The sequence below is a fragment of the Onthophagus taurus genome, chromosome 7 (assembly GCF_036711975.1).
Source record: "Onthophagus taurus isolate NC chromosome 7, IU_Otau_3.0, whole genome shotgun sequence".
Classification (NCBI taxonomy): domain Eukaryota; kingdom Metazoa; phylum Arthropoda; class Insecta; order Coleoptera; family Scarabaeidae; genus Onthophagus; species Onthophagus taurus.
The window spans coordinates 37,186,145-37,258,233 of record NC_091972.1 but is presented as its reverse complement, the minus strand read 5'-3'; the positions used below and the strand labels follow the sequence as shown (position 1 = coordinate 37,258,233).

The following is a 72,089-nucleotide window of genomic DNA, read 5'->3' as shown; positions in this document are numbered from 1 at the left end:
ACGGTAACAGTTACTTCGGATCTCGCGGAGTAACGAGTACTCGTATAACGAATTGTTACTTTTTTTACATCACTACTAACGAATATCAGATGTTAGACATGAACAAACTGTACTTTCATAAATAGGTATTTAAAATCTATTTTTCTATTGATGCAGTATTCCATCAACCAACTGCTTTCCGTATTTCGTCCTCATGCTTAACTTATTCTTTTCCTTATACTGTATACCTTGAAACATCTTACTTCTCCTCTGATTGTCCAACAACTCAGGTACTGCAACTTCACCACAAAGTATCCCAACCTTGCTTCTCAGGAAGTCTAACTGTAGCATAAACGATATTTTGACTTTCATTCATAAAGCCCAGTTACTTCAGCTTTGGAACGAATTGTATAGAATAAGAGAAGATGGCGAGTCTTTCCCGTGCCACCAGCTTTAATCAGCAGACTGTGTTATTAATTAACATTACTATGATTGTTGCGATTAATGCCATTGGTAATAATGTGACACCTATGTTGATATTTCCCAGAGTACATTTTAAGTCCCACATGGTTGTTGGTGCTCCAAAAGAATCTATTGGCGGCGTTAATCCATCTGTATGGTCTAAAGAAAGGCTTTTTACTATTAAGCCTTGATAATCACGAATCGCACATTTTGTTTCCAGCGATTAGCTTAGCAAAGAAAAATGGTGTTGTAATGCTAACTCTTCCGCCTCATACATCACACAAGCTTCCATCGTGCAGTGTTTGGCCCTTACAAATCCTCTTCTAACGCTGCCTTAAACAGCCGGCTTTCAAAACATGCCGGAAAACCAATTAGCATAGCGTTAAACAGCTGGCTATTAGAACATGCTGGAAAACCAAATAACATATATGATTTTTCTGGAGTAAAGGAAAAGCATTTAGTAAATCTTTTACTAAGGAGAATATTGAAAAAGTATTTCAGGTGACGAGCATTCATCCCTTCAATATCCAAGTTTGTCGAGACGATGAATTTCTATCCTCATTTGTCACTGATCGAGAGATTAGAGATAACACTTCAGGAGGTGATATCAAAGTTTGACAAACCAAAAAATATCAAGCAGTCAAGATAAAAAAGAGTTAAGCGTGCAGTCTAACAGTAACTTTTTTGCAATTTATGTTGGAACGAGATGAAGAGTTTGATGTCGTCATGAAATGTTGTACCGTGCTTCATACGTCTTCATGAAGTTCTTAAACTTCGGATAATTTGTCCATAAATAATCATTAATGTTGATAAGCTGTAATTTAGAATAAACAGAATTTTGTTAAAGTTATTTTCTTTAGCTTTAATGTTCTTTTTTAACATTTTTTCATTATCATATCTTCATGAAAAACACATTTGGCAACATAGTAGAACAACATTTTAACATTAAGATTTTCGATTTAGAGTCGAAGAGATGTCACTACGTGTACATTATCCGCCAATTTTTAAACACCCTGTATATACAGATGGAGGAAATTTTTTTAATAAAGTTGATAATAATTTGGATAACATGTTGATGTAGTAAACTAGTTTATTGTGAGGGTTTTTGCACAAATGGTACATGGTTTGACGATTCCATGATAAAATGTTGGCACACTAGGTTAATATCCATATGATATGTGTGCATTTTTCAAAAAACCCTAATTATCTCCCAAACTATTAATGTTAGGTATGGGACATATGGGATATAAAAGATGTAGAATGAGGCACCGAAGACGACTAAGAAATAAAATATGGGGGATGCCATTTAAAAAAATGAAGTTATGGTACTTCCAAATTTTGAAAAGTTAACGTGCCATAGTAAAGTGACCAAACGTTCTACACAGTCGTTCTCGGCACCAAAACATACTCCATCATGTTGCTTAAGCATGTTCTCAATCCTAAATTGATATCCTAAAAATTGAGTGTTTTCTGATTTTTTGAACAAATGTCTGCTGGAGCAGATTTTTCTAGAAAAATTCGAATAACTCGAGAATTGCTGGTTCAAATTGCAAAAAGCAAAGTTATTTATAAACCTTGAAAACAGACAAATCCAAATATGTAAAAATATACAGGTGTTCCATTTAAAAAAATAAAGTTGGTGGCGACTTCCGATATAACCGGAAGTGCAAGAAATCTGAAAATATTTTAGACGAAGAGATCGTAATTGATAATACTTAAGTCTGAATTCTTAAATTTTTATTTTCGCCAGAACCCCAGAAACGTCTAATGACCGGTCTCGCTGAGACACCTGTATATAGGGTGATTCATAAGTAATGGGCCAAATTGTAAATGTACGTTCAGGAGGCCAAAATAATAATATTTTCATTAACAATAATGGGTCTTAGTCTGCTCCTTACTGAGATACAGGATGTTAAAGCGAAAAAAATAAAATAGATTTTTGTTAATAGATCAGCTACTTTTCTACATAATGACTCATAGTTGACTTATAGTTTTTGTAAGGGTAAACAATAATGTGTGAGAGGATTTGAGTTAACTCGTAGATGTCGCCACATGCGCCATATGAATTATGAAACGTCAATGAGCTTTTACGTTTAATGAATAGTTTAAAACATTTTATTGTTAAGTAAACTGATTCATTCTTGTCCTAACATAAATTAAAATGCCGAGACATAATCACTTTTCAAACGAAGAAATGAGAGACATGTTATGCGTTTACGCACAAGAACGTTTTTCTGGGCAAGCAGCATCCAGAAAATATCGTGAAATGTACCCTTACAGAAGGCAGCCAAACCGGAAGATATTTCAAAATATTTATAATCGATTGGGTGAAACAGGTTCATTTCGTCCAAAATATCATACAGGACGTCCTAAGATTATCACTCCGCAGCAAGAAGATGAAATTTTGGTAAGAATTGCGCAAAATTCTGAAATAAGCACTCGTCGATTGTCTGCAGCAACTGGAATAAGCCAACCATCCGTGACTAGAATTTTACACAAGGAAAATTTATATCCCTATCATTTTATACCTGTGCAAAATTTACTTCCAACAGATTATCGAATCAGAGTTCAATTTTGTCAGTGGCTAAAAGGAAAATTGAATAATAATCCAACATTCCTAAATAACATTCTTTTCACGGATGAAGCAACCTTTACCAGACGCGGAGTTTTTAATTGGCGAAATAGTCATGCCTGGGAAACCGAAAACCCTCGTTTAAAAAAAGATAGACATTTCCAGCACGAGTTTAAAATAAATGTGTGGTGCGGTGTAATAGGCAATACATTACTGGGCCCAGTTGAATTACCTCCTAATTTAAATGGAGAGTCATATTTAATTTTTTTAAATAATGACTTAGTCGACCTCTTGGGAGATCTTCCATTACAACTAAGAAGAAATATGTGGTTCATGCAAGACGGTGCTCCTCCACATTTTTCACGTGCTGTGCGCGAACATCTGAATGAAACATTCCCTCACCGTTGGATTGGACGTGGTAGTGAATTTCAGTGGCCACCATGTGTGGGGTTACATGAAATCAATGGTCTATGCTGAACCTACTATAAATACACGAGACGAGTTATGGAATAGAATTCAAGATGCAGCCAATTCAATACGAAATAATCCTGCTACATTTTTTAAAGTCAGACAATCCTTAACCAAACGGTTAAATGCGTGTATAAATGCTGGTGGTGGTCATGTTGAAAACCTTTTGCAGTAGCTCATAATTAAGCTTAAATTTAATTTAACTTCGCACAACATTAACATGTAGGTTTTGATAACAGTTGTCGTAAGTGGTCTTAGTTCAAGTCTGTTCTAATGTTGTATTTCGTTTTATTAACTGGCGTACAATAAATTGTTTTATTACGTAATTTTTTTATGGTTTCAGTTTAATATTGTTATCAATTATCAATTACGGTTAGGTAAATGTCAACATTCCATGCCATGCTTGTGTCTTAACAGATTAATGCTACGTCGACCACCGTGAAATGTAGTGTAGTGAATTAGTAAAATTCAAATATCTCGAAAATCGTTAATATTTTCAAGGTCAAAGAAGTATAGCTTTTTTCTACAGAAATGATGGGGCTATCCAAATTAAACAAGTATGTTGTAAAATAATGAGCGATAAAAAATTTGTAGCTGATTTCATCTAATTCATATGGCGCATGTGGCGACATCTACGAGTTAACTCAAATCCTCTCACACATTATTGTTTACCCTTACAAAAACTATAAGTCAACTATGAGTCATTATGTAGAAAAGTAGCTGATCTATTACCAAAATCTATTTTATTTTTTTCGCTTTAACATCCTGTATCTCAGTAAGGAGCAGACTAAGACCCATTATTGTTAATGAAAATATTATTATTTTGGCCTCCTGAACGTACATTTACAATTTGGCCCATTACTTATGAATCACCCTGTATATAATATAATAATATATATCTTAATAATTCTTATATTAAACAAAGTTAATATTAATTAAAACAAATTCATCATCTAATTGTTTTATCATTTCAACGTGTAAAAAAAATAGAAAATAAATGTCTATCGTCCTAACCAGACAATTATTTATAATTGTAATTGCAACATAATTTACACACTTACATTCAATTAACCACACAAAAATAGAAATAATTCACCTTACAAAATAGTTTTGACTTAGTTGTTTCACAACCAAATCAAAAACCTGTTGAAAGTCTTCAAAAAAAGTTGTAACAAAATAATAAAAAATCTTTTCGTATTAAAAACATGTTTCTTTTTATAAAATTATCAATATATACGATTATTTTTGTGAGTCACGCGGCTCAATTGGCAGCCGCTGGTTATTTGATAAATAAAGCTGCGGATGTAGCAAAAGAATTATTCGAAGAAAATCGTAACAATAGTCTTAAATATTTAACAATTTGGAATGTGGTAAGAACTTTTAATAAGTAAAAATGTAATTTGTTTTAATTGTTGTTTTAATTTAGATTCTTCAATGCATTTATTGTTTCGCTTCCATAGTAAATTGCATCCTTTCTTTAAACCATCAAGATAAATTTTATAAAAAGTTATCACAGCGTTTATCGAAAATGTTAAAATTAGTTAACATCTCATTGATTTCACCAATTGGTTTGTTGGTGGTTTCAATATTTTGGATGGTTTATACAATAGATAGAGAATTAGTTTATCCAAAAAAAATCGACCAAGTCTTTCCAACGATTATGAACCACGCTGCACACAGTTTTGTGATCTTTTTACCGATATTCGAAATTTTTGCACAAAGAAATGTTTCTATGCCCAGCTTTAAGTTGACTGTTTGGGGGTTAAGCGGATTTTTATTTATGTTTGTGTGCACGTAAGTATTTCAATTAATTTACAGAAAACTACATCCTTTGAGATTTATATTTGATTTTCTTTTAGATTATTTGGTACCTATTACTTCAGCTCGGTGTGGTTGTATGGTTTTGTGAATGTTATACCTTGGCCAGCAAAAATATGGTTTATTGTTATTTCTTATGTCGGTTCTCTTTCAGCTTTAGGCTTAGCAACGGTAATACATTCTAAATTGCTATTAACAGACATCAAAATTAAAAAGAATTGAATAATTTTTGTTAAGATATTTACGAAATAAATTATTTTGTAATTTCATTGTGTTTTTTTAAATTTCAAGTTAAACTCAACTCACAATCTTTACTTTTTTCTTACAGAACTTATCCTCTAATATAGTTTTCTATAGAGTCTGCATTTATTTAAGACATAACAAAAGGTTCGCGAAACGTAGAACATTAACCTTAGTCCTATGGTGAAGACACAAGGATCTGAATAATAAATGAAGTAGAAAAGCTAGACAAAGATCTGGTAATAAAGAAACAACTAAAAATGGTAACAGGGAATCTCCAGGAGGTATAAAAGATGCAACATCAAGCTGTACAAAGGGACGGGAATTTGACCAGGAAGTCAAAAACAAAGAAATTTTTAACAAAAAGTAAGCAAAGATCTTGAATAAGTGCTGGAACCGAGAACATCATTGTAGGTTCTTGTTTTGACATCTGCATCACTAGATGTGATGTCTTGAGCTGGATCATCGACATCTATAATATGTCAACATCATTCGATATGATTCATCCGCCTCGAAAAACATGGCACGCTACAGGAGTACTGTACAATGTTGAAATACACCGGCCACGATCAGAGATGCAGGGCAATGCTGGAAAGCAACTTTGGATATATATAACTTAACTTATATCGACTTATGGTTTACTTAGGTAATGATATTCCTCGGGGAGTTCCGCAGACATTAACTTTTATGGACTTCAGGCATTTTAACCACCAATGCTTATTGGATGACCTAAACTATCTAAACTGGCACAACTTTCTTATTTCTGATTCCATTGATGATAAGGTAGAGTTTTTTAATAATTCCTTATTATCTTTATTTAGAGCTCATGCACCACTCCGAACAGTTACACTGCGAAAGAATTATCGCCCGTGGATAACTGATACTATTAAAATTCTCATTAATTTACGAAATAATGCCTATTCGAGATACAGGTCTACCAGGGATCCCTCTCATTTTAAGTCGTACAAAGACTTGAGAAACTATACTAACGCAGCAATCCGTCGGGAAAAAAAGGCTTATCTTTCTTTAATATTTCATAACAATAATTCTCGTAAACTCTGGAACAATCTCAAGTCGTTTGGAGTATGTGGTGCTAAAACGAAGTCAATTCCGTCTACTGTGGGAAAAGCTGATGATATTAATAATTTTTTTCTTTGCTCTCAAAATCAACATGATTGTGATCCCAACTTATTGCACTTCTACAATACTAATAGATTATCTTCTGTTTCTACAGAATTTTCCTTTTCTTTAGTTTCTGAGGAAGAGGTTTTGGAAGCGCTTAATCGAATTAAAACAAATGCTGTTGGTAGTGATGGAGTTACGAAGCAGATGCTTTTATTAAGTTCTCCGGTGACACTACCGTACATGTGCCACATTATCAACTTTTGCATCGAGGGGTCGGTCTATCCGAGGCAGTGGAGGGGTGCTCTTGTTAAACCTGTACCTAAAACTGGAACGGTTGCTTGTTTGCAGGATCTTAGGTCTATAAGTATTTTGCCGGTCTTTTCTAAAGTATTTGAAAGATTATTGTCCACTAGGTTGTGGTCACATTTAAATGCGCATTGTATACTACCTAGCTTGCAGTCGGGTTTCCGTTCTGGGTATAGCTGCACTACGACTCTTTTGGATATCACGGATGATGTTCTACGTGGTATCGATGACGGGTTGGCCACGGCTCTGGTCTTGCTTGACTTTTCCAAAGCTTTTGATACTTTGCATCATTCGCTGCTGGTTGGAGTGCTTGGGTATATTGGACTGTCGGGGTCTGCTCTCAATCTTATTCAGAATTATCTTTGTTACCGTTCACAGCGAGTAGCTTGTAATGGTGAGTTATCTGCACAAGTTGAGGTCGTGTCGGGTGTGCCGCAGGGTTCTATTCTTGGCCCAATTCTGTTCACAATTTATACTTCCCAACTGTGTTTGGCTGTAAAGCACTGTACTGCGCACATGTATGCTGATGATATTCAATTATACTACACTTTTCCAACATCAAATCTAGCTGTGGCTGAAAGTAATATTAATGCTGACTTGAAGGCCTTGGTCAATACTGCTAATGAGCACAGCTTAAGGATAAATCCATCTAAGTCATCGGTGATGGTCTTTAGGAGCCGGGGTGTTTTGGACGAAGTCAGGGATGGGTTGAGCTTGAAGATTGACTCTGATGTTTTGCAGGTTGCTGAAAGTGCAAGGAATTTGGGTATCATTATTGACAGTAAACTTAGATTTGACTCGTACATTGGTAGTCTATTGCGTCGTGCATATGCAGCGTTAAAATTGCTCTATAATAGTAGGCATTTATTGGAACAGCAACTGCGGATACGCTTGTGTGACGCCCTGGTTCTCTCGATCTTTAATTACGGTGATGTATTATATGGCCCTTGTATTGATAATATTCACAAGGTAAGAATTCAAAGAGTTCAGAATGCGTGCTTATGTTTTATTTATGGCATTAGGAAATATGCGAGTATCTCATACACCTTAAAATGGGTGGGCTGGTTGAATATGTCACGTCGTAGGGCCCTTCACTCTGCTTGCCTCTACCATAAGGTTCTGACTACCAAATGTCCACCATATTTATACAACAAAATTCAATTTCGAACAGACGTTCATAATATTAATATTAGGCACAGACATACGTTAACAATACCCCAGCATCGACTGGAAATTTTTAAAAGATCTTTCACGTATTGTGTGCCTAATTTGTTGAATAACTGTCCACTTTCGGTCTTGCAGGAATCTGAGCGGGTTTTCAGGGTGATATATAGGTCTGAGTTATTGAATGAGCAGAATTGTGATGACATATGAATCAATTTTTTTTTTTTTTGTTTTTTCTCTTTTTTCTTTCTTTTATTGTTTTTTCGTGTTTCTTCTCCTTTCCTTGTCTTAGCTCTTCTTATTTACTAGAAAGCTAGTCTTACTATTATGTATAATTGGTATTAATTTTAAGTTTTTGGTAACAACTAGTCTTTCTATTTCCGTTTGCCGTCATGAAGTTTAAGTTTATTTATACAAAATGTAGAAAAAGGACCAATGAAAAACAGCTGAGCCACTGGGAATGCTGACGTGGTCCTTTTTAACTCATGGCATTTCATTTTGGTTTTATTTTAGTTTTTAAGTATTTTGTTATTGGGGTTTATAATGGTGCTATGGGTTAATAAACATTATTATTATTATTATTATTATTATTATTTTGAGCCAAGGAATATGTGGTCTTCCCTTGTACATGCATTTCGGAGAAAACCTTTATATAATATCGTTTATTGTTACTTTCGTATACAATTTACAAACCAAACAATACAATTTGGGTACAATAACTGAAACAAAACATAAAATACAACTTAACACTAATACCCCCTCCTTCTCCTCTCATTCAGCACCTTCATCATCCACTCTCTCCCCTCTCCCGCTCCACCCAGCACGCGTTCCCACTCCATACCTCCCTCCCTTAAGTCGGTATATCTCAGCATATTCTCAATTGTCTTCCAATCATCCCCATACAATCTACACATCCTCATTATTATTATTATTATTATTATTCCCGCACCTAAATCGCACAATCATACTTTTCTCCTTCCCTTTATCCTCCTCCATCAAATACCCCGGAATTTCTTCCGTTATTATGACCTTGTACCTCCACCTATTTAGTATTGTATCTCCCCTTTTCCATTTGAGCACGCCGTTCCAGCTTTTTCATATCTTTATTTCTACTCTCCATCTCCTACCACAGTATTGACCCTTTCTCCTACATCTTTGTAATTCCTCTGTTAAGTACCCTACTCTGGTATAGTATTCCCTTCTTTCTTGTTGTCCACACTCCCCCACCCCAGTCGTAACCTCCTTCAAATACTCTCCCAAAATCTTAAATTCTCTCCTCTGGTCCAGCCCATTCTCGTACTTTATCTTCTCCAGCTCAACTCTCCTCTCACTATATATCGCAGAGTCTCCCTGTTCAGCCCCAGGACCCACTTCCAATGTCTTTCCTGGATTTCCTCCACCATTTTGTATTCCTTCCACCTCGATATTTCAGCTCCATACATTATCACTCCTCACCTGTCTAACAATAATTATTTGCTGTCTGCACAAATCTTTCTCAAATATTCGTTCACCCCGACTCCATATCTGTCCCAATAAGCTGCATGCCTGTCTAACTCTCTGCTTAATATGATCCTCCACTTTACTATCCGCTCGAAAAGTAAAACCCAGATACGTAAATTCTCTTACATCTCCCCCCTTTCATTCCCACTTCTCCCTTTTCCGTCTGCCGCCCTTGGAGAATTTTCTAATCTTCGTCTTTTCAACATTCACCTCCAAACTCTTTTCTATCACCTCTGTTAGATATTCACTAGTTCCCTTTTTTAGCTCCTTCCACAATTTCCCTCTATTCAGCGTAACAAAAGATGCTCTTAAATCTAGGAATACTGCATACAACATTCCCCCTTTTTATTTAGATCTCTTTTCACCAGTAGTCTCAAAATGAATATGTTGTCGATAGAAAAGGTGTGTTTGATATTCTTTAGTATGTCAATCATGAGACTGATAGTTTTGTAGTTTTTGGCAGCAGGATGAACTCAGAGATGATCCATTTATTTGGAATGTTTAAAGTATTGTAGATGTTATTAAATATGTCACTCAAGAACTTCAATGAAAACCACTCTACGATAGACCAGATACACAGGATTACAAATATTATTGAAAAGTCTTTAGAGGGAAAGAAAGTCTGCTCTGTAATATTCCTAGATGTAGCTCAGGCTTTTGATAAAGTCTGGCACGAAGGCTTTGTTACTTAATTTTGCTGGATTGCGCTGATTTCAAAAACACTTCTTTTTTGTATATTAAATTATTCTTTATTTTATTTGTTTTACACTTTTTGTTTGTACTTATAAGGAATTTGATTAAAAGATTTAACGAAGTTTATAAAATTGCGAAAGTATGAGATCTTTTTACTGATATAACAGTACGACATGAAAAATATCAAAAGACGGGCGATATTTGGAGCCCTGTGTGCTCTTTTATATCCTTTTGGATCACAAAAAGTGGTTCTCGATTTATCCGAAATTGGAAACAAAATTGAATATCTTATACAATCCAAACTACCTTAATTTAAAACCTCAAAATTGTTAATTTAATAATAATAAATTGAAATAAATCTAAACAGGCTTACTTAATAAATTGAATAAAATCTTACTACAACAACACTCCCAATTGATAAAATCATATCTTACAGGTAGGTATTTTAGAACAAAGCAGGAGGAGGCCTATTCTAACTTAAGAAAGATCCAAGCTGGAGTGCCACAAGGTAGTGTGCTCGGCTCAATACTCTACTTGTTATGCACTAGTGGTATTCCTGATTTTGCACAGAACACCATTGAACGTTTGCAGATGACCAGCTATCATGGAAATAGGAAAAAATCATGAAGAGGCTTCTGAAAAATTACATTCCTCTATGGACAAAATAAATACTTGGACCAAATCTTGGCGTATCAAGTTGAATGAAAGCGAAAGTCTGAAAGCCATCAATTATTGGATGCCTAGATACCACATGCTAACTCGGCGAAATACCTGGGCATGACCATAGAGGCTTTAATAGTTGCTTCTTTATAAGCAACTATTAAAGCCGGTATGGTTATACAGGGTGTCAGATAAAAAACGCCCGAAGCTGTAACTCTGTCATTTACATTCCGTTTTTCATGAGCGAGGTATCAAATGAAATGGTTTGATGAATACTATGAATACTATGATTGGGCTCAGAAAAAAAATCTCTATCCAATATCATGTAGAAAAATATGAAGTAGGGAGCATATGTTTAATTCTGGATACTATCACTTATAGCGTTGCTTTCGATTACAGAACCCATTTAGGCCATTTTTTGAGTTGTCGGTTTGACTGGTTTCACCAGGTTTGACTGGTTTCACCAGGTTTGACATAGGTAGTAATATTTTTGATTGCGTTGTATTGTGTACAGAGGAAGAGTTGCTAGCGATTTGAAGAATGAGCGATTTGTGGTTGTTGCTTTATAATAAGTACTTCGATTGATGTTATAATCAATCATGCGGAAGCAGCATTAGATAAATGCAATAAAATTAAAAGGAAACGATGTGATATAAATAATATTAAAAAAATTAAAGAATAAAGTCTTTGTTATTCATTTAAAGACTTTTTAATAAACCCTGTACCAAATAATAATTTAATACCTACTAGTCATGCTTTTTTGATTTTTTTTTTTGTAAAACATTGTAAACGACAAAATTTAATGGGCTGAAATTTTGTACAATTTGTGAAGTTTTGTCGACAAGCAATGTTTTCGTAAAAAAACATCAATAAAACTTTCAAATAACAAATTTAATTTATATTTCTCGTCTGCCAATGATTTCAGCGCTGTAGACGACAGTATCCAAAACTAATTGTCGCGGTCCCTGTACCTAGTTTTCATTCGAATGCCGAGGACCTTTGGTTGAGTGTATGCTTTTGTGGCTCGCGAGTGTTGTTATGCTGCGTATATTTACCTCCAAGTGATTCTGTGTCATTTAACCTTTTCCTCCGTCAACTTCAGTACGTGCGCGACCGGTCTCCAGACACACCTATACTATTGGTGGGTGATTTCAACGTTCCCAACATTTCTTGGGCCGCATCAGTCGCGGGGAACCTTGTGCCTGTTGTCGTCGCTAACCCTCGTGCGACTGAGTTACTTCTTACTATTTCTTATTGTAATTTGTCTCAATTTAGTAATATTGCTAACAATAATTCCAGATACCTAGATTTAATTTTGTGCAATTCGGGAGGAGTCGATTTGGTGCGCTCCTGTAACGATCCGCTAGTTGACTTGGATGGGCATCACCCTGCTTTAGAATTTTTGTTTAAGTTTGATAAACGTCATGTCTTGCGTGAGAGCCCATCGGTCACCTGGAGGTTTGATCGTGCGGATTTTGACGGTCTCAGGGGTGGGCTGGCAAGTGTTGATTGGCGCAGTTTATTTGGTGGGTTTGATGTAGATCTCTGTGTTGATACTTTTTATTCTGTCTTGTATGGGTATATGAATGAATTCGTTCCCCAAAGCTTCTCCCGTAATAATCGTTTTCCTCACTGGTATACGCCTTCTACTATTAAATCTGTTAAAGAAAAATTGAAATACCATAAAAAGTGGAAGAGATGGGGTAATCGAAACGACTATCTTTCCTTTAGCTTCCAGCGCAAGCGTGCCAAGGCTTTAATTGCTGCTGATTATCGCACTTATCTGAATCGCGTTCAGAGTAACTTGATTGATTGCCCATCTAGTTTGTGGTCTTTTGTTAAAAGTAAAAGACGCGGTGGCGGCGGTATTCCGTCTCGAATGGAGCTGAACGGTGAAGTGGCGGATGACGGGAAGCGTATAACTGAACTTTTCTCTCAGTTTTTTAGCTCTGTTTATATCGACGGTTGCCTGAATACCTCTCACAAGCGAAATGTTATTTACCAATCGCAGCCGTGGTTCTCTGAACGTGATGTTTCTCACCTTCTGACACAAGTCGACCATAAATTGGGCCCTGGCCCCGATGGCTTGCCGGGACACTTTATTGCTAAATGTGCAGGAAAGTTAGCAACTCCTCTATTCATTATCTTCAGCCGCTCCATTGAAAATTCAGTCTTTCCCTCTGAATGGAAAAAAGCCTTCATAACTCCAGTCTTTAAATCGGGTAGCAGACATTTTGTGTGCAACTATCGTCCAATTTCCCTATTATCCATTGTTTCGAAGATCTTTGAAAAATTAATTTATGACAACTTATATAGCTATCTTCGACCTGCTATTATCCCTCAACAACACGGTTTTTTGCGTGGGCGATCAGTTGAGACGAATCTGGTTGCGTTTGTTCAATACATTCAGGATTCTATGAATAATAACTCTCAGGTGGATGCTATCTACACCGATCTGACAAAAGCTTTTGACAAGCTTCACCATAACATTCTTATGGATAAGCTGAACAAGTTTAACCTATCTAACGGGCTGTCTCTATGGATTTCGTCCTATATATCTAAGAGATTTCAAGCAGTGAAAGTAAATAATTTCATATCTAGTTTTACTCCTGTTACATCTGGTGTACCTCAAGGTAGCCATCTTGGACCTATTTTATTTCTAGCCTATATAAATGATGTTTCTGAGTGCTTTCATTATTCGAATTTTTCTCTTTTCGCTGATGACTGTAAAATTTTTGCTAGCATCAGGTCTGCTTCTGACTGTATTCGGTTGCAAGATGACATTGACAGATTTGATTCTTATTGCTCACAAAATTACTTATTTCTAAATCCTGATAAGTGTTGTCAGATCACGTTCAGTAGAAAGAGATATAATGTTAACTTCAAATATATGATAGGTCCGCATTATCTTACTCAATCCTCTTCAGTTAAAGATCTTGGCGTTGTTCTGGATTCTAGACTACTCTATCGCGATCATATTACTTCTATCGTTTCTGAAGCTACTAAGCGCCTAGGATTTATCATTAGGATTTCTCGTCCATTTACAAACGTCCGCTGCATTACTTCTTTATATATGGCATACGTTGCTAGCGGTTTAAATTTCGCTTCAGTAGTATGGAGTCCTGCCTATAATATTTACATCGACCTTATTGAGGGCCTACAGAGAACATTTATCCGTTATCTTGCTCACAAATTTTATCTTCCGTACTTTTTAGTTTTTTTTTTTTGTTCTTTCTTATGTAGTCTGTTTTCTTTTCTTTTCTTTTATATTATTGTAGTGGACACTTTTTTGGGATTTTTTCCTGTACGTGTCCCGAATATGAATAAATAAATAAATAAATAATTGCGAATTCCAACCAAACGTTTATAGTTGCCTATCTACATATATAACAATATATTATATCTAATCTATGAGTTGGATTCCGTATGTCCATTTTGGTTTTAATACTTGCTTGTATAATAGCAACTTGTTTCTTAGTGATAGCGTTGATTTTCTGCCAATAAACCAATATAGGTGTCTAAATTTGATATCAAGTTCCTCACGTTTTTTTTTGACATGAACTAAGATATTTTGCGGTGTCGGCGTAGGGGACTGCATTGACATTTATGTGTACTGGGACATAGTTTGATTTCTTATAAGTAAAGTAATTGTAACCAATTGTAACTTATTTGCTGCAACTACTTCATTTTCTGCAACAGCTAAGATCGCTGTGTCACCTGCTAATATAGCTGTTAAAGTTTCTGGTACGTGAGGAAGGTCGAATGTGAAGAGTAAGTACAGTGTTGGGCCAAGCACACTTCCTTGAGGAACTCCGGCTCGTATCTCATGTAGTGGTGAATAAGCGTTTTCGTATTTTACTCTAAAATATCGATCGGAAAAATACGATTTTAATAGTTGACTATATGTTGATGATAGTATTTGGTCTAGTTTGTAATTTAAACCATCCAACCAGACTTTGTTGAAAGCTTGTGCAACATCCAGAAATACGGCGGAGCAGACTTGTATTGGTTATATAGTATTGATTATTCTATACACTTGGTCTATTGTTGTATGTTTATTCCGAACCCCAAATTGATGTGTTGGTATTAGGGCTTTTTCTTCTATGACAGGTTTTAGTCTTTTTAATAATAATTTTTCAAGCAGTTTTGATAGTAAGGCTAATAATGAGATTGGCCTATATGATGTAACATTTGTGGGGGGTTTACCAGGTTTTGGTATCATTATTATTTCAGCAACTTTCCATATGCTTGGGAAGTATTTCTGTTTAAAAGCAGCATTAATTATGTGTAATAGTTTTTTAATCGCCCGTTTTGGTAGATGTTTCAATGTTTCTCTATTAATTAGATCATAGCCTACTGATTTCTTTATATTTAGTTATTATATTTCATAATACAGTTCTTTCATTCTTGCACATGGTATATTACTTTGCTGATCACTTTGAATTACGCTAGGGACACTATTTAGCATAGTTGTTGGACTTTCTGATGTAAAAGTTTCTTTCAGATGTTCAGCAAACAAATTAACTTTTTCTTGATTGCTCTTAGCCCAATTTCCATTATTATTTCGAATTGGAGGTGTATGTGTTTTTGGAACTTTAAGCTTTCTTGTTGCCTTCCACAGAGAATAATCAGTACTGGCATCGTCAGTAAGGTCTTTCAAGTAATTTTGAATATTATTTTCTTTGTATCTATCTGTTAATGCTCTTAATTCGGCTGTTATTTTATTTAATTTAGTTTTATCATTAGGAATTCTATTGGTTTGCCATTTCTTTCTTGCTTTTCGTATTTTCTGCCATTTTGTCTCTAATGAATTTAGGATAAATATTAGATTTAGGTTTTGGTGTTAAAATTGGTGTTGAGGCCCAGGCTGCGTTTTGCATGTCTTTTAAGAAATTTTCTACTTCATTGTCAATGACTTCGTTTGTTTTCATAAGAGCATTAAGATGAATTTTATTATCTAATGTTTGTTAAAATAGATTCCATTTAGTGAGTTTATTGGTTAGTGATAAAAAAGGGTTCTTTGTTACATACTTTGTTATTTAGAGTAATAATTACTGGTGAGTGATCTGAGTCCAGCCCTAACTCTTCTTCTATGTTTACGAAGTTAAGCGATATTGGTTTAACCGATCATGAAATGATTTCTTGCACCTTGAATACTAACAAGGAACCCGTGCGACCAATTTTCAGAGCACTGCGGGATTACTCGGGGTTTGATCTTGCTACATTTAGATGTGCTCTTGAAACTTTACCTTTATGGGAGATTTACGATATTGATAATGTAGATGATAAGGTTTCTCATTTTTCTAATTTAATTACATCAATATTTGATTGGTTTGCACCTACTAAAATTCTCCGTTTCTCAAAGCCTCCTGCTCCGTGGTTGACGGATAATCTAAAACTTATGATGAGTATGAGAGATTCTGCTATGAGACGATTCAAACGTACCCGTAATCCTGAACATTTTAATTATTACAAGCAATTGCGTAACCTCACTAATACGGCAGTTATTAATGAAAAGAAGTCGTACATTAATACCAGAATTCGGGCAACTAATCGGAATGAACTTTGAAACTGAATATTCACTCGAAATCCAAAACTAACAGTGTCCCCGATTAGCTCAAACGCGTTAATGATATTAATAATCATTTTGTCGATTCTATTCCTGCTATTGCACCCGATGTAAATCTTATCAATCGGTACATGACTTCGCGCCATAAAAATTTTACAACTGAATTTGATTTCTGTCTTGTGGACGATATGGAGATTGAAAATGTTATATTCTCAATCACGTCTAATTCAGCCGGATCAGATAAAATTGATATTAAAATGATACAGTTTTCTTGTCCGGTTATAATTCCATATATTACCCATATCATTAATTTCTGTTTGATGAATGGTGTCTTTCCTGAGGCCTGGAAACAAGCAATTGTTGTACCAATTCCTAAGAAACCTCAGCCCAAAGCTCTAAATGACTTAAGACCTATAAGTTTGTTACCAGTTGTATCTAAAATTCTGAAGAAAGTGGTAGCAAAACAGGTCATTACGTACTTGGAAAGGTTAGATGTTTTGGGAGACACGCAGTCAGGCTTTCGGTTGGCGCACAGCTGTGCTACTGCATTGACTCTCATAGTTGATGATATTTTACAGGCAGCAGACAATAATAAAATAAGTATTTTAGTTTTGTTAGATTACAGCAAAGCTTTCGATACTGTCAATCATGATCTGCTTGCATCTATTTTACAGTCAGTGCCAAAAGTCATCGTACACCAACGGTTTTTGCATAATATCCAAAATGAGGTCGTAAAAAAAGTATTTTTTTATTACCATACACATAATTATTTATTTTTAACAGATTTATAAACAGAAAACACTGCAATTTAACAAAATAACAAAATAACTTAATAATTCTTCAAAATCGTTCCATTGCAATCTCACAAAAGTAATCGTACATCTGAAAATCGACAGGAGTTTCCCCGTCTCTTTGTCAATTACGTGGGATTTCCCGTGCAGCTAGTCTAACCTGCCCTACATCTAGTAATCGTTGCTCTCCGTTTGTCAAAAAAGTGTCATGGCTCCCCAGAGAACGGAAACAAGTGTAGAAGTGAGAAAAATTGTTATAAAATTACATAATGAAGGTCAATCTATACGTGAAATCGCCAAAACACTTAATAAAAGTGCTTCTACAATTCAGTATATAATTAAAAGGTTTGTGGATACCGGAAATATTGAAAATGCTCCGCGCACTGGTCGTCCAAAATTGTTGACTCCCCGAGAAGAACGAAGCATTAGGCAAGAAGTCAACGCAAATCCTCGGATAAGTGCCCCAAAAATAGCGGCAAACGTCCAAAACAAATTTAATAAAACCGTAAGTGCAGAAACTGTGCGAAGGGTTTTGCGTGGTGCCGGGTATAACGGACGAGTACCACGAAAGAAACCTTACATTAACGATGTTAACAAAAAGAAACGAATCGAATTTGCAAAAATGCATAAAGATAAAGATATGGACTTTTGGAAAAGGGTCATCTTTACAGATGAATCAAAATATAACATTTTTGGATGCAATGGTAGGCGTAAAATTTGGAGGAAGGCCGGTACAGCCCTAGATTTAAAAAATCTCCTACCAACAGTGAAACATGGCGGTGGATCCGTTATGGTATGGGGATCCATGGCTGCTTCAGGAGTCGGTAGTTTAGTCTTTATTGAAAATATAATGAATAAGTGGCAATATTTAAATATTTTAAAGGCTAATTTAAAGCAAAATGCTATACAATTGTGTCTTGGAAGTAATTGGATTTTCCAACAAGACCAAGACCCAAAGCATACAGCGCATGTAGTTCGCGAATGGCTTTTATATAATGTGCCCAAGCAGCTACATTCTCCTCCACAATCACCGGATATTAACCCCATAGAGCACGTCTGGGATTACTTAGAAAAATCTATTAGAATGCACAACATTAGTAGCAAGGAATCCCTAAAAGCTGCATTACAAGTAGAGTGGGATAAAATTCCGGCATCATACACTGAAAAACTTGTTCAATTTATGCCGAGAAGACTAAAAGCTGTACCAGCTTGGCTGCGTCTTTAATTACAACTTCTGGATCTGTACAATCACTTTTGTGACATTCCAATGGAAGAATTTTGAAGAACTATTAAGTTATTTTGTTAAATTGCAGTGTTTTCTGTTTATAAATCTGTTAAAAATAAATAATTATGTGTATGGTAATAAAAAATACTTTTTTTACGACCTCATTTTGGATATTATGCAAAAACCGTTGGTGTACGATGACTTATGGGACTGACTGTATATCACATTGGCTTTAATAGAAACGTTTTAAATTTTTTTAAATCCTATCTTTTCGGTAGACAGCAATGTGTGGGTATTGACTGCGAATTCTCTTCATATAGGAGTGTTAATTTGGGAGTCCCGCAGGGCTCAGTATTGGGTCCGGTATTGTTTTCTATTTATACCCATAATATTACGCAATGTGTTGCTCATACGAACATACATAGATATGCTGACGATACCCAGTTATATCACTCCTTTGCACTTCATGATGCTCTACAAGAAACTAATAGGATTAATGACGACCTGAAGTCATTGGATAAATTCTCAAGGAATCACTCTTTAATTGTAAATCCCACCAAGTCCGTCGCTATTATTTTTGCAAGATCACAAGTCCGAACGCAACTTAAAAATGAACTTAATTTGGTTATGGGAAATAGGAAAATTGAGTTCTGCGATAATGCTATTATATTAGATTCTAATTTGAGATTTGAGCAGCATGTAGGAAAATGCATTAGAGCAGCTTTTGCTAATCTAAAGAGACTGTACGGTAGCAGAGCAGTTCTCGATCAAGCTAACCGTATAATGTTATGTGGCGCCCTGGTTTTGTCGCATTTTAACTATGGTAGCGGGGTGTATGGCCCTTGTTTATCTGCGACTGTCGCTGCAAGGATACAAAGAATCCAAAATGCGTGTGTGAGGTTTGTGTGTGGTTTGCGAAGGCGCGATCATGTATCGTCCAAGCTGGGTGAAATTGAATGGTTGTATATGGTTAATCGTCGAAAATTGGGATACGCTATGTTCTGTCGAAGAATTATCGAATCTAAGAAACCATTTTATTTATATAGTAGGATCGAATTCCGTAGAGATGCTCATACTGTCAATTTGCGAAATAAAAATTTGATTGCACCTCCGATACATAGAACTACTCTGTATGAAAGATCTTTCTCATATCAGGTATCAAAAATATGGAACGGTCTCCCGGTTGGTCCCTATTGCAGCTTAGCTACTTTTAGAAGTCGTTATCGAAACCATCTATTGCAGAGTCAGGGTGTAGAGCACGTGTAGCGAGCGGAAGTCGCCCTGTGACGCGGCATTATTTTGTTTTGTTTAAATTCCCATAAAATTTTATTTTGATAAGTGAAGCTCAGGTCAAGTGGAAGAACAGATCATCCATCTCAGGATGGATGACCTGAACTTCGCCTTTTGCCCATTTTTTTTTTCTATTATAGTTATTTTCTATTTGTTTTTTTTGTAACTATCTTCATGTTTTAATTGTAATTATATTATCTTTTTGTATTTGTATTTGTATGGGCAATAAAGTCATTATTATTATTATTATATATTTATCGTAATAAAAAAATCAAGCAGGTCCGGAATTTTACTTCTATCTGTTGGCCAGTAAGTTGGCTTCCCAGTGGAGAGTACCTCACAATTTAGGGCCTCTATTGCATGGTTCAGTTCTCTTCCTTTTGTATTTGTCAAGCGAGAACCCCAAGGCATATGTTTTGCATTAAAGTCTCCTCCAAGTATAAATTTGTTGTCAAGATGTAGTAGAATTTCCTGATAACACTAGTCTACAAAAAAAAAATCATAAAATGTACATTTGACGCCACTGTATTTTTAAAATTTTTTCTATGGATACGTTTTGGAGCTATGAATTTTTTTTTTTTTTTTAGAGGTACTTTGACTATTTGCAGCATATCTCGAGTTAGAGATGACCGATGTGGTGGTGCTATTTATCAAATTAAAGAGTATTGTATAGCCAATAAATGGTATTAATGCTTATTCCAATCGGTTCGGTAGTTTTAAACTAATGGCCCATAATATGTGAAAAAAGAATTTTTTTTAGACAAAATGTGAACCAAAAATTCATTCAATATCCGTGTAGAGTCGCAGAAAAATTCTTTTTTACTTTCTATGTAAAGTTTGCTCTTTTTAGAAGACAATAAGGTACACAGGATGAGAATCGGTGGAGAAATTACCAAAAATTATGATCTTCTATATGTGAGAGCACAGCTTTTTCTTGTATAAGAAATTCCGCGCAAGTGTACCGTTAGAAATTTTTAGGTTTCATGTTTCATACGTTTCTGAGATTTTACGTATAGGAGCTATTCTATTCATCCCATTCTTTCGATTTAAAATAATTTCAAGATGGCTGCCACATCCAGTGTACCGGAAGTAGCCTACAACTTCGTTATTTTAAACGGAATACTGCAATTTTTATTGGATATTTGAATTGAAAAACGGTTTTTTTAATCAAAAATCACATAAACTCACTTAAACACCTTGGAGAGCCGCAAAAATTCCGTCTATTTTTTACATAAGGTTTGTACTTTTACAATAGGAAGATGCCCAGGTTTTTCCTGTTTCTATATTTTTCGGTATTCCTAACGTATATTGCCGTTTTACTCAGTGAATTAAGTTTACTTGAAAAAGGATATTTGAGGTATCAGTGCATTTTATTATTCTTGGAAAACTATCGGTTTTAGAACAAAGGTTCTTCGCACACAGGTTTGTCCCATCTTTTTTTACCTACTTGAACAATATTAAAATAAATACGTTTCTCGTGGACAAATGAAAAGGTTTTTTCCCGGAATGTTAAGAAAAAAGTGAGCATCATAAAAACCCCCACTGTACCGTAAGGGAAGGTTTCGTGGAGACTAAGATTGTTAAAGTTATTCATTCGAGTTCCATATTCAGCGTTAAACAGTTGTTCACAAATTGTATCGTATAATATAGTTTAATTGCATGCTTGATTATAAAATGAGTAAAAGACAACGAATTTTTGAGTGTGAAAACGACCCCCTTAATTTCTGTTATGTGTGTGGTGAATATGTCGTCAAGAAAAACATACGTAAATTTACTAATTCGGTACAAGAAAATTATCTCCAATATTTTGGAATACCAGCTGAGAATCTTCAAGAACAATGGACACCAAGTTTTTTATGTCTTAATTGTCATATAAATCTTAGTGGATGGGCCTCCGGCGCGCCAGGGTATGTATTTCATGTTAAAAATACTTTATAATTTATAACTTTTTTTAACGTTAGGCGGTGTCATACAACCGACTGCTACTTTTGCCTAAGTAAACAAACCGGAATTGGGAAAAATATGCGATGGGTTTATGCAAATGTACCATCTGTCACGTTTCCAGTTCCGCATTCAGATACACTTCCCATCCCCAACTGCCCTGATTTATCTCAGTCCCAAACTTCCGTTATATCTCAGTCCTCAAGTACTGATACGTCAGATTTCCGAAGTGATTTAACTGAATGTCAAGGACAGCATGAACAGCATCTTCTAACACAGGAAGAACTGAATGATTGGGTGAGAGACTTGGAGCTTTCAAAGGAGAAAGCAGAATTACATGCATCCCGTATGAAGCAATATCACTTTTTGGATACGAGTGTTAAAGTAACATATTACAGAGACCGTGACAGGCCTTACACAAAGTATTATACGTCAACTGATAACATATGCTTTTGCAAAGACATTCCCGGTTTGTTCGAGGAGCTTGGCCAGCCTTATAATGCACACGAGTGGCGGTTATTTATTGATAGCAATAAAAGTAGTTTGAAAGCAGTTCTCTTGCATAATGGAAATGAAAAACCATCAATTCCGATCGCGCATGCTGTAAATACCAAAGAATCGTACGAAACAATGGTTAAACTAGTAAAATCTCTTAATTACGAAGACCATGACTGGAAAGTTTGTGCCGATTTAAAAGTCACAGGCATGTTATGTGGTTTACAAAGCAGCTACACGAAATATTGTTGTTTCCTTTGTCTTTGGGACAGTCGCGCAAGGGAACACCATTATAAGAGGAAGCAATGGCCTGAAAGAAAAAGCCACACCCTCGGCGAGGGCAACATTAAATACTTGCCTCTTATTAAAAAAGAAAACATCCTTCTACCGCCATTACATATTAAACTTGGACTCTTCAAGAATTTTGTGAAAGCGCTGGATATAGAAGGCCAAGCGTTTGCTTATTTAAGAACCTTATTTGAAAATCTTTCATTCGCAAAAATCAAGGAAGGTGTTTTCAACGGTCCACAAATAAAAGAACTTTTAAAAGATGACAAATTTCAAACCTATTTATCATCCGTTGAAGCTGCAGCCTGGAATTCGTTTCAGTTAATTGTTTCTGATTTTCTTGGAAACAATAAAAGCCCGAATTACGAGACAATTGTTGAAAATTTGCTTCGGAATTATGCAAAAATGGGTATAGATCATTATTATTATTATTCCGGGTATCCGTAAAGTACCGGCATCCCTGCAGGTTCCGAGTTAAGAGACATTTTGATTCAGAATAAAAAAACAATGAAGGAATGACACGTTTTTTATTCTGAATTTAATTTCGATGTACATTTCAAAAGCTATGGGGATGCAGGCAGTTTACAAATACACGTTATTTCATTATTTTCAGTTATACGTTTAAGTTTATTTTAATTTTTTCCAACAGGTGTAAATATGTCTCTAAAAATTCATTTTTTACACTCACACTTAAATTTCTTCCCGGAGAATCTTGGTGACGTAAGTGACGAACATGGCGAAAGATTCCACCAACAAATGAAGAACATTGAGCGGCGTTATCAGGGAATTTGGGATGAAAGAATGATGGGAGACTATATCTGGTTCCTCATAAGAGAGACGGATTCTCAAAGAAACAGAAGGCAAAGCGGGGGGCAAACTTATTTCTAAGTCTTGTGCATACTATTTTATAAATACCTAAGTGTTACAATCAAAATAAACTGAATGAAGAACTGTATTTCGTGCTTTTTGAGAAAAATTACAGAAACAGGAAAAGCTGTATGTTGGCACTTTGACTCACAAATGATCATAATTTCGATATTTCTCTATAGGCTTTGGTCGTAAATACTGTCTTCCTATTGTAAAAGTACAAACTGTATGTAAAAAATAAGATGAAATTTTTGCGTTTCTCTTTTTGCGAGTGAATTTTGTATTGTCATTTTTGATTAAAAAAAGCGTTTTTCAATTCAAATATCCAATAAAAATTGCAGCATTCCGTTTAAAATAACGAAGTTGTAGGCTACTTCCGGTACACTAGATGTGGCAGCCATCTTGAAATTATTTTAAATCGAAAGATTGGGATGAATATCTCCTACACGTAAAATCTCAGAAACGTATGAACATGAAACCTAAAAATTTCTAACGGTCTATTTGCGCGGAATTTTTTGTACAAGAAAAAGCTGTGCTCTCACATATAGAAGATCATAATTTTTGGTAATTTCTCCACCGATTCTCATCCTGCCTACCTTATTGTCTTCTAAAAAGAGCAACCTTTACGTAGAAGGTAAAAAAGAATTTTTCTGCGACTCTACACGGATATTGAATGAATTTTTGGTTCACATTTTGTCCAAAAAAATCCTTTTTTTCACATATTATGGGCCATTGTTTTAAAACTACCGAACCGATTGGAATAAGCATTAATACCATTTATTGGCTATACGATACTCTTTAATTTGATGAATAGCACCACCAGATCGGTCATCTCTAACTCGAGATATGCTGCAAATAGTCAAAGTACCTCTAAAAAAAAAAAAATATTCATAGCTCCAAAACGTATCCATAGAAAAAATTTTAAATGTGCTTTTTGAGTTTAGGGGACGAAACTACATAAGAAAAATACAGTGGCGTCAGATGTACATTTTATATATTTTTTTTTGTAGACTAGTGTAATCTTCTCTTTTGAGATTATCCTTTCGTTTGTGATAAATATTCCAGTCCATGAGGTTCAATGTGCTTATCTGCCTATTTGGCATTGAAGTCGTTCATCAAGATAATAAGTTCCTGTTTAGGAACCGAATGTGAAATTGTTATATATAGTATCAAAGACCACAGGTAATTAATTAATTCAAGTGATTCAAGTAATTATGCATTATTAAACGTTTTTTAATGATTTAGCAGCAATTATTTCGTTCCATTAAATATCATTTGTATGATTCATCAATAATATTTTGTCTGAAGGAGTCAATTATCGTTTTTTTTTGCAAGATAACATAAATAAACACTTTTCTTCAATTTACGTACGAATTTTTTAATCACTCTCTTTGTTATAAACGATTTTTTAAATAAATCTTTAACAAACAAAATAATCACACACTCCAAATATTTTATTTTATTTTTTTCGTCTAAATCTACGCCAACACATTTCCTAACAGACAAATAAAAATTCGAATTGCGTCACTTACGGATGCGATCGCGTCTACACTTATCAAATCTCTCGAAGCGATTTTTCAAAAACAAACCAATCGTTTTAAGGAATATAACGATAAAAATAATAATAATAAGGATGGCTGTAATTAATAACGAAATATTGACCTTAAAGCGTATTTTGATTACAGACTACATCCTTCTATTTGATGATAATAAAATCTACGTAATTGGGTATGGTGCGTATATAAAAAGAAGAAACCCTAAAGATTTTCGATTATACCGTTTTTGCTTTTAATTAGTGTTGATCGATTAAAACGTGTTAATTTATAAAATGGAAACACCAAAAAATAGAAACAAAGTAAGTAATTAAAAAGTGCAATTATAAACGTTTTTTTACCATAAAATTGATGATGATTTCATAAAATTAGTTTTCATAGAACAATTGTATAAATGTAAAAAATTTCCATACTAATAGTTTTGTTTTGATCCTTAATCGAAAAAATATGAAAACATCAATTATTCATCCATCATATAAAGAAAATGACACATTCATTATCTTTCATTTGTAAATCTAACTCTCTAAAAGTAAGTTAAAACATTCAAATTATTAACTATAAATTTTTATTTATGAATTAATTTAATTAATTAAAAATTGAATCTTTTTAGATGGAACGTTTAGAAGTTTGGGTCCATACATTACTATTTGCCCATCACTCCTTCGCCTCAATTTATTTAAACACCCAAATTGATTTATCCAAATCAAAATACGTCCAAGTTACCGATATGCAAAACTATAAATATCGATACTTTACCTGTTGGAACTTTGTAAGTTTTAATTCATTTTGGTTAATATTTAATTAATTTAAAGATTTGTTTCTAATTAATTAATTTTAGGTTCTACAAACTCTTTATTTGGGAATGGTGTGTTTATATCATCTATTGAAAATCTTTCCACAAACAAAATCATTAATAAAAACTCAAAAAGTAATCTCAAATATTCGAAGTTTCGTTTTTACTTCTTGGGTATTTCCAACTGGAATGTTAGTGGCTTCGATTTTTTGGACAGTTTGGTATATTAATAGGGAATTAGTGTTACCAAGTGCAGCTGATGAACTACTTCCATCGTGGATAAATCATTGCATTCATACCAACATCTTGTTCGTTTTGTTAGCAGAAATTTTCTTCTGCAAAAAGTTGCCTTCATTTAAGGATGCAGTAAAAGGGGCTTTAATTTTTTGCTTAGCATACAACGTTAAGTAAGTTATTTGATTGTATTGATGTATTTATGTGATTAATTTTTTTTGTTGTAGCTTCTTTTTTACATATTATCAAACAAGCAGATGGCTTTATGGAATGTTTGCGGTTCTTTCTTGGCCAGAAAGGTTGATATTTATGGCCTTTAACTTTTTACTATCGGTTATATTAATTCGAATAAGCATGGTTATACAAAGAAACATTCATCAGAAAAAATTATCTGAAAGTGGTAATCATAAGTTGATATCTAAAAAGTTATTGTAAATATTGTTTTTAGTAGTAGCTATTTTTAAGTATATTTGGTGATATTTAGATTAAGTAATTAAATTATTATTTTATACGATGTTTGTTGAAATTCTTAATTAAATAGTATATCAATAATGATTTATGAACACATTTTCATTTTCAACATCATCATTTCAACAACAATGTTTTGTGAAACTCCTGATCTCGCACTTTGTGAGAAACACCTTCCATCCCATTTACATGTGCTTTATCGATTTTCGACAAGCATACGATAAATAAGATATAAATAATCTAAGAATAATCTTATCGAGCTTTACAATACCAGCAAAACTAGTTAAATTAGTTATGCTAACTATAAGTGAGATTGTCGATAAAGTTGAAATCCAAAATAAGTTTACAGATAGTTTTATAAGTAGTCAGGAATTGAAGCAGGGCGACAGTTTTGCAGTACTCAATTTAGTCCTGGAATATGTCATGAGGCATTCTGTGAAATAGATGCTAAATGTATAGGAAGCCTAGAAATGAAGGAAGCCTATAAGGAGATTAAATTGGTGGCTAGTACAGTAGGGATGGAGGTCAATGTAAACAAAACCTAGATAATGGTCCAATCTCGTAGATACCAAATGCAACCAATTTATATAAACTGTCCAGGTTTGGAAGGAACAAAAATTTAAATTATCTGAGCTTAAAACACTCATTGATTCCCTAAAAGTAAAGAAATCGGTTACGATCTTATAACCGGATTGATTCTTAATTATATTCCTGAGCATGGGCTACGAATGATACTGCTTATTTTCAACGCAATCGCAAGAAAGATCATTCCCGATACAATGGAAGGTGACCCAGATAACTATGGTGTTGAAACCAAATAAAATAACGAGCTACGTGACATAAGTATACTTCCATTGCTTTCTAAAGTGTTCGAAAAGCTTTTATTGAAGAAACTGCAGAGCATCATAGTAAACAAAAAGTTAATTCCTAATTATCAATTTGGGTTTAGAAAACAGCATGCTACTATAGACCAAGTGCACAGAGTAGTGAGATCAGCTAGAGATGCCTTAGAGGCCAAAAAATGTTGTACAGCAGCTTTTTTAGACATATCACAGGCTTTCGACAGAGTATGGCGTGACGATCTTATAGTCAAACGTAAAACGTATCTACCTTATCCAGTATTGGATAATCATATGTGATGGAGAGATACTTTTTCGTTAAACAAAATGACGCATATTCAACCTCAATATGTTTACTGTAAAAGAAGTAGTTGCCCAGCGCAGTTCCAAGTACCTGCAAAGGCTGAAAATTCATCCAAACCGACTTGCATAAAATCTGTAGCGTTGGGCAACTATTAAAAGATTGAAGCGAAAGGACCTATCAGAACTATCTATTTCGGACTATACAGGGTCATCCACGACGACCGTCCATTAGAACTTTACAGGGTTCTGGCCAATACAAAAATTTGAAAATTCAGATTTAAGTATTATCAATTGCGTTCTCTTCGACTAAAATATTTTCAAATATCTAACACTTCCGGTTATACCGGAAGTCGCCACCTACATTATTTTTTTAAATGGAACACCCTATATATTTTTACATATTTGGATTTGCCTATTTTCAAGGTTTATGAATGACTCTACTTTTTTCAAATTGATTCGGCCGTTCTCGAGTTATTCAAATTTTTCTAGAAAAATCTGCTCCAGCAGACATAGGTTCAAAAAATCAGAGAACACTCGATTTTTGGGGTATCAATTTAAGATTCAGAACATGCTTAAGCAACATGATGGAGTATGTTTTGGTGCCGAATATGGCTGTCTAGAACGTTTGGTCACTTTATTATGGCACGTTACCTTTTCGAAACTTGGAAGTACCATAACTTCATTTCTTTAAATGGCACCCCCCATATTTTATTACTTAGTCGTCTTCGGTGTCTTATTTTACATCTTTTATATCCGATATGTCCTATACCTAACATTTATAGTTTGGGAAATAATTAGGGTTTATTGAAAAATGCACACAAATATCGATATTAAAGTATTTTCAGGTTCCGGGTACTTGTGGTTACACCGGAAGAGGTGACAATTTTCATATTTTAAATGGAACACCCTGAGTTTTATAACATTTTTCAATCAAAAATGTCAACTACAACGTTACTTTTTATAATTTATAAATCATCTACTTTGACTGCCGGAAAAAAAATTTTGTGTTGGGAATGTTGTTGTGGTTATGTATTATCAGAGGATCAGTAAGGAAAGAGTAAACAGTTTGACATTTGCTAAAGCTATGGTTTATTTCTGTTGGTGTGATGACTAGGTTACTTTTTGTAGTGATCTGTTCTCAAGAAAGCCACGTTTGGAATTTAGTAATGAGGATTATTTGAATTTGATAATAATTTATGGAGAGTGCAACCAAATAATTGCGCGTACGTGTCGGCTGCAACATACAGGGGCCTAAAATTGAACAAAAATTTCAAAAATGTAATGAAATACAGGGTGTTCCATTTGAAATATGAAAATTGTCACCTCTTCCGGTGTAACCGCAAGCACCCTGAAAATGAACCTGAAAATATTTTAGTAAAAAGTTGGCATCAAACACAGAAGTCTGCAAATTTTCAAAAGGCCAGTTCATATGGTTATACACTAGGTCACACTAGGTATTCATGGCACACTAGGTTAAATATCGATATGATATGTGTGCATTTTTCAAAAAAACCCTAATTATCTCCCAAACTATAAATGTTAGGTATAGGACATATGGGATATAAAAGATGTAAAATGAGACACCGAAGACGACTAAGTAATAAAATATGGGGGGTGCCATTTAAAGAAATGAAGTTATGGTACTTCCAAATTTCGAAAAGGTAACGTGCCATAGTAAAGTTACCAAACGTTCTAGACAGCCATACTCGGCACCAAAACATACTCCATCATGTTGCTTAAGCATGTTCTGAATCCTAAATTGATACCCCAAAAATCGAGTGTACTCTGATTTTTTGAACAAATGTCTGCTGGAGCAGATTTTTCTAGAAAAATTCGAATAACTCGAGAATGGCCGAATCAAATTGCAAAAAGTAAAGTCATTCATAAACCTTGAAAACAGACAAATCCAAATATGTAAAAATATACAGGATGTTCCATTTAAAAAAATAAAGTAGGTAGCGACTTCCGGTATAACCGGAAGTGTTAGATATTTGAAAATATTTTAGTCGAAGAGAACGCAATTGATAATACTTAAATCTGAATTTTCAAATTTGTATTTTGGCCAGAACCCTGTAAAGTTCTAATGGACGGTCGTCGTGGATGACCCTGTATATAAAAATGTTATTGTTTCTCATAACCATCTATTAATATGGTTTTCGTTTGGACCCATTATTGAGCGGGTCCCTACTGTGTTAGTATTATTATTATTATTTTTGTATTGTTAAACATACTGTTTATTGTTGTTGTATGCACAACAACACCTTCAATGATTTGATAAAAAGATTAAATCATTTTAACATAGATGAATGATATCATAATCTTAGCTGAGAACGAGATGCGGACGTTGGAAAGATTGAAAAAAGTTTTAGAGGTTCCTGAAGATCACGGAATAGAGAATAATTGGAAAAAAGGGAATTTTTAAAGTCTGAAATAGAGGTTATGACATCAATGCATCAATGCATTCGACCGTCTCCTAGAAAAATAGAAGCTGTCACAAAAGGGTCTTACTGGTTATTTATGAAAATTTGCCAAAAATTATTCAGATAGCCAAGCCGTTAAGTGATTTGTTGAAAGAAGATGAACATTTCTGTTTTGGAACAACTCAAAAGCAACTCAAGAACCTCTCCTTCATTTTGCCAGAAGCCCCTATCTTTAAAATTTATCAAAATGATGTTAAAACCGAGTTATATTGCAATACTTCTAAGTGGGGTTTTGGAGCAATATTTGAACTAAAACTAGAATTAATACCAGCATTACCAGTAGACCCTTAACTAGAAACTTTTAGATATTTTATAGTTTCGGCCAATTTTAGTATAATCCTTTCGCCTAGATATTACATATATATTTGTATCATAGACATATCCTGTTACAGTGTCACGTCCATAACTTTATCCCTCGTTTAGTAGGCTTCAAAGGGAGATACTATTTTAGACTAGACCTTTCCTTGAATTTCGTCATCGATTCATAGATGAATTGAAATGTACTGTCTGTTCTTGTTTTTAAAAAGGTGTACTTCAAGCAGGATAAAACCTGCTTTTCTGGAATATTGAAATAAAGTTTCGACATGAGAAGCATAAACCGATCCCTGGATATGGCTTCTGTTATTGCTAGATTCTGAAGTGATTTATTTCTCGACCAATACAGATGAATTGATGGCACACGGTTATAAGACATAACCAGCGCACATCCAGAATTACGTTGATTTCTCCTGGTGAATTTTTGAATCGCTTTCTTCTTTGGTTTTTCTAGCATTTCAAGACAAGATATTCCTTTTCCAAATAAATTTTGAAATAGGACCGGGATTCGCGGTAGGTTGTAAAACAACTGGAACACCATGATCGTCACTTTCGTTACTATCACTGCTTTCATTTTCTTGGTGGTGTTGATCTTCGGGCTTTGATTCTTCGTCAGTTGTTGAACTTTCAGACTCATTGGAACAAACGTAGTCCTCATCCATACTATCATCATTGTCATAGTAGGGATCAGCCTCTATATCCGACAAATTTTCCGCAATCTCAACTAATTCTTTTTCAGTCAGTGGACGTTTCATACTAAAAAATTGTGTAAAATCTGCTGATAGGAGCCACACGTGTTCGTAATTTAAACTAAATGTGACTCACACATAAAGTGAAGCCAGAAGTACCTACTAACAAATCCCATCCAGTATTTTTCAAACATTCTTTGGGATGTATATATTTAATATATCCCAGCAGTATTGAAACGGTTAATTGAAAATTTAACTAATAACATGAATCTAGATATCCGAGAACGTCAAGTACCTCGAATTCCGAACACTAAATAGATATAGAACTAGAAACATTCGGGTTTAACCGTCTTTAGACACGTGCGGCTAAACCCGAATGATTCTAGTTCTAGATCTAATGTTAGTTCTATTTCAGTAAAAATAGACAACAATTTAACGCTTAGTAACAATTAAAACTAGAACTAACACTAGACTTAGAACTAGAAAGTATCTAGTCGAATTTTTCTAGTTCTAGGTCTAGCGTTAGTTCTAGTTTTAGTGCAATAAAGATATAGTAGTACAACATAGTGATATTTAGCAACATCATATTTAGACTCATTTTAATGTTTTTTTCCAATAAAGAATACATCATAAAAGAACACCATGAAGTTGTCCATTTGTCTAACATATGATAACTAACTTCACATTTAAAATGTCAACCTCAATTTTGACATATTTGTAATCGTCGTGAAAAATCCTTTTCCGTCGACCGTGTATTTATATGATTTATAAATGTATACAAAATCATTCATTAATGACACCTATTAATAAACGATTTTCTATTAATAAACGATTTTAAGAAAGTCCGACCGAACTAAATAGTAGTCAATTTAATAAATATTCTCCAATGAAATTTGTAATACCGACCCAACCGACCACTATATCTATTCGGTAAGACTACAAAAATAAATTATGACACATTAAAAGTGAGGTTATTTTGCCAGTGACAGAATTGGGAGAAATTGGTTGAAAAGACGGTCAACGGAAAAATATTGTAACTAACTCGTATATTAAAATGCGATTAATTATCTCAATAATTAACGCGTTCGCTTCGCTTCGCTCGCTCACGCGTTAAAATATCTCGATAATTAATCGCCTTCATTAATAGACTTGTTGGTTAAATAACTATTAAAATGAGCCTAAACATGATACGTTTAATTCCAATATTAGCCGAGATATAAGCAACTTCCGGTTTGAAATGTCAATGTCATTTTGACAAATTCTTAATTTTTATAAAATGTCTTAGAATTTATCACAAAAACAAAAATACAATAAAAAATGAAAAATTAAGGTTGATATTAATATTTAAAAATTATGTTGCTAATTTCAATGTTGCCAACTTTAATATTTTTTATTGCAACTTTGTTGTTTTTCGAGATAAATGCATCATGTTTGAACTCATTGTAAAGGTTTTTTAATAAAGAATACATCATAAATCTATTTTGAAAAGAATCTAATATGGCCGCCACTTCCGATCAACCGGAAGTAGACCCATATTTTAAACATGGGGCGTTTAAAATTTTTTTAGCCTGTCAGAAAGGGAATTTAATTCTTTACAAATTATCTATAAACATTCCTCTAAGACGCCAGGCTAAACCTAAAACATTCCAGTTCTAGGTCTAGTGTTAGTTCTAGTTTTAATTGTTATTTAACCCTAAATTCTTGTACATTTTAATTATTGATCTAAATTTTTTTTTTTTTTTTGATTGAGTCCACTTACCTTGCTTATAATTTCATCCATTTACCCATTTTGAATTAAATACAACTTTTAAATCCAATTAATTATGTTTTTCATTAAAAAACTTAAATTCAACGTCAATTTTGACAAGCAACTGCAATATTTGGATCTTAATCACCATGGTAACCGAGTCAAGTTGGATAACCTTAAAATAATAAAATTTTAATTCGATTTTTTATCAATTCTAACCTAATTTTTATTAATTTTAAAACAATTCGAATTCTTTACGATTATCTCGCATTTTTTTTAATATCTTTATATTTTTGTGTATTGCTTCTTAAGTGAAATACACTGTATAAATAAAAACATAGAAATGACAATTACATAGATGGCATGTGGCGCCATCTGTTGGGGATATTTTGGAATTATTCAACTAAGATCCGAACCACTAGAATACAGGGTGGATTGGGTTTATATATAAAAGCTCCAACGACAGAATAACTGCTTGGAAAGTGTTTGGAGCCATTATGTGGCTCCAATTAACATTCCGACTGGTTGGGAATTCCTCAGATGCCTGTCAAATAATGCATAATTTTTAAAGTTGAAGTTAGCGGCAAATTTAAAAATATACCACAAATTGGAATCTATTCTTTTTAAATTAAAAGAATGATACTGGTAATAATTGTTATTGCTGTCTCTCATCATTCCGACTATTAATAATAAAATTGTTAGTTTAATTAAATTATTTCAGTATAGACGCTAGTGCCATCTTACGGTGGGATTTCATACAATCAGTCCTAAGTTCTCCTTGTGGTTCTCCTGGGTTCTCCTATCAAATATCCCTGGTGCTGGTCACAACAAGGCCTTTGCGGGGGGATACATTCATAATAACAGTGTTTATAGGGAGTTTTATAGAGACCTAATACAGGATGTTTACTCAACGGACCTTGACTTATCACATTGATTACAGCGCCATCTTTTAATAATCATTTTAAATCTGCAGCTGAATTTATTTTTTTTAACATTTAACAACATAAATAAAACTCTTTCTTGAATATTATTCACAATTATAATTTTACCCTCTTCAATATTATAAAAAAATTAACTATTTTCATGAAAAGAAATAAATATACAATAATTAATAACGCCATCTTTTAACTGTCATCTCAAACTTGATCCGAACTGTTTTGCTGAGTGTTTTCTTTTACATTTTCCAAAAGGAAAATGTAATTATTTCCCGTAAAAATCTTTGATGCACATTTCCAATCGTGGCCGCTTCAACATTTCAACCGGTAAGTGCATAAAATCACATAATTTTCTTTAAAATGAGCTTCATTCGCGGCTAACTTCCGTGTGAAAACCCAACGTAACCTGAAAAACTTCACACCATCATCAGATAAGTTTTGCGATAAAATTTTTGTTCGGTTATTCCCTCATTACGTGCACAAAATCAAAATGAAGTGTTATTACGAAATTTTACAAGTTGATTCTGAAGCAGACGACGGAGAAATTAAAACTGCGTATAGAAAATTAGCTTTAAAATGGCATCCAGATAAAAACCTGGAAAATACAGAATTAGCTAAAGAACAATTCCAGTTGGTTCAACAAGCTTATGATGTTTTAAGTGATCGTCAAGAACGTGCTTGGTATGATAAACATCGAGATTCGATTTTATATGGGGCCAATTCTGATTATCAAGACGATAGCTTAGATGTTTTCCCTTATTTTACAACGTCTTGTTTTAATGGATATGGGGATGACAAAGATGGGTTTTATGGAGTTTATGGAAACGTGTTTAGTCAGATAAATGAGGAAGATATGAAATTTATGGATAATAAAGACGAATTTATTAATTTACCTCAATTTGGGAACTCTACGAGTGATTATGATGATGTTGTAGGTCCTTTTTATGATTATTGGATGTCTTATAGCACTAAAAAAACGTTTACTTGGTTGGACCCATTTGATATACGAGGAATTGGAACTAGACGAGCTGCTAAATTAGCTGAGAAAGAAAATGAGAAGGTTCGACAGAAAGCGAGGAGAGAAAGAAATGAGGAAATTAGGAATTTAGTGGCTTTTGTAAGAAAAAGAGATAAAAGGGTTCAAGCTTACAGGAAAATTTTAGAAGCTAAGAAAGTTGAAAAGAGGGAAAAACAACAAAGATTAACAAAAGAAAAAAAATTAGAAAGAATTAAACAATTAAATGACTCAGGTAACCAAGCTGAATGGATGAATTTTGATAATGTTAAATCAGAATTAGAAGAACTTGAAAAAAATTTAGGAAAAGAATTCGGTGATGTTTCAACAGACACAGATGATGAAATTAATGAAGAGGAATTAAATAATCTATATTGCGCCGCTTGTAATAAAATGTTTAAAAATCCAAATGCCTTTAGGAATCACGAAACTAGTAAAAAACATAAAGAAAATGTTATTAAATTAAAAGAAATTATGTTGGAAGATGAGGAAGAATTCGAAGATGTTGAATCTGATTTAGAAATAATTGAAGAAATTCCACAAAAATCGAAAAAGAAAAATAAAAGTAAAAAAAATAAAAATGTTTTTGTTCCTGAAACTGAATATGAAGTTGAAATTGATATGGAAAATGAAACTTTGAATGCAAATGATTCAATTGATACAGAAAAGGATCAAAATGAAGATGCCCCTTTGAAGATTAAAAAAGAAAAACGGAAGAAGAACAAAGTTAATAAAGAAAGTTCCGGTTCGAATGGTGCAATTAAAAAAGAAATTAATACTGATTTGTGTTGTGCTAAATGTAAAAATGAATTTCCTACCAAAAATAAATTATTCGATCATTTGAAGAAAACTGGACATAGTATTGCTTTATCGCATGTTAATAAAACTAAATCAAAGAGGGAAGATATGAAAAGGAATTAATTTTTTTTTGATTTATTTATGTGATACTATTATTAGTCTTTAATTAATAAAATATTTATGGAATTCATAAACAACTTTTTTTTATTTTTTCAGATTAGAATAATCCCTAAAGTTTTCTTATCACCTTTAAGAAAAAATATGAGGTTAGTACTCTTTTTTTTTTGATCTAGAATCTATACCTTTTACAGTATGATTTCACACTTATGAAATATGATTTCGCACTAGCGAAAACAGATTACATGCAAATGAAATTTGATTTCGCACTAGCGAAAACAGATTACATGCAAATGAAATTTGATTTCACACTAACGAAAACAGATTTCATACAAATGAAATTTGATTTCTCACTAACGAAAACAGATTTCATACAAATGAAATATGATTTCACACTAACGAAAACAGAATTCATACAAATGAAATTTTATTTCAAACCAATGAAAACAGATTTCACAGTATTTAAATATTTAATTAGAACATTATTTATAACAAAAAATTATTAAATTAAATTTAACAACCAATCTAGCAACCAATAAATTATTAATTATATTTCTTGAATGTTTTCTTGTTGTAGTGCTGCTGCATAATAACGTTCTACATGATTCGAATATCTTAGTAAGTGTTGTTGTTGAACTTCTTGAATTGCTCTATCTGAAATTTCTTCTAAGATGCGCATTCTATATTCATGAAGTGTTAACCCTTGATTATTAACGCGTCTGTAATTCAATATTTCTTGCATTCTTTCTTGCATTTGCACTTTTACGGAAGATTTGAAACTACTCCATAACAACTCAATCGGATTTAGTAAATAAGAATATGGAGCAAGGCGTACTATTTCTATATCTTCTTCGGGTTCAAGTTCAGATTCAAGATTTGAATGTACAGGAGCATTATCAATAATAAATGTTGGCTTCTCGATGCCATCCGCAGTGCAAGTTGCTATTAAGCGACGCAGCCATTGTTTACAGTCGTGAGCTTTGTAGGATCCTCTTCTATGTTCAAATGAGATAATTCGCATCGCACTCATTGCCCCAATGCAATGTAAATTGCTTCCTTTACAAGCCGGAAGAATTACGTGTGCTTTATGACCTATTTTGGATCTACCTTCTTTTCGCCGACAATATAAATTAAAATTTGTTTCATCGATCCAAATAAGAGTTCTACCATTTGCTCGACTTTGTAATATTTGGTTTACATACTCTTTACGCTTGACTTTGTTTTCCTCATTATTCATATTTACTATTTGTGGTCTTAGTGCCTTAAGTGAAAATAATTGCCCGTCCAACCAGTTTTTCATTGTGTTTTGGCAAACGTTAACTTGAAATTCATTGCTAACATGATCACATAAGCCTTTCAATGTTATTGTAGAATCTTCCTCAATCCATCTAACCAATGCATCGGAAATTGCGGCGGTCTTTTTGGAAGAAGCATTACCACCTTTCTTTTTTGGAAGTGATTGATCTTTTTTCAACCATTCATAAGCAGTACGAACGTTCACTCCTAAAGCTGTAGCTGTAGCTCGCCAATCTTTGCCTTCTTCGTGTGCTTTTATAATTCTTTCTCTATCACTAATTGATATTTTATTATATTTAACACGAGACATTGCAAATGTAAAATCAAAACTTATGATATATTTTTATGATTGTCACAAAATGTCAAATAATTTTCATTCAAAATTAAAAATGATATTTGCCAAATATTTATTTAAATATTAATGAAACCAATATCTAATTATTAATTATTAATTGTGAAATCTGTTTTCATTGGTTTGAAATCAAATTTCATTTGTATGAAATCTGTTTTCGCTAGTGTGAAATCAAATTTTATTTGTGTGAATTCTGTTTTCGTTAGTGTGAAATCAAATTTCATTTGTATGAAATCTGTTTTCGCTAGTGTGAAATCAAATTTCATTTGTGTGAATTCTGTTTTCGTTAGTGTGAAATCAAATTTCATTTGTATGAAATCTGTTTTCGCTAGTGTGAAATCATATTTCATAAGTGTGAAATCATACTGTAAAAGGTATAGAATATTTTTTAATGGATAAAGAATAAAAATCTAACTTGCTTGTTAATATAATACATATTACAATTCACAAAATTCACGGTTTTATATGACATTGATAATAATATTTAAACATCCTTTGATAGATGATACAATATCAAGTATTATAAAACTATGAAAATGCGATTGAATTACAGCATTAAATACAACTTCTGATTACACAATTATATTGAAATTCTATATCGAAATGTTTATTACGACTAAAATAAAGATATACTATTCATGGTATCCCACATAAGTGGCAAAGTATGTACAGGATGGTTCAAATTCGATGTCCGAATAGGCTAACTCGAAAACTATAACAGTTAGAAGAAAACTAGCTGACATGTCATGATCTCGTTTTTCGAGAAACTGCTAATGCCGAAAACCTCATAGCGCTATCGTCTTTTGTTTTTCCGCTAGAGGCCAAAATTGAAAATATCGTAAAACACGCAAATGTAATTATCTTGGTTATTATTATAGGTGAAGTATTATAACTAAGACATTATATGGACACGTTTTTACAGAGAATTTGACGACGTAGTCAAAAAAAATTTTTCGGTTTTAGATTTTGAGATATTATGACAGTTTTCGTTCCTTAGTTTACGCCCCTTCAAAAATGGCGAAAAATTCTAAATTTAGTTTAAGTATGACTTTATGTTTTTAGAAAATGCCACGAAGTAAAGTAGGACAGCCGGTCAATAAAAGAAATTTATCATTGGTAGTAGAAAATGTTGTGCACAAATTCTCTGTTGGTCAAGCCGCTGTAAATCACCAAATTGCTAAGATAACACTACTTCATCACTTGAAAACTCATCAATTAACAATATCGCTCTATTTAAGGATATCCAAGGAAAAACTATACCAATTTTTGACTGTCTAGCCCAGTGGTTCTGAACCTTTTCGTGGTGGCGGAACACTTTTGACAGTAATACAAAATAGCGGAACACCATCTTTAGTTAGAAAGGCTAAGATCGGGGTTGCCAGGTTACACACAGAATCTCGTGAGCCATGTATGAAAAATCGTGAGATGTTGAAATTTGTTTAAAAATCACTCTTTAGGATTCAAGTAAAATAGTTTAGACAACGTTTATATACAGGGTGTTTCGGTGACTCGGGGAACAAATGTAACCACATGTACTAGAGTGAAAATGATGACGGTTCATGTAAAAAAAAATTATTAAAAGTCCTCAAATTGCAAAGATACAAGCCACCAAAGTAAGGAAATTTTAACACATTTTTCTAAATATCTTAAACACTATTTATGGTAAAGCGGTAAAATTTGGCACAGTGTAAACTAATACCACGTAAATCATTAGACAATTTTTGAGTTGCATTGATACGCGGGAACAATGATATACAGGCTGTTCCTAAAGTTTGTTTGCTCAGAACTTTTTTATTCTATCATAACCCTACATTTATTTTTGTAGTTTCTAATAGTAAATTTAGTTTAGAATTTAGTTTATCACTCTTAGTGAATATGATAAAAACCACCGTTTTCGTATTAAATGCAAAAATGTTAGGCTTCGAATACACTTTTTTAGTGCTATTATTGAAATCGGAACTCAACTTATTTAAATATCTAGATATATACTAGATATAGTATTAGATAATACATAGTACGTGTAGTGTAAGAGTGATATAGAAGTTAGTGCAAAAAGATTAAAACATTGACACTGATAAGGCCTTTACAGACGGACGTTTATGCCCGCGTTGATGTTTGCACATCCAAAAACGTATGCTAGGTCAGCATACAGACGCACGTACAAAATCCGCAGTTTTGCTTAGTGGCTGAACGATGTCCAAGGAAGTGGTTGACTTAGCGTTGGCAGCAGTGGCGTGCGCTAATGTGCTCAAAATCAAGAATAAAAAAAATAAAACTCGCCGCGTGTGGTGTAAAAATTGGCTTCTGTAACGGCAAAGGTTTTCTCACATTAACCTATTGGCAGAATTGACAATAGAACCGGATGATTGGCGTAATTATCTTAGAATGGACGAAGATACTTATTCGCTACTGTTGAAGATGGTAACTCCATTGATACAACGTCAAAATACAATCATGAGACCGGCAATAAGGGTACACGAACGATTAACTGCAACCCTAAGATATTTAGCGACTGGACGAAACTACCAAGATTTGAAATTTACCACTGCAATATCTGCACAATCCTTATGTACAATAATTCCGGAAACATGTGAAGCTATATATGAAGTGCTGCATAAAGAATACATGAAGGTAAGAAAAACATTTATTTTAGAAAGTAACAGAAGCATGATTGGGTATTAAAAAAAATATATATTAATTGTTCATACAAATCATGTGAGACTATATCCAGAAAAATACGTTGAAGTCGTATTTTGCTCAGCCGAAGATTCAAAAGGAAACTGATAAGTTAAGTTATTTGTTGCTAATTGGTTCAAATCGTGATGGTTAAAGGTGTTGCTGCGTCCTGTTGGTTGGATTATTTCTGTTATAATTTTCGTATTTTCGGAAATTTTTCCAAGTTCTGCTTGGAATCATTTTCAGTTCCCTACAACAGAAGAGGAATGGACAACTATTGCTGAAGGCTTTGAGAAACTTTGGAATTTTCCTAATTGCGTGGGGGCGGTAGATGGTAAGCACGTTCAAATAATACCGCCACCAGGTAGCGGAGCATATTATTATAATTACAAGGGCTACAACAGTTTAGTTCTTATGGCCATATGTAATGCAAATTACGAATTCATAATGTGCGATTTTGGTATCAATGGTCGAATATTCGATGGAGGAGTTATTGTACATACTAAGTTTTATAAGAAACTGAAAAACGGAACTTTGCATCTACCAGACTCAGTAAATCCACAGAATAGTCAAAGACAACTGCCATTCGTTTTCATTGGTGATGAAGCGTTTGCATTACGTTCTGATTTCCTAAAGCCCTATGGGCAGAAAGATCTTAATCATGACAAAAAAATTTTTAAATACCGATTGGCACGGGCATGAGGTAAAATTGAAAATACATTTGGCATATTAGCAGCACGATTTCAAATCTTTTACACTCCTATCCGGATACGCTTAGAATCAATAGACAAAGTGGTACTGGCTTGCTGTGTACTTCATAATTTTTTAAAACGAAGCTGCCCCAACATATACACACCACCTGATTCTGATTTCGAAAAAGGAAGTTTGCAATCAGGTCTGAGAGCTAATCCAAGTCACCTTGCCCACCTGCAACGTAGCCATGGTGGGAACTTTGGCAGTGAAGCAGAGCAAGTGCGACAATTATTTATGCAGTATTTTAATGAAGAAGGAGCTGTATCGTGGCAAGAAAGAATGATATAGTGACAGCTACAGTCTGTATACGTCACTAAATAATTATTTTCAACAATTAAGGGTTCATTAATAAAGTAAACAACGACTACTTTTAATTTTTTTTCTTACCTCTCTCTCAGTCTCAGCAACACTATCACCTTCCTTCCCGTTCATTACTTTCGTCTGCTACCACATTGTTGTCGTCGTCATCACTAGGGATGTTCGAAGCCGACTTTCTAGGTTTGTCCTGGTCTCGGAGAAACAGCAGTAGGTCATAGTACCACAGTGAAGGTACATAAACTTCATCGGTACCCGCACCACTTCTTTTGGAGTCTAGAACCTTCTTATTTTCCCTACGAAAACCTCCTCTAAGACTATTTATTTTAGTAATAAATGAAGCTTTGGTCGCATTTGGCTGAACAACCTGCAGATTCTTGATCAGCATTTTGTAGGCGTCGCTTTTTTTATTTTTATCCAAATATGCTTTGGTTTTTATATGCCACAGACAGGTCAGTTCCCTGTACATTTCAATGAATTCACGCAGGAAGTCACGAGAGAGTGTTCTACAATCAGACATTCTACAAAACAATAAATTTGCGAATCAAATTTCATAAACATGGAACTTACCTGGGCACTGGACGCTACTGATGAACGTCGCACAATTTACATCCACACGTTGAGACTTGAGAGCGAATCCCGACAGCCGACAGAAGTTTTGTGCGTCGTTCTTTTTGAGTGTGCACTCAAACAGGTGACGTTCTTCTGCATACACATTAACGTTTTTGTATGTACGTTTTTGAATGTGCATACATCACCGCGGACATAAACGTCCGTCTGTAGAGGCCTATAGAGCAAGTAAAAATTGTGAATCGTGTTTGCTAAATGAGATGACTAATTAGCACTAATAAAGAACCAAGAAAAAAATTTTTGCACAAAAATAAGTGGATTTTCAAAGTAGCTGCTGCAACAACCCAACTACATATTGAAATTACTGTAATAACACGAACACACAGGTTTGTGCAAAATGGCCAGAATATTGACACTATTAAAGAATGGAGGTAGAAATGTTTGCAGAAAGGGACGCAGAACTTTGTAATTTGAACATTAACACAAAACTTTTTGCAAAAATTTAAAGTAATAAAAAATAATGGCAGTTATCCGAGAAAAGTGGAAGGAAGGTTTCTAGTGCGTATAGAAACACTGGCAGAATTGTTTGTCTTTTTGCAAAATGATATTCACTTACACCGACAAGAAGCTTTTGTACGAAGAGGACAACAGTGGTCATAACAAAATACTCTAAAATTTCTTTAGAAGAATAAGTAAGAGGCTCCTACACAGCAGTCAAAACCATTATCGTTAATAGAAGAAGTTCAATAGTTAATAGAATAGAATAGTTAATAGAAGTTAATAGAAATGTTCTGTAAAATGTTAACAACACTTAAATTTCATATATTTCGTTACTATAGCTAATGGCGCTTTTAAGTTATCTTATTTACTTACATACATACAGTGAGTAAAATCCTTGGTAGAGAAATCTTTCTAGAAATGAGAAGATTTACAAAAAAGTCAACACGATCATATGACAAAAAGTTTCACTGGAGAGAGAAGAATAGCATAAGAAGAGTTGATACTAACAAAGAACTCTCAAATATTTGTAGAAAATAGGATAATTGACACTGACGTTTTTATAAAAAGTCAAAAATACTGCCATTATCAGAGAACACTGGGAAGAAAGTTCTTGCAAAAATTCTAAAACGGCCACCCTTATAAAGAAGAGTTTGACGCTTATAGAAAATACTGGCTGACGTATTAGTAGTAAGTAAAAGCAGAATAAACGACACAAAGAACATTGACACTGATATTGTTTCAAAACAACATAAACATGTACAGGTGTTCCGATTCGATGTCTCACAATCTAAAAGAGATAGAAAAAAAGTAGCTTACATGTCATGATCTCGTTTTATAAGAAAATGCTAATGCAGAAAACTCTAAACCGCTATCGTTTTTTGTTTTCGCGCGATCGGCAAAATGTCTTTATCAATACTTATAAATAACGAGGAATAGAAAACAACAACCCCAGCAAAGATAAAAGAAATCCTTCAAAAGCTAAGAAGTAATAAGTCACCTGGCAGCAATAAAATCCCTGCGAAACTCCTAAACAGCGAGGAGGTCAACTGATTTGGCAGTAACATTAATATACGAGCAAATATGGAAAAAATATAGAAGAATTGCCCGTGAAGTGGAATGGGGATCATCTGTCCTATCCATAAGAAAGAAACCTGTTGAAGTGTGAAAATTATAGAGGTATTACATTGATGCCCTATATAGCCTCAACATCAAGAAACAACTGGTGGATCTGGTAACAGTGACAATAAGGAATGTCAGATGCGTCAGAAAATGCAAAATAATAACTTAGATAATATAAAAGTAAGTAACTACGTCATAGAGGCGCGCTGCCATGTTTAATGTTTAAAATATGCCTGGAAAAGACTATTAGGGATGCTTCTCTTCGAATCTTACAATCGGCACTGAGAATTTGGAAGTGATGCAGGAGTTTACGTACCTTGGTTCCACCATGAACTTAAAGAATAAGTGTAATAATGTGATAACCTATCACATTATTACCCGTGGTTATATACGGTAGGAAGATATGTACAATTAGTAGCCAAGACGATTGAGAGGTAACATGGCGACTATGAATCATACCAACCATTAGGATGACACTCATTAGAAACTGTATTTAGTAATGGTATTATGATCTGAATATTAAGTTAATTTACGGCAAAGGTATGGATCAGCTGCGAAAATTTACGGAGCCTTAAACGGAAAGATATAAAGGCTAACAATTGGAACTGCCTCATATGGTAAAAGTGGTTTGAAACTGACTGCGTTCAAACAACTCCGAAACTATTATGGCCTGGAAATCAGGAGAAATACGAACATAGAAATGCTATGTATTTCTTTCAAATGATACCAATCCATGGCATGAGTTTTGCCCGAAGGATTAAGCTATGTGGTACTAATATGAATAATGCAGCAAGTTCAAAAACGAAGATTTTAAGCACAGAAACTATCAGATGCTAGAGTAGTCTCGATGATTCACTCTGTACTATGGAGATATTGTTAGATTTGCGTAAAGCGTTTGATTGGCTAAACTTGAACATTATGGCATAAGCGGTCTTTCACTTCAACTTTTTCCATCTTACCTACAAGATCGAATTCAGAAAGTAAAAATAAATTCTAGTTACAGTCCACATGGAAAACTATCCTGTGTAGTACGCCAAGGTACAGTTTTGGGCCCACTTTTGATCCTAATTTATAACAATGATCTTTTGGAAGTAGAACAACATAGTTTCAAATGTTTTATCATTAGCCAGAGACGATATGAGAGTTTTGTTAAATTGGCTTGATACCAATAAACTGTTCCTCAACTTTGAGAAAACTAGTTTTATCACTTTCTCCATACACGCTGATTCACAACTTAAAGTCCCTGACGTTCTGATACACAACGACTTCTGTCAGCAAATTGATTATGATTGTCCTAAGACTACTAAAGTTAGTTCTATGAAATATCTCGGTGGATTAGTATTTCAGGTGGAATGTGCATATTGGTAATATGTGCAAAAAACTAAGATCAATAATGTTCTTGATCACAAAAATGTCACTGCATGTGCCTAGCGCTTTCATGAAGACATATTATTTTGCAATGGTTGAGGCAAATTTGAGATACAGCATTATTGCTTGTGGAGCAACTTCAGATATCTACTTAGGAAAGTTACGCAGAATCCAAAGCTTGATTTTAAAAATTATTTATTAAATACACTGTTGGAAATAATTCACGAGCACACCCTGTATAATCTGAACGCGTGTGTTTAGCGCAATAAAATTTGGTATGGAAGTAGTACTAAAGTAGTGTAACTTACTCTCACATGGAGAGCGGCACAACTCTGCTGGGAGGAGAAACATCAATAGCGAGAGTATCCCCCGTGAGCTTCGCGTACCATCGCTACACGACGTGGCATGGAGTCTATAAGTCGCTGTATTGTAGCAAAAGGAATGGCCAACTATGCCACCTCAACTCGCCTCCATAGCTCCTCAACGTTAGCCGAGGAAGCTAGATAACGTAGAAATCTCCGACCAGTCATGTCCCAAACATGTTCGATTGGATTCAGATCCGGAAAACGAGCTGGCCTAGGAAGCATTCCTATACGGTGCTCTTCCACAAAGGTCTGTACAATACGCCCTATGTGCGTTCGGACGTTATCGTGCATGTATAACAGACCTGGGCGCCGCCGAACATAGGGAAGCACAACGGACCGTAGCACCTCATCTACGTATCGTTGACCCGTCATGGTCTGCTATACACGCAGCATATAGACGTGTACGTCCACCATGTGTAATAGCACCCCATACCATAATGCTCGGTTGTCGGTGGATAGGGCATTCTTGCACGCACTGCTCGAGTAGACGATCACCACGTCACCGACGAACTAAAATTCGCGCATCACCGGTGCTCAATTCGAATCTTGATTCGTCGGAAAACAAAATGTCTCTCTACTCGGCAACCTACTAATGCCTAGCGTCGACCCACTCGTGACGTATGCTGCGGTGCTCGGGTGTTACTGGAATCCGCTGTATCGCACGACGCGCGCGCAGTCCACTATCTACCAAACGCCGCCATACAGTTCGCGTAGTGAATGCGCCTTCTCCTGCCGGTGGCCAAACAGCTCCAAGTTGCCTTGAGGAGGACGCACACGACGCTAAAGCGCTGAGCACAAGAGTGCGATCCTCGTGTGCTGGGGCCGCGGCTGTAGGTACCTATGTCCTACTTCAGACTATTCTCGCCATGCCCGTTCCATTGCCGATAACCGATACACCCTCAATGTGCATACCCTCAAACATTCCTCGCTCAAACTCGCTTAAGTAACGCGATCGCCCATCCATTGCGCACAGAGTACGATAACAATGTGGTTCCTCACACCACACTAAAAACGACCGGTATTTTCCATCCACTTCGGTCTCCATAGCGACGGAATGTTCCACTTGGAAGAGCGGCTCAGTCAATAATGCCGCGACGGAACAACTCGAAACTCGATGAATAAACTCGTCTACAGTAAACCTTTGTGCTCCGCAAATATCATGGATTTATCTTCACGCGTTCAGATTATATAAGGTGTGCTCGTGAATTATGTCCAACAGTGTATGAGATATTGTCTATGTTCAAACTGTAATAAAATATGCGTTACAATACCCGGAAATCCAGCTGTAGACTATCAAGCAGTTATCAAGAGCATATAAAGCGATGGGTCAAAAATGTTTTACGTGTTATGCACCTAATGCGTACCTACATCAAGTTTAGAACATTGCTGAACATCACATTTCTATGAGCTCGAGGGGTACTGTTAAGACATGGTTGAAAACATGGTTTTTGTAAGGTTTCTTACCCTAAAGTTTCATGCTTATGAGCTACATAAGCTAAATTCCTTCCAGATACGATGTTAGTTCATCTAATTCTACATATTTGCCATAAAATCACACTTCATACGATTCCTTTTATATGTTCATCATTTTGGATCTATTTGTTGTATTTTCAGCCATATTCAATAACTCCTTAACTTTGTCCTCCACTTAGCTCCTTTCCTTCAAAAAATATATTATCTTATCATGTAATAGTCTATAAGTCTTTGGAGAAGGAAATATCCACATAAATCTGTTTGCACAATCTTAACCTAATTTCATCTTGATATTTGATAAACTTCAAAAAAAAATGTTATATCTGCTTTAATTAAGATTAGTGACTTTGAGTTGTTTCATTATTTGGCTAATTTCTATCTTAGTTAGTATCCTTGTTATTAGAATTACTAACCATGAGAAAGTTTAAGAAGCGCGAAGCAAACATGAGTTATTCTCAAAAAGCGGCGTTAGTTGCTTTTATGACAGATCACGCTGAATTTCTACAAGGTAAAGTAGCAGGAATAGAAAGAAAGGAAGAACGAAATAGATTATGGGAAGAATTAACTGTTTTATTGAATAACATTGAAGGTGCAGTTAAAGATTCTACAAAATGGCAGAAGGTAGGTGAATTATGAGAAACATATTTTTTGCTCACAATTACTTTTAGGTTTGGATGAATCTAAAAAATAAAACAAGAAGGAAATCTCTAGAAATAAATGCGTTAACGACAAACTGCGAAGCTGGACCAAATACGGTGGTGAAATTGACAGATATGCAACGGCAAATACTTCATCTAATGACAAAGGAGTCCGTTGAGGTAGAAATGAATATGAAATTAGAAAGTGATATGTCTTTTGAAGAACCAAAAATTATTCCTACATCATGTGTATCGATAGAAGAAATAACAACACAATGTTTCGAAGATGTATCATTGTTATCCACATCTACCACAAGTGCGTGCATACAAATCTAAAAACTTTTTAACGTTTATGATTATTATAAGAATTTTGTTACTTTAGGTTAAAGGGGAAGTACTGAAAAATTGCAAACAATTTTAAATATTAACGTACAGGATATAAATAACACTTTAAAAGAAATATTGGAAGACAAAGAAAATACGAAGCATTCGACTGAAAAAAATGTTGATAAATTCTCAGACTTCAACACCAATGTGACTGATATAGGAAACACTTTAAAAGAAATATTAGAAGAAAAGAGAAAAACAAACGTACTTTTACACGAATTAATTAATGTATTAAAAAAATAAAATGTTTATAACAATTTGACTTTCATATTACCTAAATTTTAATTTTCAAAATAGTTAAAAAAATTCTTACTTCATTTTTTTCATTTTCAGTAAAAAAATATTTTACCCAGCCACCGAAAGAAACAAACCCCACATCCTCAAAGTTCTTCAAAACCATCTAAACGAAACTCAACCAGGAAATCTCCTAGAAATAGCTTCAGGAACCGGACAACATGTTTCCTTTTTTGCCCCACACTTTCCCTCCATACAATTCCAACCATCAGAATACGACGGAAGCTTATTAAAAAGCATCAAAGCTTTCATAGAAGACACCGCAACGAAAAATATACGTCCTCCTTTAGAGATTGATGTCACAACTAAATCGAAAACTTGGAATCTCCCCGTTGAAAAATTCGATTATCTTTTAAATGTCAACATGGTTCATATAAGTCCCTATAAATGTACGGAAGGATTGTTTCAAAATGCCGGGGATGTTTTGAAAGATGATGGTTTGATGATTATGTATGGGCCATATGCGAATAATGGAGTCATTGAACCTCAGTCGAATATCGATTTTGATAGGGGGTTAAGATCGCAAAATCCGGAATGGGGTTTGAGGGATATTGAAGATTTGAAGGTGTTGGCGGATAAAGTTGGGATAAAACTTTTGAAGGTTTATGATTTACCATCGAATAATAAGTGTTTGGTTTGGGTTAAAATAGCATATTGAGTATGCTAATTAGTTATAGATTGTACTGTAATAATATGTTATGTAATATTATTTCTTTGAATAAATTGGCAAACTAACAGATTTAATTTCAATTTGCCTTTGGACCGATTTCTGTCGGACTAACTCAATACAGGTGGTCCATTTAACGTGAGACAAGCGATTATCTCGAAAACGCTTCATTTGACATAAAAATGAACCAAATGAAACTTGTTCTGTGCGAAGGGGGAAGCCATAGGACGATAACATTTTTTGACCTTGACCTTATTTGCAAGGTCATATGAAGGTCACGACCAATTTGTAACGGTACCCCATATATTTTATTGTAAAATCTGAATCTGTGGATAAAAATAAAGTAATTCAAGAAAAAATTTTACTGTGCGGTTTTGCCAGTACAACGTCAAAACATCTGTTGAAAAAAATTGAAACTTCTTCAGAAACAATTAACTAACGTTTATAATCTAGCAAGAACAACAAGAGTTCGCGGAACTGCTTATGTCGGCATTTTCAGAATATCGCTTTCAGAGACTTAATTGGTTGAATTGTTTTAAAATGTAACAAGTAAAACTAAATTTGCATAAAAATTACATTAAGGCAAAATGTTTAAACTAAATCATTAAATCATGGATACTCTAAGTGTGGCAGAAAAAGTCGAAATGACTTTTATTTATGGAGAAAGTGGCAGAAAAGTTTTGTATCGAGAACGTTTTTCTGAGCGAAATACGCCTTCGAGAAGTACCATTTACAGAGTTGTGAATGATTTCACTAACACTGGAAATGTGGAATCAAGAAAAAGAACTCGGCGAGCAACTGTGACTACGGAAGAAAAGGAAATTGCGGTATTAGCTAGCGTTGAGGTAAATCCTCAAGTTAGTACTCGACGACTTGCAATTGACGTCGTAATGTTGAAGGCCAGCATTTTAAGAATATTAAAGCGCAACAAGTATCACCCATACCACATTTCATTGTATCAACAGCTTTATGGAGGTGATTTTGAAAATCGATTAATATTTTGTCAATGGGCACAAGAACAAATACGGTTGGACGTCAATTTCTTTGGTAACGTGCTATTGATGAGTCTACTTTTACAAACAAAGGACAAGTTAGTAGACATAACATGCACTATAAGAGCGTTGAAAATCCGAGATGGTTGCGTGAAGTAGAACATCAACTTCAAACATCATCAAATTGGTCGGTTAATGTTTGGTGTTTGGTAATGGTATGCTGAATGGGGGGGAGAAGTACCGAAATGTTTTAGATGTCGTCTTACCAACGTTACTTGTAGATTTGAGCAGGGAAAAAAGACAAAACATGTGGTTATAGACCTAATGGCCTCATAATATGTCGAAACTAGTACCAAGTACATAAACTTAATTAATAAAAAAAAAATTTTAGAGGTCAAGAGGCCTACTTATTATTACTTATTTCATTTCAACATAATATATATTATAGATCTAATATAATGGATCTTTTAAAATTAGCCACATAATGTTCTGCAAACTGTAAATGTAGCTGGAAACTACAACTGCAGACAAAAGTAACAAACTAAAGTGACTATGGACTTCAATCATACCTGCAGATTGCAGAATAAAACTCTCAGTTCCAAAGTTGTTACAAGAAACTATACCTACATACTGCAAAATAAAAAAAATACTAAGAAAACATGCATAAAAAACTCAAATAACTAAAGACACGTATTTCATTAATGCTACATAAAATCATCGAAAATTCAGTAGTCGGCTGTGAAATTGTACGTCACACTTGACAAATAGGTTATAAAACCTTGTCGTCAAATAACTTTATAACCTATTTGTCAAATTTGACGTACAATTTCATAGCCGACTACAGAATTTTCGGTTATTTTAAGTAATATTACGAAATACGTGACATTAGTTATTTAAGTTTTTTATGAAAACGACGACGTTTTTTAAAAAATAATAAGAGTAAGAAAAGTTTTAGAATTAAATTCCACATGAAATGAAGTAGTAATGTATTAAATCCGCCGAAAGGTTAAAAAAAATTTAGGGTACCATCACCCATAATCAATCCTTTGAAATGCCTCAATTGAGTTCAATTTGCTACCAATTAATACCCTTGGTACATTCATAACGTATACCAAATTTGGTTTTTCTAGCTTAATGTATTACGAAGATATTGAACATTTTAAAAATTTAAGAACCAACTTTGAACGCCTATAACTCCTCAGGTGTACAGCTTAGTATAGAAATAAGTTACGTTAAATCATCTTAATTTATTGTCCTCTACATGTTCCTGCTCCGTGTTGGTTCTTACGCGAATCACCCTGTATATTATATTCTTTCTATTATAGATAGTAATTTTTCATTTTTATTTAGTTAATAAACGACTCTGAATGCCACCCTAACCACCTATTTGCAGTCACAAAAACAACTGCAAACAAGTTTACGAATGCAATTCATATGTATATATACTGGTAATGGCTAGGTCCCAATGTTGCGTTATCGCAACGTTCAACTTCAAAGTCGCTTGGAAACTAGATTTTGTAAAAATAGTTAGCTATTCCTTCACATTTTTGTTCTGTGTAGTATGCTGTATATGAAAAACATTCAGAATTAAAAAAAAATTATAATAAGAGTCCCTTTTTACAATGTTTTTAAATTCATATTACCATGCTAAAAATTTCACCATTTTTGTTAATTTATATTTACGCTTAAAAGTTGAATTATCTATGATAAAAAAATGCATAGGTGTGCTCAAATCCTTCTTAAAGGAATAGTGTTTTTCTGATCAAAAATCAATGCGTTTAAATATTTAAAAAAAATCATGTTCCGAACGTGGCGTTAACGCAACTATGGTCCTAAATGGGTTACACAAATGTTGTAGTCTCCCATTATAAATATATTTTTAACGTTTTGGATTTCTTTTACGAAATGTAAGACCTCTTCCATTTTTTCCAAAAACAATTCATTCACCGTCTGGTGAGTGATATACTGCTATAAACATAGAATTTGATTGTGGGATTTTTACTGAGCTCAGTTCAATATTTTTTTCTATGTTATATTTTTCTAAACCAATTGAATTTGATTTGTATTTTTCATTTATTAGTACACTTTCTCTTGAAAAGACTTTTCTATTTATAAGATGCAATTATTTAATTTTCAATATTTAAAGTTTTTATCTCATCTTCTGTCATCCAGTGGTCTGTAATAGCAATTATGTTCGACTCTGATTTTTTTTAAATAGATATTGTAGTTTGTTTATTTTATTTTTTAATTCATGTGCGTTAATATTTATTATTTCTACTTTTTTCTTGATCTTATTACTGTTTTGATAGTCTTTATTTAAATTTAACTTATTTAATGAATCAACTACAGTGCCTCGCAAAAGTATTCGAAAGTCAGTTTATGGGACCGGAGAGTAACAACAACTTCCTTAAGTTTTCATTTAAAACAAAAACTTAATCAATATTATTTCATAGTGGTATAAACTTTTATTGAAACGTAAAAACTAAACTTTTTCTCAACATAAATACAAAAAAAACAGCAGTTTAACTAAATAATGAGGTTGAATTACGTCACAAAAGTATTCGTAAAAAAATAAACTAGTTCAGTAAAACTTTTTTCTTTAATTAATTAATATCGAGTAGCATACCTTTCATTTCAATAACTTCTCTTAATCTGTTCTGCATCGAAAACACTAGTTTTCGTGTTCTCTCGGATGATATTTTTTCCCATTCTTTGACTATTGTTGTTTTAAGTCTATCTTTTGATGTAATTCCATGTTTTCGGATGACACGCTCCAAATCTGCCCACAAGTGCTCAATCGGATTAAGGTCCGGGGACTGAGGCGGTGTTCCTAAAACACTGGGGTGTTGTACGAAATCCAAAGTTTTGTATTGTGGGCTGTATGTTTCGGGTCGTTGTCTTGTTGAAAGATGTAACGACTCGAAAGTCCGAGTTTATTGGCGCTAGCGTTCAAATTGTCTTTTAATATTTGGATGTAGAGCCGGTGATCCATTTTATCAGTAATGAATTGCATGTTTCCGACGCCATTTGCACTCATACAGTCCCACAACATTACATTACCACCCCCATGCACCCATTTATGGTGCATTTCGGTATTCACTTTTCGCCAAACTTTATTACCACAATCTGGCCCAAAAATATTAAATTTGGTTTCATCGCTAAAGATTACTTTTGACTAAAACTCGGTGCCATGGTTTACGTATTTTCTTGCGAACTCCAAACGCTTCCTCCGATTTTTCTCACTTATAAGCGGCTTTATACGTGGAGTACGCCCATTGTAACCAGCAGCTCTAAGAGTTCGTCGCACAGTTTCATCACTGACATGGATTCCACTATACTCGGCGAGACTTCGATTAATTTCTGGCGCAGAAATACGTGGCTGTTCCTTAATTTTTCTGATAATAACAGCTTTATCACGAGCCTTAAGTTTTGCAGGCCTTCCCGATCGCTGTCCCAACTAAAGCGAGTTGACACGCTTCTATTTGTTGCGTTTGATATCTCTTGCAACGTTTTACCTTCCCTTCGCAGATTGAATATTATTTTTCTTTCCTCAAACGTGGTCTCTTTTGATTTTCTTCCCATTTTTTACACCACTCTCCGTATTTAATTAAATCAAAAATGATTCACCAAAACTTCACATTCAGATTGAATAGGTAACCTACAGCAATGCGTGTTTGTCTGCTAATGTAGTGTAATGTAGTAGAATTTTAGAAAAAAACCGACATAGCCTACTGTTTTAAATTCCCGAATACTTTTGTGACTATATTCATAACAGTTTAATGTATAAGTTAGGTTAATATCATATTTTTGTTCTGTCTAAGATATGAGACTTTAGTTGTAATAAAAGAATGCTTTTAATCTCAAAATTTTGCATTTTTTGGGTGAAAGCAATACTTTTCGAATACTTTTCTGAGGCACGGTATGTAGGTAGCTTACTTTTTCCTGTAAATCATCAATATGTCGTTCTGCTGCCATTTGTTTGCATTTTGGTTTTTATGTTTTTACCTTGTAGATAATTTTTAATTTCTGTTTCTGTGGTATTGGGTTGTGGGCCACATATATATCAATGTGCATATTGCACACTTCCCTTTAGTGTAGTATTCATTGCTGTACCCTTTATAGTGTTCAAAGACGATTTACGCCTTTTATATGAAACAGTAGTGTTATAGTTCCTACCTACTTTGTCAATGAGTCATATCTTATAGATTTGAAGTCTAGGACATTAGGTTTAGCTACATTGCCCACTACAAAAGCTACTCCTAGTTCATGTTTATTTCTATTGTTGTGTCCATTTGGTTTCCTGGATTGCCAGCAATACATGTTTGAATAAAATATAATCAAGATAAAAAAAAGATATTTAAATTTCTGCTGATCTTTTTTATTATCATTTTAGGTAGATTCACATTTCACAGTTTGATCGATTGTATCATGAAAAAACAGTTTTTTTTTTAAGTATAATCGTCAACTGATTCAACAAGTAAGTATACTTGACTAATATCGGAAAAACATTTTTTTTTCTTACAACAATAACAATCGTTGGTGTTTCATCATATTTTCTTTTATACTTTCGCACACCAGACAAGATCGGGGCATCGTATCGAAAACAAAATAGTTACATTATTTAATATATTATGTATTATAAACTGGCGCGTTCGGGCGTTTTTTTTTTCCTTCGCTTTTACAAAATGAAAACAATATAAAAATAATATGTACTTTTCTCTAATAATAATAATAATGAGCAACAACGGTAAACAAAGTTACATACATAAATAATATTAATAACAAAGATTTGAGAGATTAGGGGAGTAATTTTAAGAGTACTGATGAAAACGAAAATTATCGGATATTGCACACAGAAACGCGCGATTGCAAAAATTAAAAATGATTTTGAGCGCAAATTTGCTTTCTTTCGAAGTACAAATTCATCAACGCGAAACATTTTATTTTAAATTAGTTTTTTTTTTTCATCAAAAAGGTACCTAGTCGTTTAATTTTCGTTTTTTTTTATTCTTTTACAATATTGACAGTAACTCTAGAGTTTATAGGACTATATCACTGATATATTGCCTTTTATTTTTTTATATTCTATATATTCTATTTCCATTTACTTTCTTTAAACTTAGTTCAATTTTTTTTCTTTTTTTTTGGGGAAATCGATCAGATTGAACTTAGACATTATCACATATGAATAATACTAGAGATCATCTGATCGAAAATAACTAGAAATAGAATCGTCTCAACGAAGATATTATTACTTTGTTCGTAAAACTATTTAAATAGAATCATGGTATTTGCACAAAGAATTAGTGAACTTTTCTTTTAAGTAAATAAATGATCGTTTTTTATTACCTTTTTTAATTATTTATTATAAAAGTCAAGTTCACTTTCCATGTCAAAAAAAAACCATAGATTTCTAGCAAATATAGTCGTTAATTTAAATACAATATAAATTAAATCTTTATTAGCTAGTTTTCTTTTTTGTTTAAAAGTTTGGTAACGGTCCTACCAAAATGTGTATCCACCGTCGGCCGAACCTAAGAACGAACCCTTTTTTTGTCCCAACGCGACCGTGTGACCAGCCATGGCAGCCAATTGAGCCCCGTTGGGTTGAACTCCCGGTGGGGCTGGAGGCAAAACCGGCTGAGCAAGTCCATCAAATCTAGCTCCCGAATCAAATCCATTCTTTAAAAAAATAATTATTAAATTCATTTTTATTTCATTTTAATTATTCCTTACTGGAATCATTATAGTTGGTCTAATTTGCGTTGGTTGCATTGCATAGGAATAAGCTCCTAAAGTTGGATAAAATTGCATTGGAGCGTAAGTCGGGTAACCTATGTATGATGGATATCCGGTTGCATACATAGAAGCACTTGGAGGATAAATCTAAAAAAAATGACACATTATTAGTGATATATGGCGTGTTGAACATCATATAAAAAGATACGACGTTTGATGGCGATATTTACGTTAACATAATCTTTAATGATTTTCCCAGACATTTAAAACAAGACTAGTTAAAGGGAACATCACGAATTGTGGAAAAAGGACAGTAACTCGTCCTCAGAACTTCTATCATAACCAGAACCCGAAAAGTTTAAGAAACGTGTGCCCCTCAATATGAAGCGAATGCCTCCCATCGCAAGCTTCGATTTACGTAATTAAAAATGTATGCTGGAGTGGGGGGTGTTTGAGAATCACTTTTCTAAACTGTTCAGGCCCTGATAATTGTTATGATTCATAACAATTCCAATCAGGCAGCAAAACAAGTACACCACAAAACTCAGGTGCGATGATAATGTCAAGTAAGTTCAAAGTCAACATCTGTACTTGCAGTGTTGATGGATTGTAGGCAGTTGTAGTATGCACCTGATGATGTTAGCTAAGTTCAGAGACAACAATTAAAGGCGTATAACTTTTTAAGTTTAGCACCAACTTAAGAGGTTGCTTGAATATGTTCAACAGAATTAAGAAACGGGCTTTGACCTAGCGAGTTCATTCTTGGAATACCAACTTTTTGAAGGTACTGTGTTACAATCATTGCCGTGCATTAACAGAAAACAAATTTTAGTAGCATCTCAGCTATATATCGTCGTGCTGGTATTGCACCTCTGTTAATCAGAATATGATCCATGTCCCGCATCAAAAGAAATTCCTGTCGAAAGCATTACTGAGCTACTCCCAACGATTTGAGATGGTCGAGTTACAGGCAGCGTCTTCTGTCATCTTTGCCATAAAGGCGAGTTCTGCAATCATGCCGTGAACAATAAGCTTTTCGCGTCATCCAATTAATGTGTTCTCGGGCGGAAGCAAGTCTACGTCACGTGTGAGCTGCAGTAAGCAAAGGACTTGTGGTTAGACTACAAGCTGTTAAACCATTTTCCCTTAACCTTAGGCGAACAATAGAAACGCTAACTGCTGTTTCTTAAATCTTTATAGTACGCTACAGAAGCATTCTAGCGGGTTCGATCTCTCAATGCAGAAATCATGACAAAGCGGTCTTCTCTGACTGTTATTTTTCTTTTAGCCCCGTTGTAAGACTTAGTTGCAAGAAACGGTTGGTGTGTTTTTTGCACACTCAAACGACTAACATTTAATTGTCCTCTTCCACATCCCGTTAACTTACTCCATTTTCCAGCAATGTACAGCAATAATATCTGCAACTAGCAGCGCTCTTCGATATTTTTCGTCCATTATTCCGGAAAACACGGTACTCTATAAAGCTTATCTAGTACTAAGATAACTTTGAAACTTACTCATCTACACATAACTCATAAAAATATCGCTTCCAAGGAACGTGTTTCACAATTTTATATATTCCATGAATTTGTTCTCAACAGTAACTCGCAAAAAGGTTGAAAATTGAGATCTCATGAGAATGAGATTCTGATGTAAAATGATTTCAAAGCAAAAAATCCTCTCTTTAAAGAAAGTTATCAATCTCAAAACTGAATACATACATCTTTTCCCCAACTTATGTGCAAGGAATGTTTCCAATATTCTTAATTAGATCTTGACAAAACAGAAGCCAAACATGTTAACCCAAATGATGTCTAAGGTTATGAAGTGTGTACAGTATACATTTTTCATAAAACTAAATATATCTGGGAGGAAGGAGTATCAAAATGAGAATCACAAAAAAAAACACCCGAATTGATAGTTTCGGCATAAAAAGTCATAATGCTTCCTAGCAGAGATGTTTAATAAAATAATCTAAGCGTATTATTGCTTTTAATGAAAGTTTTGTTCCTGTGAGAAAAGGAAAAACCGTCGGACCTTTAAAAGATTTATGGCACAAAAGAATCTCAGGGTGAAAAAAGAAAATATTGTGTCAAGCTTCTATGGTTTCTTTCTAAAGAACAGGGACAAAAATCGATAACCGAAAATTGCCGCATTTTCAGCTGTTCTTGATCATAGTTAATGCCGATGAAGTGAACCTAAGAAACGTGACCATCAAATACTTCGAGCGTGAAAACTCTTTTATACCAGCTGGCCACTACTTTCACCATCAAGTTTACAGTCTACTGTCTGACATCGAAATATGTGATATCAAAGCAATAAGTTCAAGGTCCTGCAATTTTTCCTTGCGAGTTGTAGACTCAATGTTATACTACTTTTCTTCCAACATCCGAGTCAATTTTTTCTTCGAAGGCAGTTCATAATCGGTATTTAATATTTTAGTGTATTTACCCTTGTTTCCCTTATACCACAAATCAAAACATTCGTAATTAAACATTTCCTCCCACATTTAATTCACGACTAATCTAACAATCTTACACAACCTAACTTCTTCTTATTGCGTTTTTGGCTCGCTATCAGATTGATGTAGCTTGGATCACGGAAACACACCTAGCTCCAAGTGAGACTTTCCGAATTGCAGGATATAATGTATATAGAGCAGACAGGCCTTCCGTCACAGCTGCCGGAGGAGTGGCGATTATAATTAAAAGACAAATTCAACACCATCAATTTAGCTGTACCAACGCTATTGAAGTAACGGCAATAGTAATTCAAACAAACAACTCAACTCCAGTTAATATCATATGTGGATACAAACAACCAAACAAAAAAATACTAGAAACTGACAAGTTCAATGTTGAGTAGCTCTATACCTACACTACTTATAGGAGATATTAACAGCAAGAATAAACTCTGGGAATGCAGAGCAGACAATCCATCGGGACTGAATCTGGAATTATTAGCAACCAAGTACGGTTTTCAAGTGTACTGCCCAATCGATTGTACCAACTTTCCGTACAGAAGCGACTATCAACCGGATATTTTAGATATAGTAATAATCAAAAATGTTACCATCCAGTTAAATCTGTGTGTAATCAGCGAGTTAAACTCGGACTATTTGCCAGTAATCATCACCCTTGCAAAGCAACCTGAATACAGACCTAAAATTCCTAAGCTGATCAATAATGGATTCATCAACTGGACAGAGTTTGGAGACTCACTGAATAATCAAGAATTTAACTTACCAACATCAGCTACTCCGAATGTGTTAGACGCAAAAATCCGGTCGCTGTCTAAAGATTAAGGAAGCAACTGTCTCTTCAACGAAACCCTTCAAAAGGAAACCTATAAGCAATTATAACCTTTCCCTTAAAAGCACCTTAGACCTAATCAAGGAAAAACGGATGGTTCGCCAAGAATGGCAACAGACGCGTAACCCTACAATTACTAACTCATACAATTTCTCAGGAACTAGATGCCTATAGAATCAACAATTATAGAAAACTCATCGAAAGTTTTGAAGCAAGTGACCCGGGCTTGTGGAAGACCACTAAGAAAATAACGCGGACATATGAAGAAATACCTACCCTATTTGTCAACGAAACACCAGTATTTTCGGACGAAGACAAAGCCAATAATGTTAATATCAATAATGAATTCTCATTATATTCGGCACATTACCACAATCCAACAATATAATGAATCTCATCTACTAACTTCAGCAACTACCGAGACCGACAGAATCTCAGTAGAAGAACTAAAGGTAGAAATAGCAAACCTCGACATTAAAAAAGCTTCAGGCCTAGATCAGATACATAAAAAGCGCAAATCCTAATGTTCGGAAAGCCAGGCAAAATCAATATAGACCCAGCCAATTATCGCCCAATCAGTCTCCTCTTATCCTTATCTAAGCTGTTCGAACGAGTCATCCATCATCGACTACAAGAAGAGTTAAGCCTCCTCAAAATAATCCCAAACATCCAGTACGGATTTAGAGAGGGATACACCACGGTTCACCAACTGGCAAGAGTAGCAGAATATATCGAGGAAGGGTTCGAGGCCAAAAAGTTTACAGCTGTTGTTAGCAAGGGCCTTTGATACCGTCTGGATTGAAGGCTTAAAATACAAGCTCAATCAAACGGGGTTAAGCAACTATTTACTCGCCATTCTATTCTCCTTCCTGGAGGAGAGAACTTTCTCCGTCACTATCAATGGATACTCCTCCAGCACTCGAAGAATATTTGCAGGCGTCCCACAAGGTAGTAGCTTATCCCCTGCTCTGTTCAACATCTTTATGCATGATATCCCGACCGACGTAAACTTCGAAATGGCCATGTTTGCGGATGACATGTTAATAATGGAACAAAACGACATCCTTACTGATGCGACACTTCAAAGGTCAGTGGACAAAATCCAGAAATGGTTATCAAAATGGGCCATTCTGCTCAATGCCAGACCAAGATCTTTTCGCTAAGACCTTATCGAAATGCTCCTTACATTATTATAAATGATCAAGAAATACAGTGGAAAGTAAAAGATGAAGCCATTAAATACCTGGGAGTTCTCCTTAATCACCGCCTCACTACGAACTTAAATATAATAATAATAATAGATGCCTTTATTAGAAAATAAGCTTAATTGTACCAAAAAAAACATACAAAAGAAAATAGGCGAGTTCCAGCTTGTACTAGTTAGTACAGCTGCTCTAACTAACCTAAGAAACAAAAAAAGAAAAACATGACTCGGCCAAAAATTACAAAGCAACAGCTAGATACAACAGCAAGATTGCAAAACATGTCAGATCAGCGTTTGCCCCCATGTAGACATTGTTCAAGAAAACAAGAATTTTTCTGTGTAAATTTAAACCTTCCTAGTGAGAACCCCTTGCAATTATCATCCACCTCATTATATTTCGAAGTTATTTGAAATATGTATGACCTCTGAAATAAAGACAAACGATAGAAGGGTGGCGACAGTCTTCCGCGAAATTGCGTATTTATTCGGTGGACATCATTTCGGAAAGTTATCAGTTGGTAGAGATACTGTGGTTCCTTGTAGTTTATAATTTTATGGTATAGGCACAAACACTGCACTTTCCTACGATGATACAAATTTAGCCATCCCGCATCCTTCAGTTTATAAGATATTCTGTTATATTTTCTAATTCCACATATATACCGAAGACACGAATTTTGCACTCGTTGAATACGTGTTACATCGCTAACGTCAATGCACGGATGGTAGACCTCAGCACAATAAGTGAATTGAGCCAAAACAGAGGCTTCGCACAACACCTTTTCCAGATGAATACCAAGGTAGTGTCGATGAGGAAACAACATCCTCAAATGATAATAAGCCCTGGATATATAGTTGGAGACATGCTTCTTATAGCGAAAACTGTTGTCCAGGATATGCCAGGCTTCGCCAATTGTACTCTCTGATCAACAGAAAATCACCACTGCGAACTGAGTGCACTCTACTTCTTTACAAAGCCCTCATCAGGCCACTAGTAACTTACGCCTGCCCAGTTTGGAGCAATTCATCAACTTCAAACATGAGAAAAATTCGAACCCTACAAAATAAAGTTCTGCGGATCTCGGTGAACGCGCCGTGGTTTGTAAAAAACGAGGAGCTCCATGAAAACTTAAATGTACCAACTATCAAAAACTGTAAAAACTAACTAAATAGTTTTTTAACAATACAGTAAGTGCTCTACCAACAAATCCACACGCGTTTAAAGAGAAAACTTCCCCAAGACTTAATAGCATCCGATTCGGACTAGCATTTCTCAGCGCGTATGTTACATATTCTGTAATCCATAGTATTTATATGCCACGAAAAACATTGTCATTGTTGAACTGGTTTTGAAATAAATGGAAAAAAACGACCGTTTCTTGTCAAAATGTTTTCCCTCTTTCCCATTATTTTTTTAAACCGGATCTTTATGTGAGATCTTGAAAAGTCGCGTTTTTTTGGATTAAAAACTTATACTGTAGGAAAAATTACAAAACCTTCTAATGGCAGTAAAAAACTTAACCTTTAATAAGTGTTTTCAAAACGACAACTGACCTTTAAAAGCAAGACCGCCTTTTCTTAATTATTGAAAACAAAATCGATATCGGACATTTATTTATGGGTGGAGGGAGTAATAATTTTAGCTTGCAAAGATTCTGTCTCCCTTTACAGGTAACACGGAATCGTATGTCAGGGATTCTACACATTTTGTGGAATCGGTAAAAGGTGTAAAGCTGGATGCTGGTGATATGTTGGTAAGTTTCGATGTGGAATCCCTTTTTACTAGGGTACCAGTTAAGGATGCTGTAGAGAGTCTTCGCCGAAAACTTATTCCGGAGGGTTTACCAGGATACGTGCCAGATCTGGTGGAGTACTGCTTATCGTCGACGTATTTCAGCTGGAAAGGAGAATTTTACGAGCAGTTCGAAGGGGCAGCCATGGGATCTCCACTATAGCCAGTTATAGCTAATTTCTACATGGAATTATTCGAAGAGGACGCTTTGAAGAAGAGCCAATGGAAACCAAAACTATGGCTCCGATATGTGGATGACACGTTTGTGATATGGCAACATGGTCAAAAACGGCTCCAAGAGTTCTTGGATCACTTGAACTCTCAACATCCTATGATTAAGTTCACCATGGAAACGGAAACTGCCAAAAAACTACCTTTCCTAGATGTGTTGGTCATCAGGACGACAAATGAAGATATAGAACTTGGTGTATACCGAAAGAAGACCCATACCAACAGGTATTTACAGGCATGTTCACATCATCATCCCCAACAGAAGAGGTCCGTGATCAGTACATTATTTCAACGAGCAGCGAGACTATGTGAATGAGAGAACTTGAAGAAGGAGCAACACTTTCTACGAGGCGTGCTGCAGAAGAATGGATACACTTCGAGGGACATCAACCAGGCCATCAAGCAGCGAAAGCAGAAAGAGGACACGGTAAGTACAAAACCACTTGGATTTATCTGTCTTCCCTATGTTTCAGGTGTAACGGAACGAATTGCTAGGCACCTCAAGAAGAACGACATCGTAGTGCGGTACGGCACGGTCAGCAAAATTCGGAACACACTCCCGATAGCCAAGGACAAACTAACTCCATTAAAAGGAGCGGGAGTCTATCGACTATCGTGTAGTTGTGGGAAGGTTTATGTTGGCCAAACTGGACGCAACGTCGAGTGCCGCATCAAGGAGCACGAGAGGGATGTAAGTCTGAAGAAGATCCAGCAGTCGGCGGTTGCGGAACATTGCCATGCAGAGGGGCACCGAATAGACTTCGAACAAACAAAGGTGCTGGCTAGGGACAACAGATACTACCAAAGACTGACAAGAGAAGCCATAGAGATCCACCGACATAAAAATAACGTCAACAGAGAGGATAGCTGGGAGCTTAGCAGAACATGGAAGATGGTGGTGAACACGAAGACCTCTTCCCTCCTCACACCGGACGCGACGCAATTAGTTATTAATTAGCTTGTAATTAGCGTTAACTGATTATTAATTAGTTTTTCCGACATATATATAGTCACCGATTTTTGATCTTGTCACTTCGAACCAGTTTGTGAAGAAGGTTGCAACATGGCATCCGAAACGTCAAACCTTTTATTAAAAGACGCACGGCAAAAACCCGAAAGTTTCTAGTTTTAGTTCTAATTTTAGCTTGTATACACAAGTGAAGAAAAGATTCTATCTTTCAAAGTCTAGTGCTGAAGCCTATTTAACTCTGTAGATGTTGATACACAAACTGAGAGTATGGGAATGGTGGAATTTGTGATGTTTTTGAACACTGATTTATTTATAATTTCGTTAACTACTCTTCCAATGGTGTTACGCCGAATAAATTGCTTTTTTTAACGCTCTTTCGTTATTCATTTTCGTTGCAATTCTTTTGAGATGGTATCAAATTAATATTATTATTAACGTTCTAACTTAATTTAACAGAACGCTAATGAACTACTTCAATTCGTTTAACTTAATAACCCAAACTAATTACAAAAATATTGATATTTTTTCAAATCAAAATGTTAAAATGGTTCTTTCAACATAATAGTTAACCATTCAATAAAGCCATTTTATTGAATACTTACGGGTTGTCCTACAATAGCTGGATGAGTTAGAGCTTGATCATATGTCGGAGGAGGCCCTTGAGGATAGATTTGAGCTTGCCCAGGTATCATATATGGGGCAGCACCATGAATTCCAGGTACAACTGTATAACAAAAATAGGCATTTTTGTGTTTATACTCTCACCTACAATAACACAATATTAAACACAGAAACAATTGTACCAAATCAGATAAATTAACGCAAAAACAATAAAATAAAAACAATATTTACGGAAGGCGAAAGTTATTTACCGCCATAAGGTGGTTGAGGAGCTTGAACTTGGGGGTTACCCTGCGGTGGTGGAGCTGAACTGTATCCTTGAGAAGCGGGACCAGTAACTCCTAAAACAAGCATGATTGAAAATTTACTTTTACATGAAACTCTCAAAGTTAAAGCGTGATCGTTTCTGTTTTATTCTTTTTTTTTTTTAGAAAAATCAATACATAAAATGAATTAAAATTAGACAAAAGGGGTGAAAATCTAGGGTTCATTAGCTACATATAAAGTTTATTTCTGTACATAAATATCTAATAAATTGTGACATAAAGGAAAAAACGGTTAATATTTTTTAATTAAAAACGAAAAAATAAGAAGAAAGTTATTAAAGTACATAATTAACAAACATTTAACGCTTTATTAATTCGATTGGAAAAAATAAATCAAATATTTGTCGCCAAATAAAATAATTTGGCGATAATATTATTCATTTTAGTATTTTTTTTTAGAATAAAAATGTACATATTTTTTAGTAACAACACTCTTAATTCTATTTGGTCCGTTTTTTTGTGGTTTTAAGATTATACATGGTAAATTTAATATTATTGTTATTAGAAACATGCATTTCGATTTATTTTGTAAAGTCTAAAACAAGAAAGTTTTAATAACAATTTATTTTTGTTCTAAAATAAAGAATCTGAATGAGACTTTATAAAACAAATCAGAAACATGCAAAAATAATCGAAAATAAAAAAGGATTTAATATAAATTCAAACTTTAACGTTTGGATTTATATAAACCTACAAACATGCTTAAGATAAACAAATAAGGTGATTCAAACTTTATTAGTGTGCGAAATGAAAATTCCATATTTATTTTAACAAAATAAATACACTTTCTAATGAAGCAATGAAATTTTCTTTTTGCACATAACTTTCGTCTTACCCTGTTAATTCATTTAAAAATCGCGGAGAAAATTAAATAGAGAATACATGCTTCGTGTAAAATGCACTATGTATAAATTACTTTAAAGGATAAAATATTTTATTTAATCTCCAATCAAATATGTTTTAGATTTATCCAATAACGCAATTTTGTTTGATCAAAAAACACATTTTAATATGTGAAAACATGAATTAATGATAAACGATTATTTATATAGCCTGTTATAATATGATATGTACAAATAAGAAAAAAATGTGATCAAATATAAAATATGGGGTTTATTTGAAATAAAAAAATCAAAATTAAAAATAAAATATTAATCATGCTTCCATCTAAATCCAACCTATAAAAAACATGCATTCTTTGTTCGTAATTGTGATTATATTTATCAAACTCTCATTTCTTGTTTTTCATCTTATCAAAACAATAATAATGATTCTCCACAATTTCGAACATGATCGTTATCATTAATAAAATACAAATTGTATTTATTCTTTTCTCACTTATTCTATAGTTATTAATAACCATATTAATTGTAAAAACCAATTATTTTTTTTAAATTTTCTTTCACATATCCCATTTTTATTTTATTTATTGCAAACTTTTTTTGCCCAGCACTATTTGTTTTTTATTTAAAACTTAACATTCAATTTTAAATAAATAATTTTATTTGTTTAACAATTAATTCAGTGCTGAGCAAAATTCCAGTACAGTTTCAGCGACGTTGATGTGCTTCAGCAGCAACACTGCACCAAAACATATTTTTTTGGGTGAATCCAGTACACCCACACACAATGAGAAAATACGTAACCTTAAAAAACATTTTAATTTATAATAATAACAATTATTCAAATTCTTTTAATATTTATATCATACAATTAAATAATGTATAAAACATAAAAAAAAGCAGTTGATTTGAAATCCATAGAGATTAATCCAAAAATTATTATTATCAATTATCCAATTGAAATTATTCTGAAGCCAATTTATTGTGCCTAACGATGACCCGTATAGAATGGTGAAACCGGTAAGGTAAGAAAAAAATTGCTATCACGAAAAATACAACTTGTTTTATGCTTAAAACCAAATATAGATAAAAGTGGAACCTAATAAACTTATTTATTAAATTATTATCTCGTCTGATGTAGTGTTGTAAATGTTTTATATAAAAGCATTAAGTAATATTGAAGAAATAAGAACCAACAGTAAATAAAAGAGAAATTAGTTTTCGAGGAAAAGAACGAAGAACAGAAAGGCAAAACAAGTTCAGGAAAAGCAGCTGACTTCATTCAAGATGATTTCAAAAAGGAAATTATGGGTGCGTTAATTATTTTACCTTTCAGAAAACTTAAAAAAAATTATGAAAGTGCCAAAAATCGACTGCAAGGCTCTTTAACATAATTTCAAGAACTATATTTTGTGAAACTCACGATGGCAGTTAAATCGTAGCTCTTGGTTGGAAAAAATCTCAATCAAGAAGTTTTATGGACTTATTTCCAATAATAGCGGAGACAATCATTAATTTTTTAACTTTTCCGCCAACGACTTGTTGTATTGACAGAAATTTTTGCACATTAAAGAGGGGGAAGACGTGGTCTAAGTCTTAAATGATTGCCTATCGACTGAGTGGACTATATACATATGATTAATTTAGCAATGATATTTTAGATATTTTCGCATAAACTCCAAGAAAATTATATTTTTGCTTATTCAATTTTCTATTTCCTTTTCTAAATTTCATTATTGTCGCCTTGATTCTTTCGGATTCCAACTCCCAAGGGTGAATCTCCAGGATCTCTGTGCGAACACGATATATTGCGAATAGGGAAGTTCCCTCCATCCATAAGCAAGTATTTGTAGTACGTCTGCAACAATCACATAAGATATGATGCAGAACTAGAAGAAGAAGACACTCCACATGATATTTTCTCGACCCGAGAAGAGAAGGGTTTCCAAAATATGTTGGCCAAAAGAAGTCTTTTGCAAGACGAAAAAAAATTTCGGCATCTTTTTCGCATTAACATCAAGCAGTTTAATTTTGTATTAGCTCTGATTGAGAATGACCTGACAAATCTAACAAACCCAGAAGAGAAGCTCGGATTTTCAATTTGTACATTTGAAGTTAATTTTTTTAAACGTGGAATTAAAATAAATGGGTTCGGTATTAGTTTTGACAACAGTTGGATTCCATAGAGAGAGTTAATTTGACAAAGTAGATGATGGTCGCTGCAGTTACATTAATTCCAACTCATCAGCTATCTTAACGTGAAGTAATCTTAAAGTGAAAACTGCTTAACCGATATCACTATATGTACTTTTAAAGAAACCGTCGATGAAATGTTCTATTATGCGTTTTGACAGCATTGAACAGCCGCGTATGGTAGCACTGTTACGTGCAATAATGTCAAAAATATTGCCTGCAGTTTTTTGTCGTTTTAGCCAATTTAATTGAGACGTACTTGCTGGTTGTTCTTCTGGTGACGAATTAACCTCCAATGCGGTTTCTTCTTGATTTTGGGCATATTCCCATTATTAATGTACCTCAAAATAACAACAATTCAGCAAATCGAAATGAAAAGAAAGTATACATAGAGGTCATCAAAAGGGGTTGAGTCAATGTATCTGCAAACACACGTATAGAAATTAACATTGAAGAAGAAAAACCACGGTTTGTAATGGCGGTAAATTGTGCTCAAATATTTATTTGCAGAGTATGGGCATAATACAAAGTCCTCAGATACTCAACAATCAGTACAAAAAGTAGTTTTATACAAAAACATATTGAGGTGAATTTAACCAGACGAAGAAGACCAGCCGATAACAGCTGGACAAGAAAATCGTTTTCCTAAACTTTTTTGATTTCGGATATTAAGGAAAAACTACACAGCATGTCTGCCGTCCAACATTTCTTAAAGTTCTGGGTATTACTAAACACAGTGTAGAAGTGCACGATATTACGTCCTTGAGGATAAGATTTCACAAGAAAAGAGGGGCGATAGAAAGACTGCTAAGTCTACTTCAAAATGCGCTGCTATAAAAACATCTATTAAGCAAATGAACAAATAATCAAATGTACAGAATCCCATTACTGCAGGGAACGAAGTCGAAGGCACTATCTCAGTAGTGATCTCTCCATTTCAAAAAGTGGAGAGTGTACGAAAAGCAGGCTCAAGATCTCGTCCTTAGTGTTCAAAATGTCTTGAATTAGAAGAAAAAATTAGAGAAAGAAACCAACAAAGCTAAAAAGACTGCATTTTTAACGGAAAAAAAGGTCCATAGCTTCGTACGAAGGCTTTTTTTAAGCCGGATTATTCACAAAAAGACGGATTATTCACTACAAGCTTTGACTGCCAAAAACATTTCGCTATTCCAAGACTTCCTGAGCAGGCGACATACTACAGCCGGCAGTTTTATTTATATAACTTTTCAATTGTCCAAGATAGTTCCAAGTATCCTTTAAAAGGGAACACTTTTGTACACACCTGGGGAGAACATGAGTTACCAAAAGAATCTAATGAAATAGCGTCTTGTGTTTATCACAAACCAAAACAAAAATTCGATTCTTATGTTAATGCTTGGAAAGTGGCTCCTACACGAGGCGCCTTCAACACTTGAAAAAATAGAATGCATTTTCCCTGTTCCTGGACATTTATTTATTCTGCCCGATAGAGTGTTTGCAGGGATAGAAAAAGTTATCAGAAAGAAGGAGGTACTTTCTCAACCAGAGGAATTTTACACAATTTTGCAAAGGTATGGCCACAGGTATTTCACTTGGAAAGTGAAGTTCCTGATCTTAATTGGAAAAGTGAAGTTAATGTTATTATGAAGCCACCAGGGCCAGTGACATTTCAAGTTTGCATCTTCCAAGCGTTTCTTTATTAAAATAATGAAAAAAAAGAGTAGCATTCTTATTCAAGGAAAATTTACTTATAAGTCCGAGCTAGGAGGTTACAGTAAAGTTTGTAGAAAGGGAAAATGTGTAAACAAAGCTAATCCTAAACAAATTTCTAACGGCAGAATCCTAAATCCTTCTAAAGTTCACGATGTTGATAAGCTTTTAAAAAAACATTATGCCGATAATTGGCAGCAGATCGATTCCCTTGAATTTCACAAGAACATCATTGTTTCCCAAATGGCTTTTAGAAATGAACCGGGCGAGAAAGAGTTTACTCTAGAAGAGAATATTCTTTGTGAAAACATCACAGAAAAAACTAAAACAAGAATTTAATAGATCCGTTAATGCGTTGCGCAATGTATTTCTGTTTTATCCTTTAAGTTAGTGTTCCGTTATAATTTTGTTTAAACACAGTTTTGTTATTGAATACAAATAAAATAAAAGAAAAAAATAAAATTAATAAAGTGTCAAAACCGGCCAAATTTCAACTTAAATTCAAAATTTTGAGAAGAATGCTTAAAATATTTCATTTTGAGTCATACAAAACAGTTGTGAGATGTTTGAACTCTTATTTTTGCTGCTACAGTTTTTATACTTTCCTGAAAAAAAGTGTTTTTTGGAGATGGCGGCTTTCTGTTTTCTTGTAATATTGTCCTGTAATTAATCTTTGTTGAGCAATAAATTAATAGATGATTCATTAAATAAAGAACTACAGCAACAAGACATTTTCGTAGTTTTTAAGATCTTGGTTATAAACCAGAAAACTGCAACCAAAATTTGATTACTTTTACGAAACAGAATTATTCAACACAAGCTTTGTACCATGGAATATTAATCGCTTCAGAACGGGATAATTAATTTTCTATTTAATAATTTTAATTAATATTATTGGATGAGTTTTACACAGTTAATTTTAAGTCATGTGTAAAGGGCTTTTGGGTTATCACAAGACCAAAAGAATTTTAATTTTGAAATGATTTGCAATGTAATTAATTCTTTGACACAATCAATATGGTTTCAAAGATGTAAGTACACCTACTACACTATAAATAATCTTCTATGTTGAAATCCAACTTAATTATTTTTTTATGTTTTATTCATGTAATTACAATCCCAAAATAGGTACTTACTTCATTCTTCTCATCTTTTCTAAAAGATAATTTTGTGATTGTATTTTGTTCATTGATCTTATTAAGTTTAGTACTTATAAATATTAAAAGTACAAAAAAAATTGTTACGTATTTTCCAAATTTCAACCATCATGCAGTGAATTTGACCATCAAGTCTAAAGTTGGTCGACTGAGCTTTTTACATCGTCAGCTGATAATAACGCTGCATTTCTTTTATTTATCTTTCTCAATAATAAAATTAATTTCCTTTAAGATGACTCATAATAATTTATTGCTCAATAATATTGTTATATTTCTTATCTGATGTAAAATAATAATCAAACCGATAAAAATGAATCATCATTTTGCGCATTATTCTTTTTACTCGTTAAAAATGAGATTGTTTCTAAAAATTGATTTGGAAATGCAACGTTATTAACAAATCCAACCAAAAAAATATCTAGTGAAGGTAAATTCGATGAGCGGGTAACCAACAAGCATCAGCCACTGTATAAGTAAACACATGAAAATTTTTAATAGGTACTGTTTAATTGGTTGTCCTCCTGGGTGTCCCGCAACGGTCTCAATGGCCCCAACAGCGTTTCTTAAGCGCGCTGGAAGGAACACAGCATAATCATACATAAAAGATGTGATGAAAATTTCCATGTTCTTCAGTTTAATATATTATGTTAATGGTTAATAAATTGAAATCAATCAAAACTTGAAATAAAAAAATTATCTGTAATTAATTCATTAATGAATTAAAGAAATTTGAGTGATTTCAAGATATAACCATTAACAATTAGATGAAATAATAATAATAATAATAATTTATTACAATCTTATTATTTCATCAACACAATTCTCCCCAAAATAGGAAAAAATAAAACAATTAAAAGAAAGTAAGCAATCAAATCAATCGAAATGAAACAATTTAAAGATTCTTTTTTTCATTTTTCATCTTCTCACTGCAGTATTTTGCAATGTAGGGCAAGGCCATAAAATATATTCCGGTTGGAATGAGAAGGAAGACGCGGAAACGAGTATCCCCAACAAGGACGGAACGATGTAGTATTTTAGTATTGATTAAGTGTATCCTGCACACTAAAACATTATGCAATTATTTTCGGTATGATTTTCCGGTTCGGCAAAGATCTAACAATGTTTTGAAACGCGTCTTTAATTTTATTTGGGAACTTAGAATCCGATTAAAAATAACTTTTTGCTTGACTCATCGTTCGTCTAAAAAAAAAATTTATGGAAAAAGAACCATGATGTTTTTACCTTTTTTGTCGGCCATTTTAACGATTTTAAACACTTTGAACACTATTAAAGCGACTTGAGAACTTAATTTAAACCGATCCTTCGGGACGTAAGCACAATTATTTAAAATAAATTTTAATGAGAGACTTCGTCCGTCGTTCGGCAACTTCAATACCTATCTTCACACAAGATATATTTTTTTGACACTTCTCAATTTGCGCGATTGTTAGTTCAAACAGGACTACCAACCGAGTTTTGTTTTTAGTAACTAAATCTTTTTTGATTAATTTACAATTAAAATTTAATTTAAATCAAAGATTTTGTTCAAAAAGTCTTTATTAATTAATTAATAAGATTTCCGTTAATGCTTTTTTTTGTTAAATATAGAAAATCAACAATTACAAGATGCAGCCACAGAATATCACAATTCTGTAGTGTACAAGGATTAAGTAAGAAGGTTAAAATTTCATTTAATATACCATCATTTAGATCCCAAAGAAAGGAATTGTGCCCCAAATGTCGAGTATTTGATTAATAACTACTAACATGCCCCACTATTTACGATAAAAAAATGTATAGTCAGCACTTAATATACATACAGAATGATTCATAACTCGTGTGCAATATTTTGGATTCTGATACAAAATAAAATTTTAAATAAGTTATAAACGAGCTATCCAAGTTTTAAAACGTAAAATTTTTAGCACAGAAACTTTATAATGAATTCAACTCTTCAACAGCGTTTATTACTCTTTCTTGTAGTTATTGAATGGTGGTAATTTCTACTTGATATATTAAATTTTTTAATGTTCCCACAAAAAAAATCTATGACAACCAATCCACTTTGCATTAAAAAGGTTTTTTAACCAGGCAACAACTCTTCTTGCTGTGTATGGAAGTGCACCATCATATTGGTGGCAAATGTCTCCCAGCTGTACCAACGGAATATCATCCATGATAATTTCCACTGTGGTTTTCAATAGATTTAGATAAGCGTCTGAATTTAATCTTTGATCGATGAACAGAGATGGCAATATCTTTCTGTTAAAGATAGCACCTCAAACATTTACAGTAAACCTTTGCTACGAAGCGCTGATCCTAATGCTCTGAGGATTCTCTACTAAGTACTCGTAACTGTACGTTATTGACACAATCTCTTGTAAAAGTTGCTTCGTTAGACCAATTCACCATTCACTGGCTGAATGTAATACGGATGAAGCACTTATCGCCGTAATGTTCGATGCACAAAAAATTAAGAAAGTCCAAGTCTTCTGGAAACTCTTCTCGC

At 34.0% G+C, this 72,089-nt stretch overlaps 5 protein-coding genes and 1 long non-coding RNA gene across 6 annotated transcripts; 4 read left to right on the top strand and 2 right to left on the bottom strand.

Annotated features, from left to right (window-relative positions):
- The first annotated feature begins 25,190 nt into the window (after positions 1-25,190).
- LOC111424519 (androgen-dependent TFPI-regulating protein-like) lies at positions 25,191-26,545 on the top strand. The gene is made up of 4 exons (XM_023058078.2): positions 25,191-25,308; positions 25,617-25,775; positions 25,845-26,206; positions 26,261-26,545. The coding sequence occupies exons 1-4, from the start codon at positions 25,282-25,284 to the stop codon at positions 26,466-26,468; spliced, it is 756 nt and encodes a 251-aa protein (XP_022913846.2). The 5' UTR covers positions 25,191-25,281; the 3' UTR covers positions 26,469-26,545.
- Positions 26,546-34,045: 7,500 nt separating this feature from the next.
- On the top strand, positions 34,046-48,581 carry LOC111424489 (UPF0585 protein CG18661). Its single transcript, XM_023058040.2, has 3 exons — positions 34,046-34,136; positions 35,839-35,888; positions 47,886-48,581. The coding sequence occupies exons 2-3, from the start codon at positions 35,884-35,886 to the stop codon at positions 48,502-48,504; spliced, it is 624 nt and encodes a 207-aa protein (XP_022913808.2). The 5' UTR covers positions 34,046-34,136; positions 35,839-35,883; the 3' UTR covers positions 48,505-48,581.
- On the bottom strand, positions 34,135-41,773 carry LOC139430823 (uncharacterized). Its single transcript, XR_011641195.1, has 3 exons — positions 41,702-41,773; positions 41,204-41,652; positions 34,135-34,223 (listed from the first exon to the last, which is right to left on the bottom strand). It is a non-coding gene; the product is annotated as an uncharacterized lncRNA (long non-coding RNA).
- Positions 34,173-35,888, top strand: LOC111424474 (dnaJ homolog subfamily C member 21). Its single transcript, XM_071198159.1, has one exon. It carries the CDS (start codon positions 34,300-34,302, stop codon positions 35,743-35,745), a length of 1,446 nt encoding a protein of 481 aa, XP_071054260.1. The 5' UTR covers positions 34,173-34,299; the 3' UTR covers positions 35,746-35,888.
- LOC111424482 (uncharacterized) lies at positions 42,701-47,809 on the top strand. Its single transcript, XM_071198160.1, has 4 exons — positions 42,701-42,889; positions 46,931-47,148; positions 47,196-47,481; positions 47,548-47,809. Exons 2-4 carry the CDS (start codon positions 46,942-46,944, stop codon positions 47,550-47,552), a joined length of 498 nt encoding a protein of 165 aa, XP_071054261.1. The 5' UTR covers positions 42,701-42,889; positions 46,931-46,941; the 3' UTR covers positions 47,553-47,809.
- Positions 48,582-53,867: 5,286 nt separating the features above from the next.
- LOC111424386 (DAZ-associated protein 2) lies at positions 53,868-71,029 on the bottom strand. The gene is made up of 5 exons (XM_023057896.2): positions 70,823-71,029; positions 63,625-63,714; positions 63,355-63,476; positions 55,242-55,391; positions 53,868-55,187 (listed from the first exon to the last, which is right to left on the bottom strand). The coding sequence occupies exons 1-5, from the start codon at positions 70,836-70,838 to the stop codon at positions 55,008-55,010; spliced, it is 558 nt and encodes a 185-aa protein (XP_022913664.1). The 5' UTR covers positions 70,839-71,029; the 3' UTR covers positions 53,868-55,007.
- Between the last annotated feature and the right edge of the window lie 1,060 nt (positions 71,030-72,089).

Coding starts and splice junctions, on each gene's coding strand:
- LOC111424519 (XM_023058078.2), top strand. CDS start 25,282: ATGGAAACACCAAAAAATAGAAACAAA. Junction 25,776..25,844: donor ACTTTACCTGTTGGAACTTT/GTAAGTTTTAAT, acceptor AATTAATTTTAG/GTTCTACAAACTCTTTATTT. Junction 26,207..26,260: donor TGCTTAGCATACAACGTTAA/GTAAGTTATTTG, acceptor TTTTTGTTGTAG/CTTCTTTTTTACATATTATC.
- LOC111424474 (XM_071198159.1), top strand. CDS start 34,300: ATGAAGTGTTATTACGAAATTTTACAAGTTGATTCTGAAGCAGACGAC.
- LOC111424482 (XM_071198160.1), top strand. CDS start 46,942: ATGAGAAAGTTTAAGAAGCGCGAAGCAAACATGAGTTATTCTCAAAAA. Junction 47,149..47,195: donor ATTCTACAAAATGGCAGAAG/GTAGGTGAATTA, acceptor AATTACTTTTAG/GTTTGGATGAATCTAAAAAA.
- LOC111424386 (XM_023057896.2), bottom strand. Junction 63,477..63,624: donor TCCTCAACCACCTTATGGCG/GTAAATAACTTT, acceptor TTTGTTATACAG/TTGTACCTGGAATTCATGGT. Junction 55,392..63,354: donor CAGCTATTGTAGGACAACCC/GTAAGTATTCAA, acceptor CATTTTTTTTAG/ATTTATCCTCCAAGTGCTTC.